Source organism: Adiantum capillus-veneris, chromosome 12, assembly GCF_014529385.1.
Source record: "Adiantum capillus-veneris isolate H3 chromosome 12, ASM1452938v2, whole genome shotgun sequence".
Taxonomy (NCBI): domain Eukaryota; kingdom Viridiplantae; phylum Streptophyta; class Polypodiopsida; order Polypodiales; family Pteridaceae; genus Adiantum; species Adiantum capillus-veneris.
The window spans coordinates 16,147,881-16,219,969 of NC_140942.1; the positions used below are offsets into that span (position 1 = coordinate 16,147,881).

At 43.3% G+C, this 72,089-nt stretch overlaps 1 protein-coding gene and 5 pseudogenes across 1 annotated transcript; all 6 read right to left on the reverse strand.

Annotated features, from left to right (window-relative positions):
* Window positions 1-26,673: 26,673 nt before the first annotated feature.
* On the reverse strand, window positions 26,674-28,399 carry LOC147445352 (uncharacterized). Its single transcript, XM_086526007.1, has one exon. The coding sequence runs from the start codon at window positions 28,397-28,399 to the stop codon at window positions 27,860-27,862; it is 540 nt and encodes a 179-aa protein (XP_086382133.1). The 3' UTR covers window positions 26,674-27,859.
* Window positions 28,400-28,962: 563 nt separating this feature from the next.
* On the reverse strand, window positions 28,963-29,597 carry LOC147445353 (uncharacterized; annotated as a pseudogene).
* Window positions 29,598-31,601: 2,004 nt separating this feature from the next.
* Window positions 31,602-32,150, reverse strand: LOC147445354 (uncharacterized; annotated as a pseudogene).
* An 8,767-nt stretch (window positions 32,151-40,917) lies between these two features.
* On the reverse strand, window positions 40,918-41,519 carry LOC147445355 (uncharacterized; annotated as a pseudogene).
* A 470-nt stretch (window positions 41,520-41,989) lies between these two features.
* Window positions 41,990-44,629, reverse strand: LOC147445356 (uncharacterized; annotated as a pseudogene).
* LOC147445357 (uncharacterized) lies at window positions 44,617-45,141 on the reverse strand (annotated as a pseudogene).
* Window positions 45,142-72,089: the final 26,948 nt, after the last annotated feature.

Sequence of the window (72,089 nt, forward strand, 5' to 3'; positions counted from 1 at the left end):
CAAAAATCACAAATGACATCAGTGGCTCATAGCGGTTTCTTACAAGGTTGGGTGGATAGATTTAAAACAGGAGCTAAGAGGATCGCAAAGCTAGAACAAAAAAAAGTTGCTTATATCAAAAGAGTGGTAGCAATCAAGAAGGGGTAAGATGATGGGACGTGGAGATCTCAGGATTTCATGAAGCATTTCTTCTCCGAACATGAAAACAATCGTTTGCTGGTAGAATATCTTCCTATTCAATATATACGTTTACATGCATGTGTTGCAAAAAACGGAAAGGAAAGACTTTTGGCCTAATGTTATTATCCATGTCGAGTGTAGGGAACTGACTACTTAAAGTTGCATACCTTAAGTGTTGACAAGGTGACACCTTCATTACATGCCTCTACCTCCTGTTGAATTCCGCACAATCCTCCACATTAGGTTCAAAACAGACTGGGCAAGCAGAGTCTACCTCAATCGGATTTCCATTCTGCATGCGCGACGGCGGCGCTTGGATGGTTGCACTTCACTTGATCTCTCTAGGCCTAGTGAGAGAGTAGACCCACTTACATCCACCAAATGCTTAATGCTTTGTGGCTTGGACTTTGTGGTTGACATAGTTGATGAATCTTCTTAGACCATTAGAGAGAAAACACTTGGTGCTACACAAAATCTGACTGTCGTGAGAGTGCTGTGGTTCTCAAAAGCAAAACTAACCGTTCTTTCTTCACCTCTTCTATCGGCACTCATTGACAAAATGCTTTGGTTGACGATAGTGATGACATTTTCTAGCCTTCCCACTTGATGGTCTTGATTTGCGGTTAGCATGAGCAATGCGAGATGGGGAGCTTACCTCTTGGATATTGATGACGCTATAGCCTGGCAGTAGTATTTCAATGAAGACAGTCAATGTTTCTTCAATCTCCTCCTCCTCCGTTCTCCAATTGGAGAATTCTTGCAGCCATTTGTCCATGGTCGATGATATGTGTTGTTTTCAGCATTGTAAATTGAAGATTTCCGAGAAGCCCTCCTTAGCGGGGGCAGCAACTGATGAGCGCAAAGCGTGACACGGATCCCAATGGCCTCAAATGCCAGGACTCGATGCACTCCAAGCTGGCCAGAGTGAAATGAATAGGGGGCACCACCTAGCTTTGAGCGGCTAGGATGCGGACAATGGTGATTTGAAATAGCACAAACTCTGCACACACACACACACACACACACACACTCACACACACACAAGCGCAGGTGATGAAAACCCCTCAGGATGTGAGGGAAAAGTGATTCAATGCAATATTTACACAAACCTTAGCTTCGGCGAGATGGCGACTATGGTGATAGAGAGAGAGAGAGAGAGAGAGAGAGAGAGAGAGAGAGAGAGAGAGAGAGAGAGAGAGAGAGAGAGAGAGAGAGAGAGAGAGAGAGAGAGAGAGAGAGAGAGAGAGAGAGAGAGAGAGAGCCTATAGTGCGTTCTCTAGAGGTGACTCATAAGGACGGAGATTTCTACTCTCGTGAATGTGTGGCGGCCCTTGGAGTCAAGGTGTGGACATGGCTTCTTCCTCATAGTGCTAATTCCCAAAATGTTGCACTAAAATCCCTCTCTCTTGATGCAAGTGTGGCCAACCCCCTCACCAAAACGCTACAGATAGTGACCCCCCCGATAGTGACCTCTTAGTGCCCTTTTATAGGTGCAAGCTGCATTATGTTAGGATAATCTGATTAGGTTAGGGCCCTAATCACGAGAGACAAAATAAGGAGTTGGGTCCCAGATGGTTGACCCTTGCTTTGTTTTAACAAAAATTTAAAAATGATATCTCCTAGGTGGGCCTTTGTGACCATCACCTAGAGAGAGGTGGCAATTTACAATGGGTTTTTATACAATATTTTTGGATGGAAACCCGAAAATAATAATACCCTACAGATGTTACTTTGCAGATGTGTCGTGGACGAGATGCCGACGAACGAACAGCCTTGCTGGTGTGTCGGTGTAGCGCGTTCGCCAGTTTTGGGGCCGGTTGGGGCATGCCTTGGGCGTCTTTTCTTGATTTGGTGTTGTTATTGTGTGATTTGACCGTCTCCTTCCTTTGACGATGGTGTTGATTGCCTTGTTTCTTAGTTTTTTTACGTTTTGTGTGTGTGCGTATGACGTGTGTGTGTGTGCTAGTAAGTGTGCGAGTTTGTATCTGCTTTTGAGTGTATGTGTGCATATGTATATGGGGTTGTATATGTGTGTGGAAGTGTGTGTAAGGGTAGTGTGTGTAAAAAAAAGTGTGTGTGTGAAAACGAGAGCAAGAGAATGATTTATTATATATACATATATATTTTTTATTAAGCTGGTTACGTGCAGGTTGCACAGAGAACCGGGGGGGGGGGAGATGAGAGAGGTAGAGCGTGAGGGTTGAGGGGGGTGAGAGGGATGGGGTGTGTGGGTGTGCTAGAGAGAGAGAGAGAGAGAGAGAGAGAGAGAGAGAGAGAGAGAGAGAGAGAGAGAGAGAGAGAGAGAGAGATGGGGATCTTTAGGCAGACGGGGGGTGAGTGGGTGAGGAATGGGAAAGTGTGTGTCTGTGTGTGTGTATGGGTGTGCTATGAGAGAGAGAGAGAGAGAGAGAGAGAGAGAGAGAGAGAGAGAGAGAGAGAGAGAGAGAGAGAGAGAGAGAGAGAGAGAGAGAGAGAGAGAGAGTGATTTTGTTTCTCTGCTGGTTCGGGCTGCCTGCCGACAAGAAATGAGAGGGGGGGGAGGGGAGTGAATGGGGTGGGGAGAGGGTGAGGGAGTAGCGGGCCGGGGGGGGGGGGATGAGGGTGAGCTTGAGGGTGAAGGGGTGTGTGTGTGTGGGCGGCGTGTAGGTAATGGGAAGGAGAGAGAGAGAGAGAGAGAGAGAGAGAGAGAGAGAGAGAGAGAGAGAGAGAGAGAGAGAGAGAGAGAGAGAGAGAGAGAGAGAGAGAATTGGATGCACCCACGTGGGCTGCTTGGGTCGACACCGAGGGAGAGGGAGAGAGTGTGAGAGAGTGAGCGAGGGGTGAAGAGAGGGGGGGGAGGGGGGAATGTGGGACTGGGGGTCCAAACAAGAGAAAGAGAGAGAGAGAGAGAGAGAGAGAGAGAGAGAGAGAGAGAGAGAGATAGGGTGAGTGACGGCCCACCTTGCTTGACAAACAAGAGTTGAAGAGAGGGGCTTGGTGAGGACGAGAGAGTGTGGATAAGAGGGGAAAGGGGGAGGGTGGTATGGTGGCCCACCACATGGAGAAAGAGGGTGTAACATTTAATGGCCTAATAACTTATGTGTAGCGGAAATTAGCATGAACATAGTGGGCATTTCATTAGAGTAGATTCCTAATGAGAATTACAAGAGTGCTTGGGTGGAGAGAGCAACAAAAAGCATAACACCTAGTTAGATAGCATCGACAATACTTTCAAAAGAGAGAGCAATTTAGCTATTGACAACAGTTGAGGACCGGATTTTCATGGAGCCGGTCCCCCCTCCAAAAGGCTTTGTATTATGGTTTCTCCCATCAAGAGAGACATTGTACAATACAATTCTTTGTGTTCCTTCAAGACTAGCTAGTGCAATGAAGATGGAAACTTCATGCACTAAACAAAACACTTAACAAACACAACTTGAATTATCCCCGTTCTGAGACCCAAGACCTCACACACCTTCGAAGATGGTGAGAGCTAGTAGCGTATGAGAGTAGATTGAGAGGAAGAAGGAGTATCTTATGAGAAAGATGTACATCTCCTCACATAATCACTCATATGTAGCATAGCTTAGCTTAGTAATTAGCTTGGTAGAGGAGATGAGCATGCATTGAAGCTTGGCTCGTGGTTGGATTTGCATCCACATGCCAAGAGAGTGTTGATGTAGGCTTCTATCTCACAAGCTTGGAGTAGGTGATGAGTTCTCCATTAAAGCTTGGGAAGAGATAGTCTTCTCTTTCTTCACACATGAGCTTGTGTGAGTGTGTGTGTGATAATACCTTGCAAAAATCAGCCCCCTCTCTCTCTTGGGCGAGCCCTCTTGCTAAATGCTCTTCCTGAAGCCTCATTGGCCCTCCCCAAGTCAAGCCAATTACAATTAAGCAGCATAAGTGATAGCCTTCTGACATGTGTCCCCCTTTCCCCTTTTGTGAGAGCTTTAGGTAATTAAATAATTAAACTAAACTCTCATTGTGTAAGGTCTCTGACTCGATCACAAGAGCACCCTTGTACCACGAAATGAATACAATGGAATAAGTTACTATTTTTAGCAGTTTTCCAGATTCTGTCAGTAAGGAATTTGAAGTAGCGACAGATGCTAGTAAGTCTGCTCTAGGCGGAGTTCTTACTCAAGAAGGAAGACCGGTGGCGTATACTTCGCGAAAGCTGAGCGATCATGAAAAGAATTATCCCACTCATGATCTGGAACTTTTAGCAGTTATACATGCACTGAAGTTATGGAGACATTATCTTCTTGGACACAGGTTTCAGTTGGTTACAGACCACAAGAGTTTAAAGTGGATTTTTACCCAACCCATTCTCAATATGCGACAACGGCGATGGATAGAGCTATTACAGGAATATGACCTTGACATAAAGTATAGACCAGGGAAGGAAAACGCAGTTGCAGATGGTCTTAGCCAAAAATCGTTTCTCGGAGCTATCTCTATTCCAAATAACCCTATCTGGGATAGAATCAAAGAAGCATCCTCGAAGATCCAGAGTACCAACGTATGGCTTCATTAGTCCAGTAGAATAAGATGCCTGAAGCTAAAGATTACTCTCTTATGGGAGGATGTCTTTACTACAGACATAGACTCTGTGTACCCAGAGACCCAGCTTTAAACAAGGCCATTCTATATGAAGCACACGATAGCCCTACATCCGGACACCCAGGCTATGCTAAAACTCTTCACGCCGTCAGAAGGAGTTATTTCTGGTCTGGAATGAAAGGAGACATACTTCGCTATGTGAGGAAATGTCTTTCTTGTCAACAAATAAAGGCCGAAAGGATCAAAATACCACGGCAACTTCAACCTCTTGACATACCTCAGATGAAGTGGGAATGCATCAGTATGGATTTTGTTACAGGGTTACCTTCTACAGGAGGGTATGATTCTGTTTTTGTGGTTGTTGACATGCTCACAAAAGTGGCTCATCTAATACCCGTAAAGACAACCTTTACTGCTTCAGATATTAGTCGGGTATTCATCAAGGAGATTTTCAGGCTACATGGTCTACCCAAGCGTATTGTCAGTGATAGAGTGCCAAGTTTACATCAAAATTTTGGACTTCTCTTTTCCAATCTATTGGGTCACAATTAGCTTTCACTACAGCATACCATCCACAAACAGATGGGCAAACTGAAAGATGTTAGAAGATATGGAAGCACAGACTAGAGCCATTCGCCAGGACATTCAGGCAGCTCAAGATAGGCAGAAGCACTATGCAGATAAGAACCGCTCAGATAGAACTTTCAAGGAAGGAGATAAGGTTTTTCTCCGAGTCCGACCTAAGAAAAGCAATTTATCGCTAGGCAGATACAAGAAGCTAAGCCCAAGGTATTGTGGACCATTTGAGATCGTTAAGGTTATAAGTGACCAGGCCTACAAGCTAAAGTTACCTGCAAACTCCAGGTGTGAGGTCCCCACCCCGTCGTATCAAACAACGGATCTGATGGTAAACCTGGTGGCCACTAGATCTATAGCGGAAGCAAACAAAATGGTTCAGGGTTCAACTAGCGGACGATCTCTCATCACAAAGTGAGTCGAGTTCGAGCCTACTAGCAACGAGATCTAGCTCCACCTTCCATGAGAAGCGTACTTAACTATCTAGCGATCCTAAGACCCACCTTCCAAGAGGAGAGAAACCCCGAGTGCCTCTTTCCCCATGTTTCAGAGGCACGTACTCTCGAGGATTCGCCGCTCTAGGGGCAATGAGTACTACCAATATCGAGTAAGCACTATGGGGATAGAGAGTTCCCGACCAATCGGGACCACCCATCTTGTAGGCATTGGCAACCTGAGCCAAGCCCCCACTTTCCACCCCCACACTCACACTTCCTCGTGTGACCTAATTACTACCACAAGGTTGTTCAACATAGATATTCCTTGTTTAATTCCGAATCACATGGTTCGTTAAAACAGCCCTTCAACCAGTATTGCAAACAACACCAAGACAGAATTCTAGTAAAAATTCTACTCAAAATTATTCATAAACGTTCCAATGTTCTGGAGGTACAACATCCCCCCTCCAGCGAGAGTTCACTCCTCCCGTTGTCGCCTAGCTGCCCATACAACTAGGTATGTCCACCGTATAGAAATCACGTCATGGACACTCCCACCGCATAGAAAGCAAGACGTGGGTTCCCACCGCATAGAAAGCAAGTCGTGGGTATCCACCGCATAGAAAGCAAGACGTGGATTCAAGAGCCCTAACGAGGAACTCTGCCCCCTGTGATCAGTAGGGGGGTTAGGACTGATTCAACATTGGAAATAAAATGAACATGTCGAGCTAAATTTTCCCTAGCAAACATTCTTTCCTCTTGCAAACAGCATACCCATCAATCATTTCTTTCCTACTTTATACTTAAATGTACTATGCATTCAATGCCGAGGTTTCTGTCGGATTTCTCCAACATGTTCGGGGATATGTTCATTCCTAACTAATCGTATGCAATGTTAATTAAACAACTTGAATAGAAATTGGGGCCTACCTCTTCCATTTCTTCGTCAATAGCCTGTGAGATGGCCGGTATTTGCTCGTCCATGGGAGCCTTCCCCTTCCCGTTGACATTGCTCGTTCCTGCTTCGCGACCATGGGCACCACCGAAGCGCGTCCTCTTAACCGGGGCCATTTCTCACTACTTTAAATGATTAGCTTGGAGAAAGAGCTAAGGTTCACAAGCATCATAACAGTCCAATGGGTAGATTAGTGACATCAATTAATCCCTCCTATATTAGAGTCTAGATTTCTTTCATAAAGTAATCATTAAGGATGGCACATAATCCTATGGGAATCGGCTCTAAGATAAATATTCGGCTTACATGATCAAGAATAATTAGGATTTCACTATTGGAATTACCAGAGAATTGGATTAAGTATGATTAAACTATTTCCTAGCAATTAGATGATGCAGATTTACCCTATGCATATGTGTGAGGAAAAACCAATTCTTAGAGACTTATCGACGAATTAATTTCTCCTTAATTACGTCTTAATGCATAAGAGAAATGAATTCAATTAAGCTACAATGTTAATGAGTGATTACAATAGTGATTCTCTTCGATCTGCACAAATACTAGCTTATCGATTAATTACTATGCTATCTAGAGAGAGAAGATTCTGATAATTATGCTCTAATTATTAATCGAGAGTGAAGAATGGCTGATAATTCAGCTATGGAATGATGATTACATAATAGAGTACGAATAAGGAGAATTTAGAGAGTAGTCATAGAGATTTTCGACTAGGAATAAGCATAATAGACAAGGAATTTAGATGGTAGAGAAAAAGATTTACAGATGGCATTAATTAAATTGTCGTTATCGTGATTAAGAGCTGATAATCTTCTCGATTTTCTGATCTAATCGAGCTTCTTGAGATGAAAATTTGGCAGCACCTCCCTCCTAGCTTCTTCTTCAATAGATGTGTGATTCGGCATCACCTCCCCAATGTATGTGGGTGTGTGTGTATGCACTGTGTGTGTGTGTGTGATCATAAGTGTGTGTGTGTGTGTGTGTGTGTGTGTGTATGCAGGTCTTTAAATAGGCTCCTACAGGTTGAAAATCGATCTGGGTTGCTAAATGCATCTGGGAGCTTCTCCAGTTAAGCATGGCAAGTCCAGTTCTCTGCCCACCAAGTGTCAGGTTGGCTTGGTTAACTGGTTCTGAGACTGAGTTGCAGGCTTGGAAGCTTTCCCAAGACTCCCACAAAGCAAGAGGGCGCCCCCTAGCTGCTAAAGCTGATCTGGAGTGGCCTGGGACCTGTTCCCACACAGTCCCGGGCCCCCGGTGCCTCCCCGGACATTTTTTAGGAAATTTGGTTCTAGGCTAAAACGGGCCATACGAGTCGGATTTTGATGCCGTAAATTGCTATACTAAGCTCTAACTAAGATGTACTGGCCCGAGTACCTGCCATATTTAGCAGCCCCCCGGGTCAAAAAATGCATTTTTTTCAAATTTGGGGTACGGGTGCAATTTTTCGAGACGATCAAAACTGGACGGGTCGGGTGACCAAAAACTTACTATTTTTGGAAATTTTTCACAAAAATTATTTTAATTCACATTTTGAAGCTTTATAACATTCTAAACATCATGGCACTCACAGAATCTGGAAAACTGCTAAAAATAGTAACTTATTCCATTGTATTCATTTCGTGGTACAAGGGTGCTCTTGTGATCGGGTCAGAGACCTTACACATTGGACCCCTTTTCTCCTGGCCAATAGGAATCAGGCAAGCCATGGGGCTCCTGAATGCTCATTGGACCCCTTGGGAGACTGCCCCATAGTCTTCTAGGAGACTTAGTTCTCATTGGTTTCTTTTATTAAATGTTTTTAAATTAATTAAACTAGATTTACTCTAGATTAATTTTCATTGGTCCACTTCAAGGGTCATCCAATAGAAATTGGGCACACCTTGTGGGCATCTGGCCTAGGGAGCTGACATGTGTCCCTCATTCCCTTTGTGTAAAGGGAGCCTGTGTGTGTGTGTGTGTGGCTTTCTCTCTCATCCCCTACCTTTAGGGCTCGCCCCCTCCCATGTAGGGATGTGCAAAGACTTTTAGGGCACACACAAAGCATCCAATTTTCCCTAGGGTTGACCTTTGGACACAACCTTTGAATTTTGGAACCTTAGCATTTTGGAAGTCTTAATGGGCTGAACCTTAGGGTCTTTTTAGCCCATTGTTGCACATGGCTCTTTTGCAGATGGCCCCCCCCTTTGGATCCCTGTTTTCCCTCCTTTGGATCCCTACTGTGGCCGGTCTGCTAGCTTAACCAATATTCTATCTTTTTCTCCCCTGGCCTTCCCCACATTAAATGATCAGTTTAATATAAGAAAATCATTTAGGAGAATTAGATATTGATTATTATGACATTACCTCTCTCTTGAAATCATAGTCGTCCTCGACTATGGTGTAGAGAAGATAAAGCATGTTCATGAGTCCTTTTCTTAGCGGGTAGAGGATCCCTATGTTACCCTACGACATCATTCCACAATGGATGACTAGTCCATTTGGCGCTTGAGAGCCTGAGGCTGCCGCAAGCATGTCTGCACATTAGTCCTATCAATCTTCCATAGTAGAGTGACAAGCTCTACTTGGTGTTTGGGAGACGTCGTCTCCGCAAACTTGATCTAAGCATGCATACTACTTCATTTTTGTGCACAAATAAAGAAAAAGAGAGTCTTATAAGACAAAAATTTTGTTCATTTTTAACATTTTGTGCATTTGCTTACTCTTGGGAAGCATTGTAAGCATTGACAAGGTTTAGGTTATCCTTTAATTGTATGCCTTGCATCCATCTAGCATCTTCAAAAGGATATTTCTTAAACTTAATAAGATATCGTCGGATAGTCTTACCGCCTCTTAGTACTTTGTCTTCATGTCGGAGAATGGACTCGGGCTGCAGCACCTCTTCTTGGTCCTCGATCTCTAGTGGGTCTTCAATAGTTGGTTCTTGAGGTGGCTCTCCTTTGTAAGGCTTTAATAGGCTCACAGGAAAAGCATTGTGTACGAGCCAATGATTGGGCAACTTAAGTTGATAGGGCATGTCATTGATTGGCCTAAGAATCTGAAAGGGACCATAGTACCTTTTTGCTAGTTTAGCATAGTACTTTTGGTGGCCCGTAGGATTCTTGCCCGTCGTGTGCCTTAATCGAGCCTTGGGAAACTTTAACAAGACCCAATCGTTTTCTTTAAAGGCTTGGGCTCTTCTGTGCTTGTCAACAGCAGCCTTTTGCCTTTGCTGTGAGATAGAGATAGCATCCTTAATCTTTTGGAAAGATTCTTGTAAGTCTCGGCTATACTCATTTGCAGCGAAGATCTTCCCATGTACCTTAAGTAGCAAGGGACTTTTTGATCTTCCCTCAATTACCTCGAAAGATGCTTTTCCCGTGGAAGTATGTACAGTGTTATTGTAAGCATGCTCCACTAAGGGTAAGTACTTCTCCCATTGGGATCTTTGATCTACTTCCGTTACATAGGCTTTTAGTAGATCGAGAATTGTTAGATTAGCTATTTCACTTTGGCCATCCCTTTGTGGATGATAGGCCGAAGAGAAATTTAGCCTTGTCCCTAAATTCTCAAAGAGACCCTTCCAGAAATTACTGGTCATTCTAGGATCTCTATCCAACACTATGGACATTGGCAAGCCATGGTATTTGAAAATTTGTGAAATGAAGAGGGTTGCCATTTGATGGGCTTTGATAGTCTTTTTGACAGGTATAAAATGAGCTTGTTTGCTGAACCTGTCTACTATCGTCCATATTCCCGTATTCCCATGGATAGACTTAGGCAATCCAAAGATAAAATCTATGGATATTCTCTCCCATGGTGAATTAGGGATTGGCAAGGGTTGAAGCAATCGAGGTTGCTTCCCTCTATCAAATTTTGTCTTTTGACATACCACACATTTGGAAACATACTCTTGTATGTTCACTTTCATGGTAGGCCAATGGAAATATGTTTCAATTCCCTTTAAGGTAGACTGAATCCCTCTATGCCCCGCATAAGGTGGAGCATGAGATTCATACATTACTTTCTCACGTAGTGAGTTAGTAACGCATAGTCTATTGCCATAGAGAAGATAACCATCTTGTAAAGTAAATGGTTCTTCTTTCTTCCCTAATGCAAAGGCTGAAATCACATCTCTAAAATCGGGATCAATAGCATACTCATATATCATTGAAGATAGATCATTGTGAGTTGCTATGGAAACCGCATTCACTCTCGGACGTCTTGAGAGTGCATCGGCTACTTGATTATGCTTGCCAGCAATGTGAGCAATATGAAAATGAAATTGCGAAAGGAAATTTGCCCACCTCATTTGTTTGTCGGAGAGCTTGGTCTGTGTCATGAAGTACTTAAGACTTTGGTGATCTGTTCGCAAAATGAAAGGAGTCCCCAATAAATAGTGCTTCCATGAGTCTAAGGCATGTAGAACTGCAAGGAGTTCTTTTTCGTATATGCCTAGAGCTTGCTCAACAAGGTCGAGCCTTCGACTCTCATAGCCTATGGCGTGCCCTTCTTGGAGCAAAACAGCTCCAAGGCAATCACCACAAGCATCGCATTGGACCTCAAATGGTTTTGAGAGATCCGGTAGTGTAAGCACAGGTTGAGAGATAAGCTTTTCTTTAAGCTTTTCGAAAGCATTGTTCTCCTTAGCAGACCATGTATACCTAACGCTTTTCTTTGTTAGGTCATGTAATGGTCGCGCAATTTGTGAGAACTTTTCTATGAAGCGTCTATAGTATGCACACATACCTATGAAGCTTCTTAGTTCATGCAGATTTCTTGGTTTAGGCCATCCTTTTATTACCTCTAACTTGGATGGATCCATTTGGATGCCATCTTGAGAGATAATGTGACCTAAATACTGAATCTCTTGCAAGAAAAAATCACTTTTCTTTCGATTAACATAAAGTTTATTCTCTCTTAAAACTTGAAATATTACCTGGAGGTGTTGCTTGTGTTCCTCCAATGAATTAGAGTAGATGATAATATCATCAAAGAACACTCCAGTGAAGGTTCGATGAGGCCTGAGCAGCTTCTCCATCAAGCGGTTGAATGTGGCTGGTGCATTGGTCAAGCCAAAAGGCATGACAATGTATTCGTAAAGACCAAATGTAGTACGAAATGCGGTCTTTACAATGTCTTGATCAACTATCCTTATTTGATGATAGCCACTTTTTAGGTCAACCCTACTGAAGTAGGTCGATCCTTGTAGCTTATCAAATAGGTCTTCTACCCGTGGAACGGGAAACCTATTCTTGATAGTGATCCTATTTAGTGCTCTATAGTCGACACACATACGATATGTGCCGTCTTTCTTTTGCACTAATAGCACAGGTGAGCAAAATGGAGATGAGCTTGGCCTAACCATACCTTTCTCAACTAACTCATGCACTTGCCGCATAATCTCCTCTTGTTGAGCTTGAGAAACTCTATAAGGAGGTTTATTAGGCAGTGAACTTCGTGGAAGAAGTTCAATTGCATGGTCATCATTACCTCGTTTAGGAGGTAGCTCACAAGGGATGTCGTCAATAAAAACATCTTGAAACCCCTTGAGAAAATTGGATAACTCTAATTCCTTTTGGTTGCTTTTATTTTCGTTTGTTAAAGCATTAGGTTCATTTTGAGAATCTTTAACAAAAATCATGTACACGGAAATAGAGCTCTTTATTGACTTCTTGAAAGCTAGTGTATGTACAATGGGGATGGTGTTACACATTTCCTTAGCATCTATATACATGTCTTTTTCCATGAACTTAAAGGAGATTCTCCTTTCAGGAAATTTAACATCGGCAGCCAGGCGGTCAAACCATGGTGCCCCTAGGATTACATCCTCATGCTTGAGAGGAGAGATAAAGAAGTCCTCTTTGTCCACATAGCCTTGGACATGAAGCCTCAATTTCCCAATTAAGGGAGTGACTGAAGCTTCTTGCCCCTTGAAGGCACTGTCTGCAGGTAGGACATCTCCCATCTCGTAGGATTGTATTCCTAGCTTGGTGGCCAACTCTATAGATATAAAATTGTGAGTAGAACCAAGGTCAAAGAGAATAAAAGCATCATGTTCTCTTACCTTTCCCCAAGCATGGCATAGAGGAGATCCTTTGTGGTGAGTTTGGTGAGTCTCCTCCTCTTGGATTTCAACCAAGGAAGCTCTAGGAGGATCTTGGCGGTTGTTCTTTTGGGGACAAGCGCGGTACGCATGCCCTTGTTTGCCGCACTTGAAACACCGGTTATCCTTACGATAACGCTCAAGCTCTTCAGGAGAGAGTTTATTCTTACCTTTGTAAACTCCCTTCTCTTTAGCTTTGTTGGAGTTGCCCTTAGGAGACTTTTGGACATTGTCCTTCCCCTTAGGCTCATTGGAACCCTTATTTTCCGGGGGCTTATTATTTCTTTTTGCCCCCGTTTGGAAATTGATTCGAGAGGCGACCATAGTGTGGTGTATTACCTCCGATATGGTACGTGGTCTTTGGGAGTTGACATACTCCGCCATTTCTTCGGTTAAGCCTGCACAAAATTGTTGCTTTTGCTCTCCAAAATCCAACTTTTTGAAGACAGTGGCTTTGAGTTGTAGGTCCCAAAACTTGTCTACATATTTGTGGATAGATTCATTGGGAGAGAGCTTTAAGCTTCGCCATTCGGTGAGTACTTTGTCTTTGGCATCGGTGGCCAAAAACTGCTTCATAATGGAAGCTCTTAAAGCTTTCCATGTTCGTGGAGCTTCACCGTTGGCTCATAGGCTAGACCACCATTGTCTGGCGGACTTTTGAAAGTGCATAGCTACATGGCGTAGCTTAGAGGACTCCGTGAAGCCCTCATCTCCAAACGCCGCATCGAATTGTTGGATAAAGGCCAAGACTTTGTCCGTAGCACCAAAGGTACCATCATAGGTAAGGAAAGAGATGCTCTTTCCTCCCTCTTTGAATTTCTTCAACTTGGACGACCTCTTCCATGCGGCATAGGATTTCCTATGACCTCTTCTTTTTGATGGTTCAAAGGTTGCACCATCACTTTCTTCATAAGGTGAAAAATTTGAAGAAGGTGGAGAAGAGGGTGACCTCTTTCTCGCCTTTTTCTTGTCTTGATCTTTGTCGTCTTCACCATAGCTTTCATAAGAGGAAGAGGATGAAGAAGATGGAGAAGAGGGTGTCCTCTTTCTCGCCTTTTTCTTCTCTTGCTTTTTATCATCCCTCTTTGAATTATGGCGTGGAGAAGAGTGTGATGGTCTTCTCCGCTTTGGTGGTGATGGAGAGCGTTTAGCCCGCCGTCTTCGTGGAGCCATCTCCGCCGAGGTGGCGGGAGACTCGCTTCTTTCTTGTTCCTTTGGTAGAGGCTCTTGAGTTCTCCTTTGGGAAGGAGATGCATCATCAAGAAGTAAATTCTTGAGCCCTTCATATGGATTCTCTTCTTCTTCCCGAATCGGAGAGAGACCTCTTTTAGTAGTCTCACAAGGAGGCTTCCTAGGTGTTCTCTCATCATGCTGATGAGCTTGGAGAATCCCGTGAGCACGGGGCTGCCGTTGCACTTCACTTTGGAGAGATGGATTGCCCATGGCTTGTTGAAGCCTAGAAACAAGATAGTTAACAAGCATTGAAGCATCATTAGTAGCTTGCTCATGAGCAAAATCAAAGTTATCAACATTAATTTCACTCTCTTTACTATTGTCAGCCATTCTAACAACTTTTAGGTGTAAAATTTTTAGGTGTACTTTGGCACTTCAAGCCCTAGTTGCTACTCCTCTTTACCCCTTTAGAAAAAGCACTCAAGCTACTGTACCCGCGGCTCGAATACCATTAATTGCAAGGAATAGAAGAGAGGGTCTTTCGACACCAAAACAGCACCGGCTCCTGTCAAGCTTCTAATAGCTCAATAGTGGTTAAGCAGTAGGCAAGCCCCGTAGGACTCCACTATTAAGAACATAGCTCTCGACGGTGATGCCCCGTTAACTGCACGAAGGCAGGCGCATTGCAAGGCTGAAAAATCCCTATTCTACTTACTCACAGGCAATTAATAATACCAACCATTTGTAGCTAGATTGAGGACCTCCCTTCTTGAGCAAGAAAAGAGAAACCTTGAGCTCTGATACCAATGTAACATTTAATGGCCTAATAACTTATGTGTAGCGGAAATTAGCATGAACATAGTGGGCATTTCATTAGAGTAGATTCCTAATGAGAATTACAAGAGTGCTTGCGTGGAGAGAGCAACAAAAAGCATAACACCTAGTTAGATAGCATCGACAATACTTTCAAAAGAGAGAGCAATTAAGCTATTGACAACAGTTGAGGACCAGATTTTCATGGAGCCGGTCCCCCCTCCAAAAGGCTTTGTATTATGGTTTCTCCCATCAAGAGAGACATTGTACAATACAATTCTTTGTGTTCCTTCAAGACTAGCTAGTGCAATGAAGATGGAAACTTCATGCACTAAGCAAAACACTTAACAAACACAACTTGAATTATCCCCATTCTGAGACCCAAGACCTCACACACCTTCAAAGATGGTGAGAGCTAGCAGGGTATGACAGTAGATTGAGAGGAAGAAGGAGTATCTTACGAGAAAGATGTACATCTCCTCACATAATCACTCATATGTAGCATAGCTTAGCTTAGTAATTAGCTTGGTAGAGGAGATGAGCATGCATTGAAGCTTGGATCTTGGTTGGATTTGCATCCACATGCCAAGAGAGTGTTGATGTAGGCTTCTATCTCACAAGCTTGGAGTAGGTGATGAGTTCTCCATTAAAGCTTGGGAAGAGATAGTCTTCTCTTTCTTCACACATGAGCTTGTGTGAGTGTGTGTGTGATAATACCTTGCAAAAATCAGCCCCCTCTCTCTCTTGGGCGAGCCCTCTTGCTAAATGCTCTTCCTGAAGCCTCATTGGCCCTCCCCAAGTCAAGCCAATTACAATTAAGCAGCATAAGTGATAGCCTTCTGACATGTGTCCCCCTTTCCCCTTTTGTGAGAGCTTTAGGTAATTAAATAATTAAACTAAACTCTCATTGGACCCCTTTGCCTCTGGCCAATAGGAATCAGGAAAGCCATGGGGCTCCTGAATGCTCATTGGACCCCTTGGGAGACTGCCCAATAGTCTTCTAGGAGACTTAATTCTCATTGGTTTCTTTTATTAAATGTTTTTAAATTAATTAAACTAGATTTACTCTAGATTAATTTTCATTGGTCCACTTCAAGGGTCATCCAATAGAAATTGGGCACACCTTGTGGGCATCTGGCCTAGGGAGCTGACATGTGTCCCTCATTCCCTTTGTGTAAAGGGAGCCTGTGTGTGTGTGTGTGTGTGTGTGTGTGTGTGGATTTCTCTCTCATCCCCTACCTTTAGGGCTCGCCCCCTCCCATGTAGGGATGTGCAAAGACTTTTAGGGCACACACAAAGCATCCAATTTTCCCTAGGGTTGACCTTTGGACACAACCTTTGAATTTTGGAACCTTAGCATTTTGGAAGTCTTAATGGTCTGAACCTTACGGTCTTTTTAGCCCATTGTTGCACATGGCTCTTTTGCAGATGGCCCCCCCTTTGGATCCCTGTTTTCCCTCCTGTGGATCCCTACTGTGGCCAGTCTGCTAGCTTAACCAATATTCTAGCTTTTTCTCCCCTGGCCTTCCCCACATTAAATGATCAGTTTAATATGAGAAAATCATTTAGGAGAATTAGATATTGATTATTATGACAGAGGGAGTTTGGGCGATAGGGGTATGGATGAGAGGGGTAAGAGAGAAAGTGAATAATGAAAGAGAGAGAAGGAGAGACTTCTTGTCCCAAGCATGGCGGCCCCTAAGAGGGAGAAGATTATTTTATGCGCCCTCATGGGTTTGGTGACACAGGAGAGAGAGAGAGAGAGAGAGAGAGAGAGAGAGAGAGAGAGAGAGAGAGAGAGAGAGAGAGAGAGAGAGAGAGAGAGAGAGAGAGAGAGAGAGAGAGAGAGAGAGAGAGAGAGAGAGAGAGAGAGAGTTGGCGGAGCCGAGCGAGCAGGAGAAAAGAAGTTGTCCTCTGGTGATAGTGGAGGATTGTGGCCAAGGCCCACCGCCTGCAAGCATGGAAGGGGTGGTGATGCATGCTAAAAAACATTTTTTTTAAATCGTTTCTTCGTATTGTGCTCCTTCCCGATTGGGGTTGGTTTCTGCAGCCAAAGTTTTGAAAACCGGCCGTCAGCATCTATGGAAACTTGGTTTTGTATGCCAAAGAAAATAAAGGCACTATAGGTTCATGGTGAAATCCACATTGACTTTAAAAGTTACAAGAAATAGATAGCTCATACAAGCATTGGATTTGATAATTTTGAAGAATTTGTGGTGCATTTTGTTGTTTCTTACTACAATAACATCGATGGCAACTTGGTTTATGACAAAGAAAATAAAGGCACCTACACGTTCATTTTGGTGAAATCCACATTGACTTTATATGTTACAAAACAGGTTCTTTGTTTGAGGTTTTTACTACTACACAATTTTACAGAGCAACATGATGCGCTTGTTTGCTTTCCTCTTGCATTTAGAGAGTATGTATCAATGATTGTGGGTACTCTTGGACAAGCACCCATGTATGGCATATTGTGGATAGACATTGGGATGGTCACTTTGTCAAATTTGGAATTTGTGCTTTATGTATGATTATGGGGCTGATGTATCATTATAAAACATGCTCCATTTGTGAGGGTTTTGTAAGGATTTTTGAAGTGTTTCATTTGAGTGTTGGTACCTTAGCAAGGTGGATTAGGTGTTGGAAGGTTTCCTTGTACCTTTACCCTCATGACAGATCTCATATGCCATTTATGGAAATGGGATAACGAATTTATGTTTATGTGGTTATAGGATATTATATGGTTTGCATACTGAAGTGAAGACATTGTTACAATGATTTTTTGATGCCCAATTTGAGACAATTGAGTGTCTATTGTTGATAGTGTTTGCCCCCAATTTGGATATAGTGCTCTTATGACCTCTTGGACAATGTTACTGGTGTATTTTTTCACTTTGGAAATTTGGATTTCATTAAAAGTGTAGGGGAGACTGCCAAATTTTTCTTAGAATTTGTAAATGTGACAGAAAGCTCTTCACAAATTACACAGATTGTTGGTGAGAAGTTGACACAAGAGAACTATAGTCTTTGTTCCTATAGAATGGAGAACTTTATCATGAGTAAAAGCTTGTGGGACTATATTACAGGTCAAGAAGTGTGTCTTGAAGATGAAAATGAAACTGGTATAGACAATGTTGATGCACACATGGCATGGCAAGTGTAGGTTGATGCTTATAGGAATTGGATAGAGAACTTTACGCATTGGATTTCCTTATGTGTCAGTGATTTTTTCATACCACACTAGAAAAAGGCTTAGTCACCCAAAGAAGCATGGGAAATTTTGGCAAGAAGGAAAAACTCCAGTACAAAGCCACAAAAGTTTCATCTTAAGAAAACGTTACATTGTGTTTGGCATGAAAACATGTCCATATTAGATTATGTGAAATAAGTAAAGCAGATATTTGGAGGATCTTGCTAGAATAAATGTCAAAGATATTAATGATGGTTTAGTTTTAGTCACATTATGTAGGTGCGTGTGCATGGATTCCTACGTTTGTGTGGGCGTGTGGGGGAAAGGGAGCATCAATAGTAGAGACTCAGCCTATGGGTGGAGCATGCCTCTCAAGAGAAGCAGTGAGAGTCCTCGTTATTCATGTATATGTATAATGAACAAGGGTAATTATTGTCAGTGGTGGTCGTCCAGACATTAGATGTTTGGCCCTGGGAAAATGCACGTTGCCTCTACCCCAATAGTCTCCCACTTAAAGGTGACTCAATAAGTGAGTGCTATTAGCTAAAAGACTAGTATGTACAAGAAAATAGGTGAGAGACTCTCTCAAACTACACCCATTTGGCTCACTCACTCACTCACTTGCAACTATATCGGCTCTAGTGATAGGCAAGCGTGCATATCCACACTAGAGCCTGCATGTAAATCCCACAAACATCTCTATGTGGGTTGCATAGCTCCACAATACATCATGCTAGTCTCAGTCATTGTCAACTAACAATACTTGCTACAAATGCTCCCATTGCAGCTACTTGGAGCTACTAGGTCGGGCCTTGACACTAGTGGGTCGTACATGAGATGTTGACAAAATCTATGCAATCCTGAATGTACTAGCTTACTTAGTGCTATCTGCATGTACTACATCATCAAGACTACTCATCAAGTATGGATGTGCCTTCATCAACACTGGGATGTCTATGTCCCTTTCATCCTCCATAGGCAACACTATGCATCTAGCATCAACTCATCACCCTCTAGCATGAGCATATCAGAGAACTCCATGTCCATCATCTCTATCTGTGTCTCTAGGGAAAAAACCTGCTCTACCACTACGTGCATAGACTCAGATGATACTTGTTGTGTCTCAATAGGTCAATGCATATCTACCTTTGTCTCTACAGACTCTACTAGCATGTCTTGCACAACTACATGCTCTATCTCCAATATGCTCTATCTATTGAGCATACAGTCGAGCTCACTAGTGAATGACATAGGTTGTCATGCATGATTTGGCATGTACAAAATGGGAAATAAAAACAATAAACTCACGTTCTATACCTTTTGATGCATGGGAATAAGAACATTAATGTACATATTGTGATATATGAGACATTGGTTGTTGTCATGTACATACCTTACTGGGGAGTCGTGGCCCTAGACATGGCTTTGATGCATGATTTATTAATTTAGAGGATGACTAGTTTAGTGTGATAATGTACATATTCCAAGCATTTCATGGTGGCACACTCATCTCCTCTACAAAGATTGATGCAGACAAAATCTATCAAAAATAGCAAAAAATATATGCTTTTTATGCTTATGTGAGTGATCCCACAAATTTAGGGATTTTTTGACTCTGTTTGGGGATTTTTACATTGTCTTTTTTGGGTAAAAAATGAGCTAAAAATGACCTAGTTTTGGTCAAAAATGGAATAAAGGCCCAAAAAATGACACATCATCACATTCGACCGTGGTGACAAAAGAGAGGGCTGCTTCTTATCGGCAAAAACTTGCAATTTTTTTTTTTGTATGTGCAATTCACTTCATGGTTGCTCTATGAGTATGTATTGCAATCCGGTCTCTTTACTATCATGTATTTGAGCTTGTGGGGAGTGAATTAGGGTTTTCCTTCATCAAAATGGTGTGTGGGATTCAATATGGAAGCTCTTAAATCTTTGAAAAATCAAAAAATGGCTTCCATGAAGGTGGAAGCTCGTGAATTTCTTTAAATTGTTTGAAGTTACAACTATGTAATTGGGGGCAAGGCTACAAGATTCCACGAAAGTTGTTTGGGTTTTGAATAGGATTTGTGCTTGTATGAGAGTTGAGGTTTCATGGCTAAAACTTTAGTGTTTTTAATTGCTCTTCTCAAGTAAAATTGGATGTGAATTGATGATCCTTTCATCACGAACTCTCTTATGAAAACAAGCAGATTCCAAGCACAATAGGAAAGAGGGTTTGTGATTGTTTTGCCATGGAGATTAGGAATCAAGGGGTTCAAGAAAGATCAATGATTGTGGCATTTTACCAGTTAGTGGCTCCAAAGTTCTATGACCAACTCCAAGAAACTGCAAAGGAATGTGGAGACAATTGGGATGCTTTTTCAAGTGCTTTCACACAAGAGATCTGGGGCTTTGTGGAATGGGAAATGGAGTGCATTGCTTCTACAAAGGTATAATTTTTACAAGATGTTGGAAATAGCAATTTGATGCAGTTACCATGCTATACAAGAGATGACAATCAATTTAGGGAAAAGATCAAAGCTATATAGATGAGTTCCTTCTATAGGACAAAACATTGTTACATGAAAGAGATGAGGATATAGTCAAAGCCGTTTATGCATTGGTGTTTCAATTTTGGCACATAAACATTGTTCTTCCTTGTTTGATTCTATGGAGTTTTCACATAGACATGTGGTGGAAGATACTATGGATGGCACTCAGTCTGCAAAAGATGCCTATGTGAGCTCAATTTCTAATGGTGGTTCATTGGATTGGATTGTTTTTGTGATGCTCATAGTGCTTCTAGTAGATTAGCTATGCAAAATTTATCCCATTGTGAAGAGAATCATGAAAAAGATGTTGTAAAGCATGTGGTAGAGCATGGATGTAGCCATGCAAAAAGGTATGACCAAGGATGACATAGAGTATTGCGATTTAAAAGTGGGTTCATGATTCAAAGATCTTTACAAAGCTTCAAATAAAGATAATACTTTCTATGATGCCAATGATCTTTGATGTGATGCATATGCTTGTGGATTGGTGGATGAGATGCATGTCAAATCCATAGGCTCTTGTGTGAAGGGGATGCAAGTTGATATAGAGTATTGACATTTGGAAGTGGGTTCATGCTTCAAAGAGCTTTACAAAGCTCCAAATAAAGAAAATAATTTTTGTGATGCCAATGCTCTTTGATGTGATGCATATGCTTGTGGATTGGTGGATGAAATGCATGTCAAATCCATAGGCTCTTGTGTGAAGGGGATGCAAGTTGATATGCAGGCACCCACTCTTACTAAAGAGTGGAAGAATTATGATGATGAATTGGAAAAAGAATTGAGTGCTATTTTTGCAAAGCATGCTGATTTCTACAAGGTTGAAGTGCAAAGGTACTTGAAAGAAGGTGTGATAGTTGATAAAAAGTCCAAAGAGAATATAGCCTATAGGCATACCACATGTGATGAGGATCCACCACTAAGATATTCTCTCAAGAGAGACCCATTGAAGAGAATCTTAAGCATCTTTTGGATGAATCTTTGAAGGGTTTCCATGCCACATACAACAAGGTTTCTAAAAGATATCGCTCATGTCATGCATTGGGACAACAAGAACAAGAGGACACGGAGCTTATGGGTCTTCTAGATGATGCTTTGGAGGAATTTAAGCTCCTTATAATAGGGGTATCCAAAAGTACAATGGGATATATGACCTAAAGAAATAAGGAGATGAGCATGAGGTAGAGCTTATGTCATTTTTGAATGAGGTACTGCATGATTTCATGCCTACAAGTGAAGTTTGTTAAGTATGGAGCCAGATTTACCCCATGTAATTTTTGTATTAAAAACTCACATTTGTAAGGCCCCATTATGAGGAGAATCCATCGTGCATGAAGAGAAATCACTCGTCGAAAACCAAAATTTTGCCGGAATATTATGGCCGCGACAAGGCCGAAAAGTGGTCGAAAAACAGCCAATCGTTTGGTCGGTTGGCCGGTAGTCGGTAGTTAAAGGCTGCTGGCTGGTAGGGCTGAATTCAATGGCCGGTGGCCAATTTCAAAGGCGGACTTGTCTTCTCAAGGACGGCCACACATGGGTCGATTGGAGGGTCCAATTTGGATTTGTCAACACAAGGGCGGCTACACACAGCTGCCTCTCATGAGAGAGGGCAGCCCTTTTGGCCTATAAAAGGAGGCCTCTTCTACACACAAAAAAATGAATTGTGAATCATTGTGTTGCATTGTGAAGTTGATGTGAGGTGGTGAGAGTGAACCAAGAAGGGAGCTCCAAAAGGGTATAATCCCTTTGTAATCTCCTTCTTGTTTTTAAGTACTGAAGTCATTGAGTGGCTGCTTTCCCATGGACGTATCCCACATTGGATGAATCACATATATTGTGCTCTCTCTCTCTCTCTCTCTCTCTCTCTCATGTGTGAAAATTATCTCTCTCCACTAAGTAAACTACTCAATTATCTATTTAGCCATGTCATATTTCCTAACAGTTATGCATACAGTTTATACGGCACCAAATGAGGTAATGAATAATATATATATGGAGCATGATGATTTATGGATACGTGCTGAATTTTTGGATACTAGAGATGATGATGCAAACTCACCACAGTTTAATGCTAGGTTGCATATGTGGGAGTTTTTTATGCTACCATATGACCCAAGAGGACATTTTGATGCTTATGGTCTTTGTCAGAGTACTTATAGGCCCTTTGATAGAGGGAAATGCTTTGATGTTCTTGATGTATGGCCCTCTAATTTTATGCCCATCATTCTAGGGAGGAATCTATTACTTATCATATGGTTGTGCTAATATAATAAAAATTTTGTATGGTTTTCCTATGATCCAAGTAGGAACTATGTGCTTATTGTGTCCCTCATTGGATGTTTGCAATTGACATGTATGCAAACAAAGAAGCAATCAAGTTGGCACGTTTCAAAGAATGTGCAGATTTTGAGGGGGTGGATTTCGTGACATGGCATGTACACAATGTGAAATAAAAACATTAACCTCATTTTTATACTTTTTGATGCATGATAATAGAAAATAATAATGCACATATTGTAATATATACAAAAGTGGCTACCAATAATTGCTATCATGTGCATACCTTACAGGGGAGTGGTGGCCCTAGACATGGCTTTGATGCTTGCTCATGTGAGTGATCCCACAAATTTAAGGACTGTTTTACTCTCTTTGGGGTTTTTTAACATAAAAAATGAATTTTTTTGGATTAGAGATGAGCTAAAATGACTAGTTGCAATGAAAATGGGAAGAAGGCCCAAAAAATGACACATTAGCTCATTTGGATATGGTGAAGAAAGAGAGGGCTGCTTCTTAGGGGAAAAAACTTGCATTTTTTTTTCATGTATGCAATTCACTTCATGGTTGCTCTAAGATAGTGTAGTGCAGCCTCTCCACTATCATGTATCTGAGCTTGTTGAGAGTGAATTAGGGGTTTCCTTCATTCAAATGGTGTGTGAGCTTCAATACGGAAGCTCTTAAATCTCTGTAACATCAAAAAATGGCTTCCATGAAGGTGGAAGCTCATGAATTCCTTTCAACTATATGAAGTTACCACTATGTAATGAGGGCGAGGCTACAAGATTCCATGAAAGAGGTTTGGGTTTTGAATAGGATGTGTGCTTGTATGAGAGTTGTGTTTCATGGATGAAACTTTAGTGTCGTTAATTGATCTTCTTTTAAAAAATTGATATGAATTGGTGATCATTTCATCACGAGCAGATTTACAAAACAAGCAGATTCCAAGCACAATAGGAAAGAGTATTTGTCATTGTTTTATCACGAATGCTCTTAGACTTTAAGCCATATTTAGGAAGAGGGTGGGTTATTTTCCATCAATGCTTTTTCACAAAGTATTTGTGACTCTCAACACAAAATCTCAGAGCCACAGGTTTCGCACCCTCCCAGACTGCACACTTTCCAATAGGCTTTTTGGTGAACCCCATGCAAAATCAGTTGGAACAAGGTTTGTGATGAGGGAAAATCAAATGTACATCATGAGGTTCTAGCAAGGGACATGAAATATAAGGTGATCTTACAAAAAGAAAGAAAATAACACGAGGAAAGAAAATGCAAATTGTAGTGCATATTGCATTAAATGTTGAGAATAAAAATTGTAATATCTTTGAGGGTTATGGTCCAAGAGGCTATTTTGAGTGCTATGCCATGGAGATGAAGCATCAAGGGGTTCAAGAAAGATCAATGATTGTGGCATTTCAACAGTTAGTGGCTCTAGAGTTTTAGGACCAAGTCCAAGAAATTGCAAAGGAATGTGGAGGCAATTGGTGTTTCAATTTTGGCACATGAGCATTGTGCTTCCTTGTTTGATGCTTTGAAGTTTTTGCACATAGACCTATGGTGGAATATACTATGGATGGCGCTCAGTCTGCAAAAGATGCTTATGTGAGTTCAATTTCTAATGGTGGTTCATTGGATTGGATTGGTTTTTGTGATGCTCATATTGCTTCTAGTGGATTGGTTATGCAAAATTTCTGATTGTGAAGAAAAGGATGACTAAGATGTTGTAAATCATGTGGTAGAGCATGGATGTAGCCAAAAAATGTGAACATGAAAAATGGTATGACCAAGGATGACATAGAGTTTTGTGATTTGGAAGGTGGTTCATGCTTGAAAGAGGTTTACAAATATTTAAATGAAAATAATACTTCGTGTGGTGCCAATGCTCTTTGATGTGATATGTATGCTTGTGGATTGGTGCATGAGATGCATTTCAAAGCCATAGGATCTTGTTTGGAGGGCTCCTACCAATGAGTGTAAGGAATATGATGATGACATGGAAAAATAATTGAATGTTATCTTTGTGAAGCATGTTGTCCTTCACAAGGTTGAAGTGCAAAGGTACTTGAAAGACTCTGTGATGGTTGAGAAAAAGTCAAAATGGAATATGGCCTATATGCATACCACATGTGATGCGGATCCATCATTGTATCATGGGATATGCTCTCAAGAGAGTCCCATCAAAGAGAATCTTATGTACACCTTGGATGAAGCCTTGGAGGGTTTCCATGCCACATACAACAAGGGTTCTTAAATATATTACTCATGTCATGCATTGAGACAATAAGAAAGGAGCACACAAAGCTTTTATGTCTTCTAGATGATGCTTTGGAGTAATTTGAATCTCCTTATGATAGGGGTATCCAAAAGTACAATGGTATATATGACCTTAAGAAAGAAGGAGTTCGGCATAAGGTAGAGATTATGTGATTGTTGGATGATGCCTATAAGAGAAGTTATGCATGCAATTTTATCTTCTAGGGGTCACTTAATAATTATATGACTATCACTTGAGTGCAACAAAAGGGGTTCATTTTTTCTCATTTTTTTACATACAGAGTCCCAAAAAATGGAATTGGGAAAAAAAATACAAATTGAATAGGAAAAGGTTGTACTTTATCTATAAAAAATTCACAAAGAAGGAGATTTAAAAATATTCCTCGAATGCATGCGATATACACAATTTATACATAGTGACCCCCTCCCCTGCCTCATGAGCAGTTTATGAGGCACCAAATGAGGTAATGGATAATATGGAGCTTGATGATTGAAGCCTATACATGCTCAATTTTTGGATACTAGAGGGGGTGATGTCATTCACCACAGTTTCATGCTATGTGTTATATGTGGGACTTTTTGATGCTATCATATGACCCAAGAGGACATTATGATGCCTATAGTCTTGTTTGGAGTACTTATATGCCCTTTGATAGAGGGAAATACTTTGATGTTCTTGATTCATGTCTCTCTAGTTTTATGCCCATGGAGTCTATGGAGGAATGTATTACTTATCATATGGTTGTGCTATTATAGCAAAAAGTTTGTATATTTTCCCTATTATCTAAGTGCAAACTTTGTGCTTATTGTGTCCCTCATTGGATGTTTGCAATTGATGTGTATGCAAACAAAGAAGTAATCAAGTTGGCACATATCAAAGGATGTGCAGGCTCAAGGGAGGTAGATATCATGTCGTGGCACATACACAATGTGAAATAAAAACATTAACCTTGCTTTTTATATTTTTTGATGCATGATTATAAAAATAATAATGTACATATTGTGATATATGGGAAAGTGGCTACCAACGGTTGTTGTCATGTACATACCTTACCAAGAAGCCATGGCCCTAAACATGGATTTGATGCATGCTTTATAACTTTAGAGGATGAATAATTTAATTTGATAATATACATATTTCAAACATTTCATGGTGACACATTCATCTTGTTGGGATGGGGGAAATGGGAACACACACAGTATACAAACTAGATCCCTCTCTATAGCCCAGCACATATCCAACACCCCAAGCCACTCAGAAACATACGCGCATGCACACTTTCTGCAACTTGCAATGAATAGCCTCGCTTACGAACAACTTCGGCTACACACAATGAATAGCCTCGCTTACGAGCAACTTCGGCTACACACAATCGTATTTACTGACACACACATCAATGCACCCATATCTGTAAACACACTCACGCCGGGAGGCCTCGCACGCCTTGACCGCACACAAAACCACACTCAATCTGCAACCACAATCCCTCTCTCCCTCTCTCTCTCTCTCTCTCTCTCTCTCTCTCTCTCTCTGCACACACACACGCAATCCCGGAGCCAGTGCTACCACGGGCACACGGCAAAAGACGAGATGCGGACGAGATTGATGGCGAACTCGGCAAAAAACACAAACCCATTAGGTATCACATAAACATTATCCAATACAATGATAGCGGCCCTTGGCGGCTACTCCTTAGACCACGGCGACTGTTCCAAACGCGATTGACGGCGCTCGTTATGATGGCCACACCATGGTGTGCAATCCTCCTTGTGCTCCACTTTATGCTATTGGCAGCCCGTATCCCTTGATGACCTTCTACACATGCTCCAAGGCCAAGCCCTCGGCTTCAACAATCCTGGTGGCTCCCCCTTCTCTCATGCACTCCCCTTCAACTGCACTTGGTCGCTCCTCCTTCCAGAAAAATGGCGGCCCTTGGCCCTGTCTGCAGCTACTCTGGAGCTTTCAGCTCTCGGCCTTCAACACCCGTCTGCCTTCTATAGCACTGTTTTTCCTCCCATGTGCCACCCTTCTCATCTGCAAGACCGCCCTTGAACTTCTTTCCTACCAACCCTCGACTGTCCTTGGTAGCACCACCTCTGCGTGCGAATTATGGCTTTACTCACCTGCTCGCCAAGGCCACCACCTTGCCTTCTCTCTTGTCAGAACATCCCTAGCTCTGAACGGAGTCTTCCATAGCCTCCCCTAAGAGCCTCAGAACTTCTCTGCACGCTCCCTTGTTCAGGCAACTCACGCTGTAGCCACCCCATCAGATGGCCGCCTTCTCGCTCTCTAGATCATATCCCTCTCTTTGGCTTGCAGCATGCTCTTGAGAGCCTCCTGTTGAGCTCCTCCTGCTTCCCCAACGGTGCCTGTAGCACACCCTGTGAGCTGAGGTACCTCTCCCTCACTCTTTATTCTTGCTCACCTCTTGCAGCGCTCGCACCCCCTTATTGCAGCGCTATCCTCCCTCCATGCCAACTTGGCCCTTGGCGGTTTCTTTCCTGCAATGTCCGATGCTCACTCCTTACTGCAACTCATGGCTTCTTCCTTTGCTCTGCTGTCTCTCCCTTCGTCCTCTCTTGGCAACTCTCTTTGGCACACCTCCCTCATGACCCGACCATGGCGAGCTCCTCTGCAGCGCTCCCTTGTCTTCCTGCAGATTGTGTCACCTTTATGCACAACTGGCCCGCCCCTCAGGCCCGGCTTTGCAGGCTCTTCTCAATCATCTCAAGCCCGCCCTTGTCACTCCCTTGCATGGCCAGCCCCCTGGCGGCCTTCCCAGCAATGGCCCTCTTTGAGTCATCATCTCCCCGGTGATCCCAAGTTCATCCCCATTGATGCTCTCAGTGCACCCTCTTTGGCCAACTGCGACTCCCGCTTGCTCACAACCCTCATCACCTGCAGCCCGTTGGCTCTCCCGGCATTCCCTAGAGGCGGCCACCCGTGGCTGCAGCACCTCCTTACCTTCCAAGACCAGCCCCTGGCGACTTTTCCTCTCCTAAACCTCTTATTGACCCTGCTCGCCACAAGATGGCCCACCTTGCTCCTCTCTGACTTCAACCAACCCACCACTTCTGGCGTCCCTTGCCCACAGTGGCTCTGCATCCGTCCCCTAGTGCAGCACTCCCCCTCCTCTACCTCATGCAACCATCCATTTGTCCCTCCTTTCCCATCCAGATGGCGCCCTTCAACCCCATGCACTCCTGGCGACTTTCCTCCTGAGTCCTGCCCTTGCTCGTTACTCCATGCCCACCAAAATTTAAGAAAAAGCTTGTTTTTTTTACCTTTTAAAAAAAACTCTCCAACTTGGCAAGCATTCCCATGCGAAGAAATTGCTGTCATGTCGAGCTCGGCATTCCCTTGCCCAAATCACAGGCTCGTGCATGGTCATGATTCCGTCCCTAGCAAAAGCCAGCCACCGCAATGATTCTTGGCCAAGGATATTTCCGTCGAAAAATGGTGAATGTCATGGCCGTGCCACTTCAAACTCGCTAGGATGCTCGACCCTCAATGTAATCATGGTAGATGGCCTCGACCTAGCTTTAACGTGAAATGGATCTGCAAAAACCTTTAAGTGACAAACCAATGGTCGAACCATAGAGGAGCTGAAGACCATGTTCATGCATCTGCAAGCACTTCGACCATTAGTGACCAAAAACCAATACTGGACCTGCTAATTGCCACATCTGGCATACACATCATGATCAAGCTTGCCGCTATTAGCATCTTGCACCGACTCCACCGCTTCGACATGTATCTACATGATTCAATAGCGAGGCTATAGCCATTATTCTGGACCGCTTAGCTGTACCATCATTGCCCAACCCCTCATTGAGCATTTATGCTCAACCATAGCATTATTTAGGTAAAGTAGCATTGCATAATAAAAAGTTGATAGATAGTATTTATATGAAGTAGTAGATAGATAGAGAGCCTAACTGGTTGAAGCACCTGCCTGGGTCAAATGGAAAACCATAGGCTTTCCCAATTGTAATGAAGCTTCCACCAGGATAAAAAATATAGCTTTGATCATCGTCATCTGTTTGTAACACATAGGCAAGGATTCCCTGCTTTGCACCTGTAACTTTGTCAGCCAACCAGTCTTGTAGACCTTCATAGCAACACCTTCAAAAACTTGTATATATGGACGGTCTCCACGCCCAAAACAAACATGCACACCCTGCATAGCTCCTACATCCTGTGCCTCATAGCCATCGTCTAGAGAGATCTCCATAGCATCATCGTCTTTGAAAAAAAAAACCTGTAGCAAGCGGCATAGTGGTGCTTTCATAACAACCTTTATCAACAGATCCATCAGCAGCATGGCACCAACTTGTGGTATCCGATCATCCAAAGCAGACACTGGCATACCTTCACCTATAGGCGCTTCAAACAACATTGGAGCAGGCACACAGCCTCGCATATCCTGTATCCTTGCCATCACTCTAGCAATCAAAATTTGTGTCTCGTCATCAACATCGACCACCGGCTCATCGAATCCCCAATCATCTTCATCAAGACATTCTTCTTTAGTCAACATGGCTTGACCATCACAAGGCACGACAGAGGGTTGCCGAACCCCTCGGTTCGCACAAAATGTCTCTTCACCTGCAATCTGTTCCGCATTGATCACCTTATCAACATGCGTAACATCATATGTCTCATACCTTGAGAAATCAGACTCCATTTCCCATGTGTTGTGTGTATCCAAGGCACTGCTATAACTCGAATACATCTCTGCTTTCTCCAAAAAACTCACCGGCTTTGGCACTTCAGCTATCTTATCCACTGCTTGCTTTTCGTAAGTGACTTGGTCAAGCACATTAGACGGTACTCGGTAGACTCCTCTCTGTAGCTACTTAGGCCTCGTGGACCCACACGATATCATCTCTACTCTATCACCACGCCTATCTGCTGCTACCACATGTGCATCAACAAAGGGTCGGATTACTTGAAGCTCTTCCCTAGCAATTGTGGCCTTGGCACCAATGGACTCGCCAGAACCTTCTTTGCGTGTTGCTTCTTTAAAAGCTTCTTCATCCTACTCTGCGGATAGGCTACTGCCTCTTTGTACGTGCACGGTCCATCCATCTTGACTTTATCTCGCACTTTTACATGCAAGCAGTCCATAAACTTGGTCATCTTCAAAAAATCGGCATTCTCTACAGCAGTTACCTTAACAAACTTGCTTCATATGGCCTCAAACTCCCACACAAATGCTCGGAAATCATCGTCAAGGCTCAGCTTTAGGTTGTCTATCATCTGCTTCACTTCACTCCAATGCGTGTTGGCCACATATCGGCTTCGGAATACTGCTTCCAATGTGTTCCAATCCAGCTTTTCTTCAACCTGCAAGCCCTCGTACCATATCTTTGCTTTTCCACGAACCAAGAGCGGGAAAGCTTGGGCCATTCCCTCTTCTTTCAACAAGCCGCCTTGCAGCAAAAATAGACCATAGTCCTTTAGCCACACTTCAGCATCTTCAGCACCTGGAAAAGTCAGAAAACCCGACCACATCTTGCTTAGCAGCACTTGCTATTTGAACTTGGTATCACCACAATCCGTCTTCGACTTCACCAAGGCAAGCCCTTGGCTTCAACAATCCTGGCGGCTCCCCCTTCTCTCATGCACTCCCCTTCAACTGAACTTGGTCACTCCTCCTTCCAGAACACTGGCGGCCCTCGGTCGTGTCTGCAGCTACTCTGGAGCTTTCATCTCTCGGCCTTCAACACCCGTCTGCCTTCTATAGCACTGTTTTGCCTCCATGTGCCACCCTTCTCATCTGCGACCGCCCTTGAACTGCTTTCCTACCAACCATCGAGTGTCCTTGGTAGCACCACCTCTGCGTGCGAATTATGGCTTTGCTCACCTGCTCGCCAAGGCCACCACCTTGCCTTCTCTCTTGTTTGAACAGCCCCAGCTCTGAACGGCGTCCTCCATAGCCTCCCGTGAGGGCCTCGAAACTTCTCTTCACGCTCCAGGCAACTCACGCTGTAGGCACCCCCTCAGATGGCCACCTTCTCGCTCTGTAGCTCATATCCCTCTCTGTGGCTTGCAGCGTGCTCTTGAGAGCCTCCTGCTAAGCTCCTCCTGCTTCACCAATGGTGCCTGTAGTGCGGCATGTGAGCTGAGGTACCTCTCCCTCACTCTTTGTTCTTGCTCGGCTCTTGTAGCGCTCGCACCCCCTTATTGCAGCGTCATCTTCCCTCCATGCCAACTTGTCCCTTGGCGGTTTCCTTCCTGCACTGTCCGATGCTCACTCCTTACAACAACTGGCGGCTTCTTGCTTTTCTCTGTTGTCTCTCCCTTCGTCCTCTCTTGGCAGATCTCTTTGCAACATCTACCTCATGAGCCGACCATGGCCCAGCTCCTCTGCAGGGCTCCCTTCTCTTCCTGCAGATTGTGTCACCTGTATCCACAACTGGCCCCCCCCCTTAATTAGGCCCGGCTTTGCAGGATCTTCTCAATCCTCTCAGGCTTGCCCTTGTCATTCCCTTGCATGGCCAGCCCCTTGGCGGCCTTCCCTGCAATGGCCCTCCTTGAATCATCTTCCCCCCAGTGATCCCAAGTTCATCCCCAGTGATGCTCTCAGCGCTCCCTCTCTCGCCAAATGCGAATCCTGCTTGCTCACAACCCTCATCACTTGCAGCTCGCTGGCTCTATCGACATTCCCTACAGGCGGCCACCCCTGGCTGCAGCACCTCCTCACTTTCCAAGACCAGCCCCTGGCGGCTTTTCCTCTCCTACATCTCTTCTTGACCCTTCTCGCCACCAGACGGCCCACCTTGCTCCTCTCTAACTTCAACCAATTACCCGTCACTTCTGGTATCCCTTGCCCACAGTGGCTCTGCATTCGCCCCCTAGTGCAACACTCCCCCTCCTTTGCCTCATGCAACCATCCATTTGTCCCTACTTTCCCATCCAGATGGCGCCCTTCAACCCCATGCACTCCTGGCAACCTTCCTCCTGAGTCCTGCCCTTGCTCGTTTTTGCATGCCCACCAAAATTTGAGAAAAAGCTTGTTTTTTTTTTACCTTTTAAAAAAAAAATCTCCAACTTGGCAAGCATTCCCATGCGAAGAAATCATTGTCATGTCGAGCTCGGCATTCCCTTGCCCAAATCACAGGCTCGTGCATGGTCATGATTCCGTCCCTAGCAAAAGCCAACCACCGCAAGGATCCTTGGTCAAGGATATTTCCGCCGAAAAATGGTGAACGTCATGGCCGTGCCACTTCAAACTCACTAGGATGCTCGACCTCAATGTAATCATGGTAGATGCCTTCGACCTAGATTTAACATGAAATGGAGCTGCAAAAACCTTTAAGTGACAAGCCAATGGTCGAACCATAGAGGAGCTGAAGACCATGTTTATGCATCTGCAAGCACTTCGACCATTAGCGACCAAAAACCAATACTGGACCTGCTAATTGCCACATCTGGCATACACATCATGATCAAGATTGCCGCTATCGGCATCTGGCACCGACTCCAGCGCTTCAACCTGTATCTGCATGATTCCATAGCGAGGCTATAGCCATTATTCTGGACCGACATAACTTAGTTGTACCATCATTTCCCAACCCCTCCTTGAGCATTTATGCTCAACCATAACATTATTTAGGTAAAGTAGCATTGCATAATAAGAAGTTGATAGATAGTATTTATATGAAGTAGTAGATAGATAGAGAGCCTCACTGGCTGTAGCACCTGCATGGGTCAAATGGAAAGCCATAGGCTTTCCCAATTGTAATGAAGCTTCCTTCAAGATAAAAAATATAGCTTTGCAGATCATTGTCATCCGTCTGTAACACATAGGCAAGGATTCCCTGCTTTGCACCTGTAACTTTGTCAGCCAACCAGTTTTGTAGACTTTCATAGCAACACCCTTCAAAAAGTTGTATACATGGACGGTCTCCATGCCCAAAACAAACATGCACACCCTGCATAGCTCCTACATCCTGTGCCTTGCAGCCATCGTCTAGAGAGATCTCCATAGGATCATCGTCTTTGAAAAACACAACCTGTAGCAAGCGGCATAGTGGTGCTTTCATAACAACCTTTATCAACAGATCCATCAGCAGCATGGCACCAACTTGTGGTATCCGATCATCCAAAGCAGACACTGGCATACCTTCACCTGTAGGCGCTTCAAACAACATTGGAGCAAGCACACAGCCTTGCATATCCTGTATCCTAGCCATCACTCTTGTTGGAGATTTATATGGCTCACTCTACTTAACTTGGTCTCACCTATATGTTTGTATCTTGTCCTCAATATGAATCAGTCTTTGGGAGCGTATATGGTGTGTATCTTGTCTCGTCTCTCTCTCTTTCTCTCTACATCTCAACAATTGTCTCGTCTCTCTCTCTCTCTCTCTCTCTCTTTCTCTCTACATCTCAACATGGTATCAGAGCAGTAACGATCACGCGCCGATTCAATTCATGGTGACAAAACAGTATGTGTATGCGATTTGAATGTAAGATTCAAAAATTGCTACAAATTTTATTTTTGAGCATTGATTCTTGTTAGCTGTGGTTGTTTTGTGTTAAGAAGAATATGATTAGTGTTTTGTGTGACGTTTATTGCTAATCAATCTAATCGTTGATTACGTTTTCTTGTTGATGACACCCTGAACTTCATCTCAATTTTTCTTGCTGTTCTGCTCAAAATTTGGCACTTTTCATCCAAAACTTGTTCGTCTCCTCGAGCTCTTCGATTTGAGTTCTAGGTTTGCGTCAATCGGAGTTCGCAGCAGAAAGTTATGTTGTTTTTACTGCAATTGAACTTGACGCAGCTTTCTTCGTCCTACTTCTTCGTGAAGCGTCCACGATCGTTTTTCTTATTTTGGTATTAACTTTTTCGAGAAGATTCGGCTTTTTGCTATTCGTATTGTGGCCGTCAATCTTGCGTCTCACGCCACTCTATTTTGAGGACTCTTTTATTATTAACGTATCCTTTACCCTGCCTTTTTTGGGTGACGTCTCTCACATCTTTGGACGTTCCTTGAGCATCCTTCTTACGTTTATCGTTGACGGAACGCAGTCCTCATATCTCTCTCATTCTCAATTGCGGACTTCACCATATATGGTGTGTAAATTTTGCGATCTTATCTTATACGTCTTCTCGCAACAAGATATGGCTATGAATATTCTCGTCAACGGCTTTCCTTCTGGTCAGCGTTCTATTCCTCCTTTCGAAGGTCAAGGTTTTCCAGGCTAGAAAGCAAAGATGTTGTTAATTCTTGAAGGCGATGAAATCTCCGATGTTGTTCTTGGAAATCATGTTTGTCCGCCTCAGCCTGGTGATACAGATAATGATAACGTGCTTATCACTGAAGGACCTATATTTGAAGATTGGAATGTTGCCTATACGGATTGGCAATGACGTGATAAAGCAGCTCGTCGATATATTCTTTCTGCTCTTATTGATTCCCTTTTGCTTGATATATATGAACTTCCTACTTCCCATGACGTATGGAAGTACCTTATTGCAAACTTTCAAAAGAAATCTGTCACAGAATTACTTTATTTGAGAGGGTTTCTTAACAAGTTACAATATGAAGTTGGTACTGCCATGACGGGACATATTAAATCTTTCAAATCTATTATTAATCAACTTGCTACTGCCGGTGACCCTGTTCCACAAAAGCAACTGATTACACTTCTCCTTGATACGGTGAAGGATTGTTCTTATGATAACATTGTTACTATTCTCTCTAATAAAGATGGTCTTGATTTCGACCAAGCCTGCATGTCTTTAATTGAATACTCTCAACGTCAAGAACATCGTAATGTTGGTCATGATACAGCTATGATTTCACAAGAGGAGACTGAGTCACAACAGATGGAACGGGCTTTTTATGCTCGAAGGCGTCCATTTCAACGAGGAAACTGCAGAGGTGGCCGTCACAGTAATATTTTCTCTCGTCTCAAATTTCCTAATAAGCAATGTTCTTACTGCAACAGAAATGGCCATCCTGAAGATGATTGTTGGGCACGTCAATATGATGAAGAACACAATATTACCACAAAACAACCACGTTTATCTAGAGACTCTTCTTCTTCTTCTTGTGAATATTGTGGACGATCTGATCATCCCAGTCATATGTGCTATAAGCGTCGATTCGACACAGATCGCAATAGAGCATATGCTACTGAACATCGAAACAACATTGTACCACAAACAAGCTGCATCCTATGTTCAGTTGCTCCAGACAGAATACTTCATGTACGCGATGGATCACTTTTTATTGTCGATTCTGGTGCTACAGAAAATATGACATATCAGTCTAAGTGGCTCCATAACTATCATCCACTTCCAGTTCAACATGTTGTTTATCTTGCTGATGATACTACTTGTCAAGTAAAGGGTATTGGAGACTTATATCTTGGTACCTTATCTTCTTCCACTCGAATTTTGCGAGGAGTATTACATGTACCAGATCTTCAACGTAATCTTCTTTCAGTTGCTAGACTTGTTGATCTTGGTCTGTTCGTTGGATTTGATCATACCAAATGCCGAATTGAGAAAGATGGACAGACTATAGCCACTGCTCCTTGAAATGGTAATTTGTTTGAACTTTCTCTCAACGATGCTGTAGCAAATGTTGTCACTGCTCCATGTGATCATGATTGCAAAGTATGGCATCACCGTTTTGTTCAAGCTGATTTCTCAAAACTCCTTGATCTTCAACGTCGTGATCTTGTTCATGGCATGGATCTTAAAGCCCATCCCCATATGGGAATTTGTGAATTTTGTGCTCTTGGGAAACACAATCGAAAACCCTTTCCTCTTTCAAATACAACTCATTCTCATGACATATTGGATCTTGTTCATACTGATATATGTGGACCTCTACCTTCTTCGAGATCACAATATCGCTACTTCATTACTTTCATTGATGATTTCTCAAGGTATACGACTGTATTTCTACTTAGACAAAAATCTGAAGCCTTATTTGTTTTCAAACAATTCCACAAGGCTGCGGAACTTCAAACTGGTCGTCGCCTTAAGAAGCTTCGTAGTGACAATGGAGGGGAATATATTTCTCGAGAGTTTGTGAGTTACTGTGCTGACAGTGGAATTCATCATGAACACACTATTCCATATTCGCCTCAACAGGACGGTGTTGCTCAACGAAAGAATCGCACTATTCTCAATGCTGTAAGATGTATGTTGATTCATTCTGGCTTATCTCATGTTTTCTGGGCTAAAGCTACTTTGACAGCAGTATTTATTCAGAATCATCTTCCTACTACTGCACCCTCTGGTAAGATACCCATCACAGCATGGATAGGTGACATTCCTTCTGTATCTCATTTTCAAACCTTTGGATGTATTTCTTATATTCATGTTCCCAAAGAAACACGAACAAGGCTTGATGCTCCTGGTCTTAAAGTTATTTTTATTGGATATTCTGACACTTCCAAAGGCTACAAATTCTATGACCCTTCCTCCAAGAAAGTAATTGTGAATCGTGATGCTACTTTTAACGAACAGCTTATGGGAGGCTTATGGTCCATGGATGATTCTGATGATACTAAATCATTGCTTCACGCTTTTCCATTTCTTTCAGAAGATGAAACTCTTCCTATAGAGCAACTTTCCTCTTCACAACCATCCATTCCGAATGTTGCCAATGATGATATTGATATTTTTGTTGATCTGCCTATTGATTTTGAACATGGCTCATGTCATGTTTATGATGACGATATTGCTGATAATTCTTTTTCTACTTCCGAAGATCCCATTACTTATGATGAAGCTATCTCTTCACCACAAAAGGATCAATGGCAAGAGGCTATGGAAGCAGAGTACGATTCTCTTATCTCTAAAGGTACATGGATACTAACTGAATTACCTCCTGGTCGTACAGCTATTAAATGTAAGTGGGTGTATAAGACAAAAGTAAAAGCAGATGGATCTTTTGATAAGTTCAAGGCGCCTTTAGTTGCAAAAGGTTACTCCCGAGTAGCTGGTGTTGATTATTAAGAGACTTTTTCACCAGTTGTTCGCATTACAAGTGTTCGAGTTTTATTGGCATTTGTTGTTCAATTTGATTTAGAAGCTCATCAAATGGATGTCCGAACTGCTTTTCTTAATGGTGACTTGGAAGAGGAAATTTATATGGAACAACCAGAAGGGTTTGTTATTCCAGGTAAAGAAGACCTTGTTGCTCAACTCCATAAGGCACTATATGGTCTCAAACAAGCTTCGCGAGCCTGGTATACAAAATTTGATCTTTTTCTCACCTCTAAAGGATTCATCTCTTGCTCGTCCGACCCCAACTTATACATAAAACGCCAAGGTAGTAGTTTTGTGATTCTTTCTCTTTATGTGGATGATACCATCCTTGTTTCCAATGATTTGGGATTTCTTCAGCAAGTAAAAAAGTTATTGTCTTCTGCATTTGATATGGTGGATCTTGGAGAGATTCACTTGTGTCTTGGCATTCAAATCGAACGGAACCGTACAAAAGGTATTTTATTCCTTCGACAGTCAAAGTTTATTGCAGATACTATTCAAAAATTTGGTATGGAATTTGCACATTCAGCCAACACACCTTGTCTTGCGAGCTCTACGAAGAACACTTCTGACAATGGCGGTCAACTTGTCACAAATCAACCTTATGCTAACTTGATTGGATGTCTTCAGTTTGTTGGCATGAACACTCGTCCTGATATTCTGTTTGCTGCTAATTATCTTGGACAACATCTTGCATGTCCTTCTCTTAAGCATTGGTCTGCTGCAAAGCGTGTGTTGAAATACTTGAAAGGCACTACAGATTTTGGTTTAATCTATCGACGACAACTCACATCGGATTCTATGCAATCTCTTTCTCTTTTGGGTTACACAGATGCAGACTGGGCAAGCTCACATTTATCTATGCGATCTACTAGTGGAAATTGCTTCTTTATAAATGGTTGTCTTGTTTCTTGGACCAGCAAGAAACAACGTTGTGTTGCAGTTTTTACGACTGAGTCAGAATATGTTGCGGCATCACTTGCAGCTCGTGAGTTGATTTGGCTTCGACAAATGCTGGTTGATATTGGTCACTCTCCTCTTTCTAGCACACCCTTGCGGTGTGACAACCAAAGTGCTATTAGTCTTGCAAAAGACTATGTTCAACATAATAAGTCAAAGCACATTGCTGTCCATTATCATTATGTCAGGTATGAAGTACGCAAAGGAACCATTATGGTTGAACATTGTCCAAGTGACCAGATGATTGCAGACATTTTGACCAAAGGCCTCAACGAGTCACGTTTCATCCTCTTGCGCTCGGAGCTTGGAGTTTCTTCGACCTCACTCTTTCTAGATTAGCTTCTTTGCTATTGTAATAGCTTTGTACATATGACATTGTAATCTTTTAGGTACCATGTACTATGCACACTCCACATTTGCACATTGTGATCTCTAAGTCACTTGAATATTTGTACATAGATGCACAATTCACTTTCACATCATCATCGCTGGTTCATATTTTCACATTGTATAGGGGCTTGGGTTTTTCCCTTGAACTTCCCAAGGGTTTTTTCATCCAAAGCTAGAGACCTTTGTTTGAGTGGGGGTGTTGGAGCTATATATGGCTCACTCTACTCAACTTGGTCTCACCTATATATTTGTATCTTGTCCTCAATATGAATGAGTCTTTGGGAGCGTATATGGTGTGTATCTTGTTTCGTCTCTCTCTCTCTCTCTCTCTCTCTACATCTCAACAATATATGGTGTGTATCTTGTCTCGTCTCTCTCTCTTTCTCTCTACATCTCAACAATTGTCTCGTCTCTCTCTCTTTCTCTCTACATCTAACCACACTCTAGCAATCAAAATCTATGTCTCGTCATCAACATCGACAATCGGTTCATCGAATCCCCAATCATCTTCAGCAAGACATTCTTCTTCAATCAACATGGCTTGACCATCACAAGGCACGACAGAGGGTTGCTCAACTCCTTGGTCCGCAGAAAATGTCTCTTCACCTACAATCTGTTCCGCTTTGATCGCCTTATCAACATGCATAACATCATATGTCTCATACCTTGAGAAATCAGACTCCATTTCCCATCTGTTGTCCGTATCCAAGGCACTGCTATAACTCGAATACATCTCTGGTTTCTCCACAAAACTCACCGGCTTTGGCACTTTAGCTACCTTCTCCACTGCCTGCTTTTCGTAAGTCACTTGGTCAAGAACATTAGACGGTACTCGGTAGACTCCTCCCTGTAGCTGCTTAGGCCTCGTGGACCCACACGATATCATCTCTACTCTGTCACCATGCCTATCCGCTGCTACCACATGTGCATCAACAAAGGGTCGGATTACTTGAAGCTCTTCCCTAGCAATTGGCCTTGGCACCAATGGACTCGCCAGAACCTTCTTTGCTTGCTGCTTCCTTAAAAGCTTCTTCGTCCTGCTCTGCGCATAGGCTATTGCCTCTTTGTACGTGCACGGTCCATCCATCGACTTTATCTCGCACTTTTACATGCAAGCAGTCCATAAAATTGGTCATCTTCAAAAAATCGGCATTCTCTACAGCAGTTACCTTCACAAACTTGCTTCATATGGAAAAACTCCCACACAAATGCTCGAAAATCACCGTCAAGGCTCTGCTTTAGGTTGTCCATCATTTGCTTTACTTCGCTCCATTGCGTGTTCGCCACATATCGGCTTCGATTCGGAATACCGCTTCCAATGTGTTCTAATCCTGCTTTTCTTCAGCCTGCAAGCCCTCGTACTATATCTTTGCTTTTCCACGAACCAAGATCGGGAAAGCTTGGGCCACTCCCTCTTCTTTCAACAAGCCGCCCTCTAGCAAAAATAGACCATAGTCCAGTAGCCACACTTCAGCATCTTCAGCACGTGTAAAAGTCAGAAAACCCGACCACATCTTGCTTAGCAAGAGTTGCTATTTGAACGTGGTATCACCACAATCCGTCTTCGACTTCACCAAGGCAAGCCCTCGCCTTCAAAAATCCTGGCGGCTCCCCCTTCTCTCATGCACTCCCCTTCAACTGCACTTCGTCGCTCCTCCTTCCAGAGAATTGGCGGCCCTCGGCCCTGTCTACAGCTACTCTGGAGCTTTCATCTCTCGACCTTAAACACCCGTCTGTCTTCTATAGCACTGTTTTGCCTCCATGTGCCAGCCTTCTCATCTGCGACCGCCCTTAAACTGCTTTCCTACCAACCCTCGACTGTCCTTGGTAGAACCACCTCTGCGTGCCAATTATGGCTTTACTCACCTGCTCGCCAAGGCCACCACCTTGCCTTCTCTCTTGTCTGAACGGCCCTAGCTCTGAACGGCGTCCTCCATAGCCTCCCCTAAGGGCCTCGGAACTTCTCTGCACGCTCCCTTGTTCAGGAAACTCACGCTGTAGGCACCCCCTCAGATGGACACCTTCTTGCTTTGTAGCTCATATCCCTCTCTTTGGGTTGCAGCGTGCTCTTGAGAGCCTCCTGCTGAGCTCCTCCTGCTTCACCAATGGCGCCTGTAGTGCGGCCTATGAGCTGAGGTACCTCTCCCTCACTCTTTGTTCTTGCTCGGCTCTTGCAGCACTCTCACCCCCTTATTGCCGCGTTATCTTCCCTCCATGCCAACTTGCCCCTCGGCGGTTTCTTTCCTGCAGTGTCCGATGCTCACTCCTTACTACAACTGGGGGCTTCTTGCTTTTCTCTGTTGTCTCTCCCTTCGTCCTCTCTTGGCAGATCTCTTTGGCACACCTCCCTCATGAGCCGACCATGGCCAGCTCCTCTACAGCGCTCCCTTGTCTTCCTGCAAATTGTGTCACCTCTATCCACAACTGGCCCCCCCCTTAGGCTCGGCTTCACAGGCTCTTCTCAATCCTCTGAGGCCTGCCCTTGTCACTCTCTTGCATGGACAGCCCCTTGGCGGCCTTCCCTGCAATGGCCCTCCTTGAATACTCTTCTCCCCGGTGATCCCAAGTTCATCCCTAGTGATGCTTTCAGCGCTCCCTCTCTGGCCAACTGTGACTCCTGCTTGCTCACAACCCTCATCAGTTGCAGCCCGCTGGCTCTCTCGACATTCCCTACAGGCGGGCACCCCTGCCTGCAGCACCTCCTCACCTTCCAAGACCAGCCCCTGGCGGCTTTTGCTCTCCTACACCTCTTCTTGACCCTTCTCGCCACAAGACGGCCCACCTTGCTCCTCTCTAACTTCAACCAGCCCGCCACTTCTGGCGTCCCTTGCCCACAGTGGCTCTGCATCCGCCCCCTAGTGCAGCACTCCCCCTCCTCTGCCTCATGCAACCATCCATTTGTCCCTACTTTCCCATCCAGATGGCGCCCTTCAAACCCATGCACTCCTGGCAATTTCCTCCTGAGTCCTGCCCTTTCTCGTTACTGCATGCCCACCAAAATTTGAGAAAAAGCTTGTTTGTTTTCTTAGCTTTTAAAAAAAACTCTCCAACTTGGCAAGCATTCCCATGAGAAGAAATCATTGTCATGTCGAGCTGGGCATTCCCTTGCGCAAATCACAGGCTTGTGCATGGTCATGATTCCGTCCCTAGCAAAAGCCAACCATCGCAAGGATCCTCGGCCAAGGATATTTCCGCCGAAAAATGGTGAACGTCATGGCCGTGCCGCTTCAAACTCGCTAGGATGCTCGACCCTCAATGTAATCATGGTAGATGGCTTCGACCTAGCTTTAACATGAAATGGAGCTGCAAAAACCTTTAAGTGACAAGCCAATGGTTGAACCATAGAGGAGCTGAAGACCATGTTCATGCATCTGCAAGCATTTCGATCGTTAGCGACCAAAAACCAATACTGGACCTGCTAATTGCCACATATGGCATACACATCATGATCAAGCTTGCCGCTATCGGCACCTGGCACCGACTCCACTGCTTCGACCTGTATCTACATGATTCCATAGCGAGGCTATAGCCATTATCCTGGACCGACATAACTTAGCTGTACCATCATTGCCCAACCCCTCGTTGAGCATTTATACTCAACCATAGCATTATTTAGGTAAAGTAGCATTGCATAATAAGAAGTTGATAGATAGTATTTATATGAAGTAGTAAATAGATAGAGAGCTTCACTGGCTGTAGCACCTGCCTGGGTCAAATGGAAAGCCTGGCACCAACCTGCGGCATCAGATCATCCAAAGCAGACACTGGCATACCTTCACTTGTAGGCGCTTCAAACAACATATGAGCAGGCACACAGCCTCGCATATCATTTATCCTTGCCATCGCTCTAGCAATCAAAATCTGCATCTCGTCATCAACATCGACCACCGGCTCAGCGAATCCCCAAATCATCTTCATCATGACATTCTTCTTCAGTCAACATGGCTTGACCATCACAAGGCACAAGAGAGGGTCTCCCAACCCCTTGGTCCACACAAAATGTCTCTTCACCTTCAATCTGTTCCGCTTTGATCACCTTATCAACATGCATAACACCATATGTCTCATACCTTGAGAAAGCAGACTCCATTTCCCATGTGTTGTCCGTATCCAAGGCACTGCTATAGCTCGAATACATCTCTGCTTTCTCCACAAAACTCACCGGCTTTGGCACTTCAACTATCTTCTCCACTGCTTGCTTTTCGGAAGTCACTTGGTCAAGCACATTATACGGTACTCGGTAGACTCCTCTCTGTAGCTTCTTAGGCCTCGTGGACCCACATGGTATCATCCCTACTCTGTCACCACGCCTATCCGCTGCTACCACATGTGCATCAAAAAAGGGTCGGATTACCTGAAGCTCTTTCCTAGTAATTGGCCTTGGCACCAATGGACTCGCCAGAACATGCTTTGCTTGCTGGATCTTTAAAAGCTTCCTCGTCCTGCTTTGCGCATAGGCTACTGCCTCTTCGTACGTGCACGGTCCATCCATCTCGACTTTATCTCCCACTTTTACGTGCAAGCAGTCCATAAACTTGGTCATCTTCAAAAAATCAGCATTCTCTTAGCAATTACCTTAACCAACTTGCTCCATATGGCCTCAAACTCCCATACAAATGCTCGGAAATCATCGTCAAGGCTCTGCTTTAGGTTCTCCATCATCTGCTTCACTTCACTCCATTGCGTGTTGGCCACATATGGGCTTCGGATTCCAATGTAATCCAATCCAGGTTTTCTTTAGCCTGCAAGCCCTCGTACCATATCTTAGCTTTTCCACGAACCAAGAGCGGGAAAGCTTGGGCCACTCCTTCTTTTCACAAGCCGCCCTCCAGCAAAAATAGACCATAGTCCTGTAGCCACACTTCAGCATCTTCAGCACCTGTAAAAGTCAGAAAACCCGACCACATCTTGCTTAGCAGCACTTGCTATTTTAACCTGACCACATCTTGCTTAGCAGCACTTGCTATTTTAACCTGGTATCACCTGTTGAGCTATATATAGTATCTCTATATATAGCTCAACATCACCACAACACCGTCTTCGACTTCACCAAGGCAAGCCCTCGGGTTCAACAATCCTGGCGGCTCCCCCTTCTCTCATGCACTCCCCTTCAACTGCACTTGGTCGCTCCTCCTTCCAGAAAACTGGCGGCCCTCGGCCCTGTCTGCAGCTACTATGGAGCTTTCATCTCTCGGCCTTCAACACCCGTCTGCCTTCTAACGCACTATTTTGTCTCCATGTGCCACCCTTCTCATCTGGGACCGCCCTTGAACTGCTTTCCTACCAACCCTCGATTGTCCTTGGTAGCACCACCTCTACGTGTGAATTATGGCTTTACTCACCTGCTCGCCAAGGCCATCACCTTGCCTTCTCTTTTGTCTGAACGGCGTCCTCCATAGCCTCCCCTGGGCGCCTCGAACCTTCTCTGCATGCTGCCTTGTTCAGGCAACTCACGCTATAGGCACCACCTCAGATGGCCACCTTCTCGCTCTTTAGCTCATATCCCTCTCTTTGCCTTGCAGCGTGCTCTTGACAGCCTCCTGATGAGCTCCTCCTGAGGAGTCGAACGGCGCCTGTAGCGCGCCCTGTGAGCTGAGGTACCTCTCCCTCACTCTTTGTTCTTGCCCCGCTGTTGCTGCGCTCGCACTCTCTTATTGCAGCGCTATCCTCCCTCCATGCCAACTTGCCCCTTGGCGGTTTCTTTCCTGCAGTGTCCGATGCTCACTCCTTACTGCAACTGGCGGCTTCTTCCTTTGCTCTGTTGTCTCTCTTTGTCCTCTCTTGGCAGCTCTCTTTGGCGCACCTCCCTCATGACCCGACCATGGCCAGCTCCTCTGCAGCGCTCCCTTGTCTTCCTGCAGATTGTGTCACCTCTATCCACAACTAGCCTGACTTCGCAAGCTCTTCTCAGTCCTCTCAGGCTTGCCCTTGTCACTCCCTTGCATGGCCAGCCCCCTGGCGGCCTTCCCTGCAATGGCCCTCCTTGAATCATCTTCTCCCCGATGATCCCAAGTTCGTCCCCAATGCTTCTCTCAGTGCTCCCTTGTCTTCCTGCAGATTATGTCACCTCTATCAACAACTGGCCCGGCTTCGCAAGCTCTTCTCAATCCTCTCAGGCTTGCCCTTGTCACTCCCTTGCATGGCCAGCCCCTTGGCGGCCTTCCCTGCAATGGCCCTCCTTGAATCATCTTCTCCCCGATGATCCCAAGTTCGTCCCCAGGGCTGCTCTCAGTGCTCCCTCTCTGGCCAACTGCGACTCCCGCTTGCTCACAACCCTCATCACCTGCAGCCCGCTGGCTCTCCCGGCATTCCCTAGAGGCGGCCACCCGTGGCTGCATCACCTCCTTACCTTCCAAGACCAGCCCCTGGCGAATTTTCCTCTCCTAAACCTCTTATTGACCCTGCTCGCCTGCTCCTCTCTGACTTCAACCAACCCGCCACTTCTGGCGCCCCCAGCCCACAGTGGCTCTCCATCCGCCCCCTAGTGCAGCGCTCCCCCTACTCTGCCTCATGCAACCATCCATTTGTCCCTCCTTTCCCATCCAGATGGCGCCCTTCAACCCGCACTCTTGGCGACTTTCCTCCTGAGTTTTGCCTTGCTCGTTACTGCATGCCCACCAAAATTTGAGAAAAAGCTTGTTTTTTTTTTACCTTTTAAAAAAAACTCTCCAACTTCGCAAGCATTCGCATGCGAAGAAATCGTTGTCATGTCGACCTCGGCATTCCCTTGCCCAAATCACAGGCTCGTGCATGTTCATGATTCCGTCCCTAGCAAAAGCCAACCACCACAATGATTCTCGGCCAAGGATATTTCCACTGAAAAATGGTGAACTTCATGGCCGTGCCGCTTCAAATTCGCTAGGATGCTTGACCCTCAATGTAATCGTGGTAGATGGCCTCGTCCTAGCTTTAAGGTGAATGGATCTGCAAAAACCTTTAAGTGACAAGCCAATGGTCGAACCATAGAGGAGCTGAAGACCATGTTCATGCATCTGCAAGCATTTCGACCATTAGCGACCAAAAACCAATATTGGACCTGCTAATTGCCATATCTGGCATACACATCATGATCAAGCTTGCCGCTATCGGCATCTGGCACAGACTCCACCGCTTCGACCTGTATCTGCATGATTCCATAGCGAGGCTGTAACCATTATTTTGGACCGACATAACTTAGCTGTACCATCGTCTACAAAGATTGATGCAAACAAAAACTACCAAAAATAGCAGTTAATGAACATCGTCATAAAATTGCATAGAAAGTGATCCAAAATGAAAAAGTAATAAAAAATAATGCACATATATATATGATTTGTATACTCATGTGAGTAATCACACAAATTGAGGGATTTCTTTTAACTCTATTTGGGAATTTTTCGTATTAATAATGGCCTTTTTGGGTCAAAATGAGCTAAAACTGACCTAGTTTTGGTCAAAAATGGAAAAGAGGCCTAAAAAATAACACATCAGAACATTTGGCCGTGGCGAAGAGAGAGAGAGCTGCTTCATATGGGGAAAAATCTGCATTGTTTCCCATCTATGTATTTCACTTCATGGTTGGTCTATGAGTATGCAGTGTAGTCTCGCCTCTCCACTATCTTGTATCTGAGCTTATGAGGGAGTAAATTAGGGTTTTCCTTCATCAAAATGGTGTGTGGGATTCAATATGGAAGCTCTTAAACCTCTGCAAAATATAAAAAAGGTCGTTGTGAAGGTGAAATCTTGTGAATTCCTCTTAACTGTTTGAAGTTTTGATTATGTAGTCAGGGGCAAGGCCACAAGATTCCATGAAAGAGGTTCGGGCTTTGAATGGGATTTGTGCTTGTATGTGTTAAGTATGGAGCCTGATTTACCCTTGTAATTTTCTGTGGTAAAAGTGCACATTTGTAAGGCCCCATTATGAGGAGAAGCCATCCTGCGTGAAGGAAAATCACTCACCGGAAACCAAAATTTTCACAGTCAAAAATTAGGGGCAACTTTAGGGGAATATATGGCCGGACGATGGCCGGAAAGTGGTCGGAAAGACCGGTGGCCTGTAGTCAATGGCCGGTGGCCGGTGGTCGGAAGTCAATGGCCGGTGGCTGGTGGCCGAATTCAATGGCCGGTGGTCGATTTCAAAAGCGGACTTGTCTTCTCAAGGGCGGCCACACATGGGCGGATTGGAGGGTCCGATTTGGACTTATTCACACAAGGGCGGCTACACATGGCTGCCTCTCATAAGAGAGGGTAGCCCTTTTGGCCTATAAAAGAAGGCCATTTCTACACACAATTCATAGTGTGTGAAGTTGATGCAACAAGGTGAGTGTGAGGTGGTGAGAGTGAAGCAAGGCGGGACCTCCATTAAGGGTATAATCCCTTTGTAAACTACTTCTTGTTTTGAAGTACTAAAGCCATTGAGTGGCTGCTTTCCCGTGGACGTAGCCCACATTGGGTGAACCACGTATATCGTGTGTACTCTCTCGCTCTCTCTCTCTCTCTCTCTCTCTCTCTCTCTCTACTCTATAATCTCGTGTATGTAAATCTTTCTCTCTCCATTAAGTAATCTACTCAATTATCTATTTAGCTACGCCTTATTTCCTAACAGTATGAGAGTGAGATTTTGTGGCTGAAATTTTAGGGTTTTTAATTGCTCTTTTTAAGTAAATTTTTTTGTGAATTGGTGATCCTTTCATCACAAATTTTCTTACAAAAACAAGTAGAATCCAAGCACAATAGGAAAGAGGGTTTGTGAATGTTCTGTTTCAAACGTTTCTAAACTTTAAGCCATCCTTAAAAAGAGGGTTGGTGATTTTCTATAAACACTTTTTCACAAAGTGTGTGAATCTTATCACAAACTCTCCCAGCTAAAGGTTTAACTCCTTCCCAACTAGACCGCACGCTTTTTGACAACATCTTATATTCTCACAGCACATGCCAACAAAAAAATTGAGAATATGCCATCTTGTAACTCAGATACATGCATAGAATATACACCTCTGACTCCTCTATCGATCACTGGTTCTTTGCAATTCATCCACAAATGCCACTCTCTAAGCAATATCTGACATCCACAATCTATTATTTGTCTCATTCAGATCAAACTATGTCATATGCTATAGCATATAGGATGCTCCACTCGGTAAGGAAAAGAAAATATCTTCTAGATTTGCAATGCCAAATGTCAAAACATCAAACAATTGTACACAAAGTGCTAAAAAATTCATGATGTGCTGTGACATGGAAAATTGCATCCTCATCTAGCAAACAATGGGGAGAAGTGCAACCTCTTGAAGGCATATAAGTAGGAGGAATGCTTAATGTAAATCTGACATCACTTCCATTGGAATATGAAGCCACCACTCTAGCATGTGTCAAAACCATATCTACATCTTGCATACATCGCCATTGCAAACAACACCCAATGTGCCTTGTGTGACCACAATGCCAACATCGAAAATATCGGCATGAACGAGATCTATGTCTCTCACGAGTCATATCTAGAGACTCTTAAACATCACACATATTTGCTATATGGATTCTAAGAAACTAGAACTATGGTAGAAAATTTTGGGAGAAATTTGTCAAAGTCGCCCTTGTAAAATGAGTAAAAACTCAAGAAAAATCTCAACCATAAACCATGCCAAGATGAAAACAAAGTGGAAGATCACTTGACCACTACATCAATCATAACCATGGTCAACTGCATCGAAATCGATGCTCGTGTATGCATAAAACTGATCTACAATAAGTGTACAATTTAAAGCCCACAATCTGTAAGAATATAAAAAACCAAGTGAGCCCAATGTGAAACAAGTAAACTGAGCGTGAATCGCATAACCATATATGCAAGTAGAGAGCAAACACAATGTGCTCAAAATGCATCCCACAAGAAAATTGCACGCAAAGATTTGACAACTGCCCAAAAATGTGTAGAACTTGTAAAGCCGATGACTACCTCTAATCTATAGCCACATGATGCAGCTCTCATCCTATGAGAGTGGATATAAGAACACTAACCAAACTAACAAAACCTATCAAAGTGAGAGTGAAAACTCGATCATTGTCAAAGTGGAACTCACACTCAACCACTAAAGCATCAGAGAATAAATTACACATGCGCACAGAGCATAGTGGGAAGTTGGAAAAAAGTGAACAAAGTCTCCCCTAAATTTTGAGCAAAATCTCAAAAATCTCACCAAATTTGCATAAGCCATGAATAGAAACTCTTTAGACACTCAATGTCTCAATAGAAAATGCACATATAGCATACGTAAACTACCAAAACCTTGGCAATGTAGCTCACTCCTGAACAAGTGGCTCTATGGATAGTTGTACCTATCCAAAAACCTTGTAAACCTGTGAATCTGTCACTTACAAGTTTTATCTAAATCACTCTATATCCTCACATGCATACATAGAAAAAATGCACAAAATCATGCTAAAACTACTCTTTAAGTTGACCCACACAATCATATATGAGGAAGTACTTGTGCCACATAATTTGCACTAAAAAGAACGCACAACCTATGAACAATCATACATGAGAAAGTACTTGTGCCACATAATTTTCCTTGAAAAGAATGCACAACCTATGAACAAAATTCTAAAATTTGACACACTACCTCGTCGATCAAAAAACTCGTCAACCAAGAATCAGACACATAGAACAACCGCCAGCTATGGTAATAAATGCCATCCCAGAGCCAAAATCGTTCGTGGGAAATCTACTCTAGCCTATGGTCTTAGAGCCATATGTGTTCGATGTGTGTCACCGAAGCAAGAAAAAGGAGAAATGTCAAAGCTTAAATCAATTCCAAGGGGGTCACTAAAGAGACTACTTAGAGACGAGCCATTCTAGATGTGGTCTAGAGGAGAGCCAATGTTGTTCTCTCTCTATCTATCTCTTGGTAAGTTAAAACTTGGATGTTAGGATGCAGGGAAGAGTCTATCTTAGAAAATTTTCTCTTCAATGGACATGGGAGGAGAGTTGATGGCTAGGTTATTCCAAAGGAGGGTAAGATGTCAAGGCTATGCCAGAGGCCCAGACAAAAATACTCTCTCTTGCTCTCGCTATGTCAAGAATGCTTGATGTTGTCTGTCATTGTTAGATGAAGCGCACCACATCTCCAAGTTGATGTCACCTTGATTTCAAAGCCGAAAAAAGATGATCTTTGTAGCCAATCCACTGTGGATATGCTAAGAGATGTCAAAATATCCCTAATGCCAAGATGAGCATCAAAAGAAAAAAAATTGTAGTCGATGTGGTAGAGAGTGTGCTTGCCGATGCAAGAACCAAACTGAGAGTCGATGCCTCTCTCTCTCTCTCTCTATATATATATATTTTTAAATTTATTTATTCATTCATATATATATATATATATATATGTATATGTATATGTATATATTTATAGACACATACATATATGCCATAGCCACCGCTGATGCTTGAAGTTGATGGTCGACAAAGGAAGCTGATGTCAGGCCAATGGGCCAAAGCCAAAATGATGCCAAGTTGGAGAGCCTAGCTCGTCAATACTGGGATCCTAACATTGATTTATATGATCAAGAGTCAAAGAGATACCCAATCTCTCTCTCTCTCTCTCTCTCTCTCTCTCTCTCTCTCTCTCTCTCTCTCTCTCTCTCTCTCTCTCTCTCTCTCTCTCTCTCTCTCTCTCTCTCTACCACTCTAAGCTGATGTTGTGTGGTAGTTGTCAGAGGAGAGCCTATAATGTGTTTTTGATGCCAAAGAGAGTGGTGTATGTTGCCAAAAAACACCACCGATACTAGGAAGAGGCACGTTGACTCATCTTCTTCTATCTCAGTAGCAAGTGTGTGTGTGTGTGTTGTGTGTGTGTGTGAGTGTGTGTCCATGCGTGCACACACACTCTTTTGCTCTTCTTCTCTATTTGATGTCGAGTTCTCACTCTCTCCTATGTATCTTTCACTTTTTGAACTGTGTGTGTGTGTGTGTGTGTGTGTGTGTGTGTTTAAGCATACAAATCCCCTCATAATTGAACCATACTTAGACAATTGCATTACATAAGATATTAAATAGCAATATTTTAAAACAAGATGTCAAACATTTCATATATAGCAATACAACATTTTGTATCTAATAGAGAATATTGTCATTTAGGTCAGAATGATAAATGGCCTTAAGCTCGAGATAAGGTACAATTATATGGAAAGATATATTTCTAAGTAGGTGTGCAAGTCATCCACACCAACACGACATCCTATGTGTGTGTGTGTGTGTGTGTGGTATCCACTTCTTATAGCTGCATTTAGGAGGGAGAGAGAGAGAGAGAGAGAGAGAGAGAGAGAGAGAGAGAGAGAGAGAGTGGCCCTCCCCCATCCCTGTTGGAATTAGGGTTGCAGAGAAACACACAGAGTTTGGAGAAGACAAAGGAAGCTCAAGGCACACAATAGAGAGTGTGTTACTTAGTGTGCAATGGAAAGATAGATAGCCCTAGAGTGATGGGCGTATATACAATGCACGGGGGAAAAAACCTTCTAAAGAGGGAAAAAATTCCCCGGCGGTCCTAGTGTGTTCACACACATCACTACCACATGTATATGGTAACAAATCCCCCCTGGAGTGATGCGGTGAACGAGAGCTGGCACATGAGTAAAGGGAAGTGCCATGCCCTGAGGACAGGATCAGTCCACAAAGGGGAGTAAGCCCAAAGCTTTGCGGAAAGCTTCAAGCTTCTCACAAGACAATGCCTTTGTGAAAAGATCTGCAAGGTTGTCCTGTGTTGGCACATAAGCCAAGCTGATCTCTCCTGCTGAGAGCCTCTCCCTGACATAGTGGTAATGCACCTCAATGTGCTTTGTGCGAGCATGAAAAACTGGGTTCCTTGCAACTGCCAATGCGCTCTGACTGTCAGTGTAGATAGTGTTGGCAGTGTCCTGTCCAACACCCACATCAGCCATAAGGCGTCTGAGCCATACACACTCAACCGTAGCTGTGAAGACTGCCCTGTACTCAGCCTCACAACTCGAAGTGGCCACAATAGGTTGCTTCTTGCTCAACCATGATATACATGAACTGCCAAGAATGAAAGAAAAACCACTTGTGGACACTCGCGTGTCAAAACAACCAGCCCAATCTGAGTCCGAAAAAGCATGTAAGTCTAGCGGCAATGATCCCCCCTTGGGATAAAACAAGCCAAGATGTAAAGTGCCACTAAGGTAGCGGAAAATCCTCTTTATAGCCTGCCAATGCTTAGACCCTGGGCTATGCATAAATCTGCTGACTTGTGAGACTGCAAACTGAATATCCGGCCTCGTGCTGCATACATAAATGAGGTAGCCAACATCAGTTTGGTAAAGAGTGACATCAGCAGGATCGCCAGCATTATGTAGACTCAACTTCAAACCTGTTTCCATGGGAGTGGTAATAGGTTTGCAATCCTCAAGTCCAAACTTACATAGCAATGTCTCTATGTAACTTTTTTGACACAAGGCAATACCACCATCACACTGCTTAAACTGTATGCCCAAATAATGATGCAACAGCCCCAAATCTTTCATCTTGAAAGTAGCATTCAAATCAGCCTTAAATTCAGCAATATGTCTCTCATTTGGTCCAGTCATCAGCAAATCATCAACATAAAGAACCACTATGAGAAATACATCACCCTCACGCTTTACATACAATGTGCTTTCTGTTGGACTGTTACGAAAGCCTTGTTTGACCAAATGAGTGTCATCTTTCTCATACCAAGCACGAGGAGATTGCTTCAACCCATACAAAGCCTTGTTACATTTGCACACTTTGTCCTCTTGTCCTTTTATGACAAAACCGCGAGGCTGCGTTACATAAACTTCCTCAAATATGTCACCATTCAAGAAAGCAGTAACAATGTCTGATTGATGTACATCCCAACCAAAATGAGCTGCCAATGCACATAGAAAACGCACAGTAGTCATACGACAAGTGGGAGCAAAAGTCTCTTCATAATCTATGCCTTTTTGTTGTGCATAACCCTTTGCAACAAGTCGAGCCTTATGGCGATCGATCTCACCATCCGGTTTGCGCTTCAACTTGTAAACCCACTTTGTACCAATGGCCTTTTTGCCAGGAGGAAAATCACATAAAGTCCATGTGTCATTTTCTATAAGTGCATCATATTCTGATTGCATGGCAGCCATCCAATTTTCTGAATTCTGTGCTTCATCAAAAGACAGAGGCTCCTCAACATCATGTAAACTAGACACAGCCAAAGCATAACAATCTGATGCATAAGATGCATGGCGAGAGCCTAAACGAGTACGACTAGACAAAGGTGCATCCAATTTACTGTCACGCAAAGTGTGCACTAGCCATTTTGGCATACCTCTAGCCTGCTCATTTTCAGCCCTTTCCTCATCAAGTACATCATGTATATCTGCATAAGTAATAGGCTGATCTAAAACATTTTCAGAAACCCCCATGGGCTGTACATTTTCCTCATTGGAACTTACGTTCGTATTTCCACCACTGAAAAGAGGCAACAAAGTGTCATAAATGTCCTGTGAGCTTACATTACTGTCTCTAGTACATGACAGCAAGGGCTGAACAGAATCTTCCACAAACACTACATCCCGAGAAACCAGAATACGTTTTGTTTGCGGATGATACAACCTGTAACCTTTGCTTTCAGCACTATAACCAACATACATTTGACAGCCTTATCGTCTAATTTTTTGCATTGCACTTGTGGCACCAAAGCATATGCCAAACAGCCAAAAACACGCATGTGCTCAATAGAAGGTTTTCTATCATGCCATGCTTCATATGGAGTAATAGACTGCAAAGCTTTCGTAGGAAACCTGTTAAGTACATAAGTGGCACACATGATGGCCTCAAGCCAAAAAGAATGCGGCAAAGCTTGACTTTTGACCATACATCGTGCCATTTCCGTCAGTGACCTGTTTTTCCTCTCAGCAACACCATTTTGCTGAGGTGTATAAGGAACTGTAAATTGCTGTTTTATCCCACGACTAGCCAGAAATGCATTAAATTCATGAGACATGTACTCCCCCCCTCGATCGGAACGGAGGGTGCCCATAGTACATTTCGAGACATTTTCAGCCATAGCCAGAAATTGTTTGAAGCACATAAAAACTTCGGACTTCGCTTTAAGCGGAAATACCCATGCATGCCTGGAGTAATCATCAATGAAAGTCACGAAGTACAGGTAATTGCCCAAGGACGGAGTTTGCATGGGCCCACAAACATCACTATGCACAAGATGCAACCTGCATGTGGCTCGAATTGAACCATCCTTTGGAAATTTAGAACGCTGCATCTTACCCAAAATACAGCCTTCACAAACATGTTTGACAGGTGCTTCAAGAGGTGGCAAAGAAGCAACCATATCAGATTTTTGCAAACGCAGCAAACTGACAAAATTCAGATGACCAAAACGTGCATGCCAAAGTTTTGCATCTGAAATATCCCTTGAATCTGCAACAGCATTTGCAAAGTTTTGTCCACACTTGTCATACAAAGTGAGCTTATACAGCCCACGGCACAAAAGCCCAGATGCAACAATTTCATCACCAAAACTGCGATCATGAACTGTACATCTGTCATCCACAAATTTGACTACAAGTCCAAGTCTAGCAAGTGCAGATACAGACAAGAGATTCTGCTTGATCCCAGGTACATAAAGTGCATCAACAAGTGTGAAGGAACTGTCATTAGCAGCAATGAGCACAATCTTTCCAACTCCCTAAATTGGATAAGAGGCGTTGTTGGCACAAGTGACTGAATTCCCATAAGGGACAGACTCGAGCGAGGTAAACAATTCACGATGTGAGGTAATGTGCTTTGTAGCACCACTGTCGAAATACCACACATGTGAATCTGCAGCAACTGACAAGCATGCATCATGGACAGCAGGATTGTAAGTGCACTCTGCGCTAAAAGCCCATTCTGCATCAACATCAGCAACACAGTCTCCTTTCACAGAAGACTCAACAATGGCTGCATTTGTAGTGGAACCAGCATTTGCAGTGGAGCCACCCTCTTTCTTCTTAGCCTCTTTGGCCTTCAACTTAGGACACGACTTGATCAAGTGATCATTGGCTTTACAATAATGGAAACGCATCTTCTTTTTGCCCTTATCACCAGAATTGCCAGACGAAGTACTGCCAGCAGAAGCATTAGGAACAGAATTTTTGCCACTCGCAGTGACGGGAGCAAAGCGAACCCCGAACCCCGACGGCCTTTAAAACATCGAGGACCGAAAGGCGCGCCTCGAGCCTGTCATGGTAAAGCAAACAGGGGGCACCACCTAGCTTCAGCGGCTAGGACGCAAACAACACACCACCATAACAAAGTTTTCATCCAAGAGAGATGGATGCTTGGGAGTAATGATGAAGAGGAAAGGGAATGAGATCAAGTGAGAGAGAGAGAGAGAGAGAGAGAGAGAGAGAGAGAGAGAGTGAGGGAGGGGGTATAGCGGCTTAGTACTTAGGCACCACAAAAGGATGGCGAATCCGCACACCCTTCACACATACACAAGCTCACTCCAAAACACAAGACTAGGTGGCGATTCCACACACCTCACATGGGCAAAACATTGCAAGAAAACATACTCACAAAACCTCAAGCTTTATTTAGAGAATTAGGCGATGAAATGGGGAGCATAGGGTAGGGGAATGAGAAGGGAGAGAGTGGTAGAGCACATGGCGGATAGGTGGGAGTTGATGGCGAAGACTCGCACGAGGATTATGGCCATCATCCTTCATTTAGTTGCCCTTCATCTTTCATAGCCAAGGGTGTAGAGGTCATGCTCAAGACAAGCATGGTGATTGCGGTGATGGTGATGGTGTGGGTGTGTGTGTGCACTTGCACTAGGCACACACAATGCATAGTGTGTTCTTTGGTGATGTGTCCTTAGTGTGATCGTGAACCCTCTTTATATAGGGGAGGAGGGGGGAGAAATTCTAGAATTTAGAAATGAAGAAATCATTATCTACATAGGCCATGTGACTGTGGGCCCCACTTGTCTGGCTGTGTGTATATGTGCCAGAACAGCAGTCTCATGAGAGAGAGACTAAGAGAGAGAGATGGGTTGATAAAAAAAAGTGAGAGGTGACATGGAGAATAAAGTAATTACAAGAGGGGAGAGAGGGGAGTGTGTTCAGAGGTGAATTTGTGTGCAGATGTGTGTTAACACAAGAAAAATCAGGTAACCACCGGGTGGGGATGGGTCTGTGGGCACCTTTTTTAGTGAAACTGAGTGTGTGTGAGTGTGGGGGAGGTTATTTAGCTACAAGACAAGAGACATGGCGCCCTTTAGAGAGAGGGGGGGGTATTTGGGTCATGGGATATGATAGGAGAGAGAAAGGGGGGGTGGGGTATACTATTTTGGAAGATAGGGTAAGTTGCATGTGAGTTAGGGTGCATTATTGGTGAGTTAGAATGCATTATTGGTGAGAGGTGGGGTAGCTTGAGGGGAGAGAGAAAGGAGAAAGGACAAGGGGAAGAGAGAGGGGGTTGACCTTTTGAGTGGAGGAGAGGAAAAGGGACACACGGCGGGGCAACAGTGAAGAAAAAAGGAGGCAAGGTGGGGATGGGCTGCCCCGCAGGCATGAGGTGGCCTATTTTACCTTTCTCATATATTTACATAATCATACTTTATTTTTTTCTTACTTTTTCCAATGTCTTTTATCACTCCCTCCCTAAGAGGGGGTTTTCATGGGGTGGGGACGAGAGAAGAGGGGTATGGGAGCTTGGCTTGTGAAAAGCCCCCATCAGCAGCAGAACCATAAGAAGTGGTTGCATTATTGTTACCACCCTTTCTTTGAGAAGCAATAAAAGCCTGTTCAACTGCACGCTGTCTAGTCCTATTTTTTTTGGACAGTGACTCTTGCAATAGTAATGTGCATAATGCATCAAACATGACAACTTCTGGATTTCCTTGGGTCATCAGTCTCCAAGTACTAGCAAAAGTCTGGTAGGAATCTGGTAAGGCATCAAGAACAGTCTGCACAAGGGAACTGTCTGAAATGGCTTCACCTGCAGAAATAAGCTGCTCATTGATATCCTTGACACTAGCAAGGAAAGTGTCCATATCATCTTCCTCATGCATAATCTTCGACTCCAGCTCTTTACGCAGCAAAGCAATTTTAGCCTCATTGCGGCTTGCATAAAGACCTGCTAAAATATCCCAAGCCTGTTTTGCAGATTTTGCTGAACGGATGTGAGGAACAATGGTGCACTTCACAGACAACGCAATCAATGCATGAGCCTACGCATCCTTAACATCCCAACGAGCTTGTTCTGCCATAGGCAAAACAACTCTAACAGCTGCAATCCTTACAGCAAGACCTGCAACATCCTCAACATCGCCTACATTCTCAGAACCAGGACGTACATCAATGCCCTGCACAATGTTCCAGACACCCTTTGACACAAGAACATGTTGCATCATATAAGCCCACATAGGGTAGTTGTCCCCATCCAACCTATCCTCAGCAACAAACATCTTGAACACATCTGTGTTGTTGTTGTCAGCCATGGTAAATGTTGCACTTGATGTGAAAACTGCCCGAAAATAGGAGAAACGGAGCGGGAACAACCTGTGCTATATAGCACAAACCGTAGAAGACTATAAGGCACTTGTTATGCAGAAAACGGCACTGACAGAAATTCTGCACAAAATGACGAAATAGCCTGTGCAGTACTGCCTGTAGTGGAAACGGAGGCCGAAATGAGCCCAAATCAAAATTCTGAGCAGACCGAGCTATTCGAGCTCTCCCAAAATATTTGTCGACCTGCGAACGCTCGCCAAAGCTCACTGAAATCGAAGAAAGTGAGCAGGCATGTGCTGGAGCAGCTGGCGACTACTCCCGGGAGGACGTGACCTGCTCTGATACCAATTGTTGGAATTAGGGTTGCAGAGAAACACACAGAGCTTGGAGAAGACAAAGGAAGCTCAAGGCACACAATAGAGAGTGTGTTACTTAGTGTGCAATGGAAAGATAGTTAGCCCTAGAGTGATGGGCGTATATACAATGCACGGGGGAAAAAACCTCCTAAAGAGGGAAAAAATGCCCCGGTGGTCCTAGTGTGTTCACACACATCACTACCACATGTATATGGTAACAATCCCTGAGGAGAGATCCACTTGGTGGAGGATAGGCCACCAAGTGGACCTATCCCCCACCAATTGTAGTAAATGCTTCGTATAAATTTCCATGTTGATATCTCAATCACCTATACTATCTTAAAAATAATTTAGATGCACGAATACCCATCTGTAATGTGTTGATACGGGTTTAGATGTAGGAATACCCAATTGCTGTATGATAAAGGGGTCTTCTAGGGAGGAGAGTATGGTTTAAATGTGAGAATACCCATCTGTAATGTGTTAAATAGGGTTTAGATGTAAAAACACCCAATTGTTGTGTGATAAAGGGGTCCTCCAGGGAGGAGAGTATGGTACTATGAAAACTATATACCTGACATCTCATGCTTTAAGTTGATGTGTCACCCCAAATTTGTGAACTATTGACATCCTGGTGATTACCATACAATACTCCGATCCTACAAGATAAAGACCACTTGAAACTCCACACCTGCTTGAGGGTGGATAGTGAATACAGTGTATGGATTATATGTAAGCATGCAGGTACTTGACCAATTTAGGAGCTGAGAGCCCCAACCCATCCCTTTGGATTGGGTGGATCAAGCTAGAAATAATATAACTTGTATTAGCTTATATTAATTTGACCAATGGACCCCTTTGAATTAGGTGGGTCAAGCTATTAATAATACACATTAAGCGCTCCAATTCCTAGGGAATAATTATACTAGAGAGTATGCACTCCAATTATTAGGGTATGAATACCCATATCCTGACAAAAACCATTTGATTGAAGTTAGGATAAACTGGAGTAGCTAGATTATTATTTAATACATTATCTAAAGTATGGCACTAGTCCGATCGAAGACTAGTAGGGAAAAGAAGTGTGTGTTTAAGTATGAAAATCCCCTCACAATTGAACCATACTTAGACAATTGTATTACATAGTATATTAAATAACAATATTTTAAAACAAGATGTCAAACATTTCATATACAACAATACAACATTCTGTATCTAATGGATAATATTGTCGTTTACATCAGAAATTTGATCTTTGATCATTACAAATTGATATCTTAATTTGTATCTCTGTGTCCACCCTTTGGGACAAGCTTCCACTACATCTACATGGAGAAGGATCCAGTTGTTATCTGCATCCATACAAAAACATTCAGTTAGAACTTGCTATGTTTGTGCGTTTTTCAGGTGTCAACACTGGATCCAATTGTCATCCATGTCACACCTGTAGACCTGGTTTATAGCTTACCCTTAGGATTGACTATTAAGTTAAGATTTCAAGTAAGATAACCTCTAAATGTATATGCATGTGTATCCCAATACTCACCGAGCTCTCTCAAAAAACTACTAGGGTCGATTACCATATATGATGCAAATACCTATGTATTTTTGGGTTATCTATCAACGGAGGACACCTGGCAAAAATCGGACAGCACTTCCTTTGTAATTCGAGTAGTATTTTAAAAAACTCAGTTTATGCCATCTCCCAACGAGATCCTCCACAAGAGGTTTACGGCTTCAAGAACTAACATATATCTCATGTATCAAAAACTAGTAGTATATCACATGTTACTAGCTCAAAAATATGGTAGCATCCTCAAAACATATTAGAGACTAATATACTTTGCAAGTAATTCCTTTTGAACCTCCCGTCATATCAGATATATTCAATCATGAACAAGAATCAATAGTCTTCACGAACCCATTAGTATCAATGGTTTTTCAGTTTATGTAATGTCAATCACCATGCTAGAATATAAAATAAATGTCTATACCCTTTCCACCAATTATCTCAATAGAAACTAGGTTGTATCTGTTGTTCCAAAACATTGGTTTTTATGTAAGCAAATCTAACCAATTTTGGGCATCAGTTAGTATGATAAATGGGGTTTGACAAAAAAAATGACCCTTTTAGTATGATAAATGAGGTTTTACCCTTTTTTTCTTCATAAGTTAGTATGATAAATGGGGTTTGACCAAATTTTGACAGAGTTTTGTTTTTATTTTGGGGAAATTTTCAAAAGAAATAGTATATGCCATCTCTTCAAGAGACCCTACACAGTAGGTTTGAGGCTATGATAACCCACCAGCAAATATCCCGTGTATCAACATGCATCATACTTCAAGAAGACTCATCCTCGTATAATCCATTAAAGTCGAGATCAAAAAGTACGATTGTAAGGTTATCTGCCTAAATTAGCCTTCATATTCATCAGTTTATGTCAAATATCTTCATCTCAGCTAGGTCATTTAACCAATAGAAAGTGTGTTACATTTTAAAGGTCTCAATTATCCTTGATCTTGTTAGTCTATGGCATGCCATTTTTTGGCTATATGTGATTTAAAACATCCTCAATTCGCAAGCAATGCTTTTTAACAATCTATTAGCATAGTATGTACCATCATGAATATGCACTAATACTATCCCACAACCAGCAATACAATCTCCGAACTCACAATATGGCATTCAACAATCACAAAATTACCTTGAAAGAGATTATGAATTCTAACACATAGGTTCTAGTTTATTTTATTTGGTAGGTCAAGCTTGATTTTTCAAAAATAGATTGAAGAAAAACCAGAAAAAATCTTGATATAATCATGTCCAAATTCTAAGCAGGTGCCAGGGCACCTACCTGTGGTCTGCATCCCGTTCCATGAAGTTAACTTTGCATTCTGTAACAAAATTGACTCCTTGATCCGAGTTTCCATTGAGGCCTATTACGGTGTGAGCGGGATGAAAACACACACAGCGCCTCTATAACGACTCGACACACACTCTTGGGAAGATACACACACACACACTATGGGGCACCACTCGGCTTAGACAACACACCTGGCCGAGACAGGGAACACACCTCTGGAGTGAGAGGAGAGAGACTATCCACTTGCCCACTCCACACACACACACACCCAAAAAACTCAGCTCAAAAGAGGAAAATTTCTGATGTTTAGATACAAATGAGCTTGGGCCAACACCAATGGGGCAAACAACTCACAAAACATGGGTAAAAGATACCAGATACAATCACAAATTGGAGAAGAAGCTTCACTCACCGGAGAAGATTACACAGAAAAACAGCAGAAAAAGAGTGAGGAATTTGGCAAAATGGACAGCGCCATTGCGTCCGGAACGGCCCAAAACCCCAGTCTACAATGTCAAAGTGCTCAAATCCGACCTCGGATGAGCAGTTTACGGCCAAAACAGGCTCCAAAAACCCAAAAAACACACCTGCGGCTGTTCCTCCTCTCTTCTCCACGTTTTTTCTGGTCTTCTCTCTCTTTTTTCAGTTCCCACACTTAGATTTATTAGTTGGGCACCCTTGGCCTTTTAAACGACCTCAAACGGACCCCGAACAGGCCAAAAACTGACCTCGCAGTGCATAGTTGTCACCTTTTTGCATCATTCGCACACCTGGCAGTCAGCTTTTTTCCAATAATGCATCTCGCCACCACGTGAAGTGGCCCCAAAAAAAGGTCCTCATGATGAACTTTCTGCATAATTCTCACAAGCAAACACCCACGTCGTGTCCGTCCTCATCCGCGTGCAAATATTGACCTCGTTCGCCCTCCTGACGCCACTAGATGCCATCTGACGTACCTGCTGACCTCACGTCGTGGGCCCGCGGATAGCTTCCTTGAGAAGTTTTACGCGCTACCAACTCCTCCTTATTGTAGAAAAACACAATGGTACTAGTAACGATGAAAATCGATGCACTATGTACATGGTGTCCTACCTGTACACATGTGGGCCCCACGTAACCACCTGGCTCTGGAAAATGGGCAATACTTTATTTGATGCACCATGCATGGGTATGTACATATGCGCAATCCCTTGCTCCAAAAAACTCCTGACATAATTTGCCCATCCCCTAGCCTGCTAGATCATTCATGATCAGCAGCAGCAAAGAGCGATATGAGACTCGCCGCATCACATGTCTCCTCATCCTTCACCAACATTGCTTGCTCCACAGACAGTTCATCTTGCTCCACCATCATCAATTTAGCATGATACAATTTAAGACGCAATCCATTTACCCTTGACTTATGTAGAACACCATCCAGGTTAGCCAGCTGATATGTGCCATTTGGAAAACACTCTACTACCTTGAAAGGGCCTTCCCACTTAATTTGAAACTTCTTTTGGAAGGTGTTGTCCAGCTTACTGTTGTAGCGCAAAACCAAGTCATGTTTCTTGATACCCTTACTTTTGACCTTTTCATTTATCTTTGTCAAAGCCTTATCCTGCATCTGCCCATAATGCTCCAATGCGCTCATCCTATCCAATTGGACCTCTTGTAACTGCAAGAGCCTCTCTTTGAATGCATCACTAGGCGGCCCAAGCAACTTCTCTAACATCTTGACCGCAGGCAACTCTACCTCCACAGGCAATAGTGCTTCCTTTCCATACACCAAATGAAATGGAGTAAACCTTGTACCTGTCTTCACCGAAGTACGGTAAGCCCATAATGCACTAGGCAATTCCAAATCCCAAATCTTTCCTTGGTGCTCTGTCACTTTAGAAAGAATTTGTACCAACTCACCATTGAACCTTTCATTTAAGCCATTACACTGCGGGTAATAAGGAGTGGTATGTTGGTGCCTAATCTTCATCTTTGTGCATAAGAAGTCTAGCAGTTTAGCCCTAAATCCTGGCCCCTTATCTGAAAGTAGCTCTAATGGCACCCCAAACTTGCAACATATTTCATCATACACAAATTTTGCCACATCCTTTGCAGTGATCTGTTTTACTGCTATAGCCTCTGCCCATCTAGAGAGATAGTCCACTACCGTCAAGATATAGCTTTTGCCCCTGCTTGTGATAGGTAACGGGCCTATTGCATCAATCCCCCACTTTTCAAACACATCAAACGCCATAATGGTTTTTCGTAGCTCTGGCTTCAACACTCTCTTCCCAAATGCTTGACACCTATTGCAAGACCTACACCAATGGTGAACATCCTTGTGCAAACTAGGCCATACATACCCCTCTTGCAAAATCTTATGCAAGGTGATCTTTAGAGCAAAATGGCCACCACATGCGCCTTCATGATTCTCTTCCAACACTTTGTAAAGCTCCTCCCGCCAAGGTACACGTCTCAACACGAGATCAGCCCCTTTCATGTATAAGACATCACCAATCAATTTGTACCTGTATGATCTACGCACAAAGCCATACTTCTTAGACTTATGAATCTCCTTTGGAATGATTCCTGTTAGCAAAAACTCCTCTTCTTGAGCCAAACCTTCCTGACCATGATAAAGAGGTAAATTGGTCCTCAACACGAATAGCTCCCCAATCATGCCTTGAGCTGCTTCATGTGCCTCTCCATTTAGAGCACGTTCAATGTGTCTGATGCTCCATGCTTCGAACTTTTTTAACAGGCCTTTAATTCTAAAGCACATTTCCTTCAATGAGGTGTTCTTGCTCTTCCACACACCCAGCACTTGCTTCACCACTAACAGGGCATCACCTTTTATGCTCAACCTTCGAACCCCATGCTTCAAACAAATGTGTAATCCGGCTTCCAGAGTAGCATATTCAGCCTCATTGTTACTATGAGCATCCAATTTGAACCCTCTCTTGCATACTAGCTTCCCCTCTGGATCATAAAGTGCTATACCCCCTGAAGCTGCATCATGGCTCTTTCTGTATGAACCATCAAAGAACAACACATGTGCATTGCTGATCTGTGGCACTTCTTCAACTACCTTTCTCACCACCTCTTCCTTAACAATAAGGGGATTCTCCTTGTAGGTCAACAAATCAGCTAGGGTAGCCCTTGTACTATCTTCCACTAGAAAAGAGAACTCAAACTCTTGCAGCTCAATTACCCATTTCTTCACCACATTTGACATGTTAGTACCATTAATTAACTGTGGCAAAAAGGCATAACTCGTCAAGAAAACAAAAGGCCGTGGTAGCAAGTAATGACGAAATCGTCGACAAGCAAATATTACACTGGCCATCACTAGCTCTACTTCCGAGAACTTTCTCTCCGCTACCAACTTCACTCGGCTTGCACAATACACTGGCCTCATATAATGGTTGCCCTTCCCCTTTTGCAATAGCATGGCTCCAATGGCATCATCCCCTACTGAGGGATTTACATAAAAAACTTTCTCCCAATCAGGAGCCTGCATGGCTGACAAACCCCCTAACACCTCTTTCACCTCTTGAAATACTTCTTCACACTTGTCATCCCATTGCAATGGATCATGCTTTGCCACTTGTTGTAATGGATAAAGAATCTGAGAAGACAATGGAATAAACCTGTCCATGTACTTCACTTTGTGTATAAAGGTTGCCAATTGCTTCGTACTCGTAGGTGATGGAAGAAGAATAATAGACTTAACCTTATCTGGATCAGCCTCAATGCCATTTTCTGACACCATATGGCCCAATAACTTCACCCTTGGCTGTGCTAGATGACATTTCTTTGGATTTAGTTGTCCTCCACATTCATCATATCGAGCCAATACCATCTGCAACTTCTCATGATGCTCAGCCCTACTGCTATAGACACAGAAGTCGTCCATAAAAGCCTTAACACAACTACCAATGAATGGTTCCAACACCCAATTTGCTCTTTCTTGATAGAAAGATGGTCCATTTGACAACCCAAACGGCAACACTGTGTAGCAGTAGTAGCCCCATGGCGTAATAAAAGTTGTCTTTGTGCGGTCTTTAAGAGCAATCTTCAATTGAAAATAGCCTGAAAAACCATCACACACACTGTACCTCTCATAACCTGCCACTGAATCCAAGATCTGATCGATGAATGGAAGAGGATATGGGTTCTTCTTAGTGGCTGCATTTAAGGGTTTAAAATCTACACAAATTCTCCACTTCCCATCCTTCTTTGGACTGACTACTACTGGACTCACCCATTTTGTGGTCTCCACAGGGACTATGAACCCTGCTTTCAACAACTTGTCCACCTCTACCCGCAAGGCTTCCATTTTCTCTTGACCCATCCTTCTTAGCCTTTGCCGCAATGGCTTAGCACCTTCTTTCAGCTCTATATGCATCTCGTCACCCTTGAACCCTCTGATCTCTTCATATGAAGTAATGAACAAATCAGGAAAAGTAGCCAGCATATGCAAAAATATATCCTTCTCCATAGCTGAGAGGTCTCCACTAATCATTTGCGTCATTAATTCCTGCTTCTTTGACAACTCAACCTTGGTTTGCATCAGCCCTTCAATCACTTCATAAGGCCCTTCCCTTTCATCTTCAACCTCATTCGCAAATGCAACTAAGCCAATCTCCTGGATTTCTTTGTCCATCAAAAGAAATGCAACATCAGCATCCTCATCACTGCTGGTAGTGCTATCACTGTCCTCATCTGTCACCGTGGAAGAGTCTTCATCACTAGACTCATCCTCATCTTCATAAAGCTCCTCTAATCGTTTCCTTGTGTCCATATTATAAAGCTTCTTGGTACCTGTCTTTCCATAGAGGCTAATCGTACCATGTCGCCAATCTTGAACAGCTCCCACTGCACGTAACCATGGTCTTCCCAGTATAATAGGATATGCTCCCAACCCTGCTGGCATCACATGAAAATCAACCACTGCCTTTGCATCATATGCCTCCACTTCTAAGCTCTTTACAACACCCAAGCATTTTACTTTTTGATGGTTTGCCAATCTGATCCGAAAACCTGACACCCCAGCCACTATGAGACCCATCTTCTCAACGCATGAGTGTGTTATGACGCATATTTGGGCTCCGCCATCCACATTACCTTGTCCCAAATTTTTCCTTTTATGCCACACATCTACTATTGGACAAATGTCTGGTAGCTCGTCCATTGCCAACACCTTCACTGAACCTCTCTCTGGCTCTTTCTCCATTGGGTTAACCATCCTCTTCCACTGTCGCTTTAGCTTAGGCACCATCTGTATAAGCTGCCCAAAAGTAACATCTGCCTTCCTGCTCCTCAGATCCTCCTTCAAGTCATAGCTTAATTGCCCATCCCCTAGTGGAAAATGTGAAACATGAAACTTTCGACGAGCTCTCCTTTTCCTCTTGGCCTTGACATCCTCGCCTTCATGGCTCTTTCCTTTCTTCTTACTAGGACCCGGGGCACTTCTTCCTTCCTTATCCTCTGTGGTCCTCTTCCCAATAGGCATCACTAATGTATCCTCTAGCTTTGATGCCTTCTCCAAGGTGACTACACTTAGCACTTTTGTCTTTCCCTTTTCCTCCTGGGTCAGTCCACTGGTTCCTTCGTCTCCCTTAATTTCGATGCCATAATCATTTGACCTAGTTAGCACCTGTCTTGGCAATGGATACATGTCTCCCCCCATCCTTGGTGTCTTATCACATTGCGGGCTGATGTGACCCAACTCTCCACAATTATAACATGTGGGCGTCTGCCTCCAAAACCTACCATTGCTTTGTCCAACACCATTCCTAGGCCTTTCTTCACCTCCTTGCTAAATTGCAAACCTCCCTCGACCTCGATTATTTCCCACTTGACCTAGCATGTTTAGGCTGAGATTCTTCATCAAATCTACCATTTGCCTCATGTCTTGCCTTAGCCCATCATCTTGCACTACTGTAGTGACCACTGCTGGCATAACCTGAGTAGTAACAGGAACTACTAGTTCATGATGAACCCCTGACATGCGCCCTTGTAAAGACTCTATAGGCTGAAATTCAGACCTCATTGGCAAAGACTCCACCCCTAACTGGCTCATTTTCCTCAGCTTCCACTCTTTGTTCCTTGCTACCTCTAGTGCATCCTCATATGTCCTAGGCTTCTTTAGCTCCACTCTCCAACGTATATTCTCCCAAAGACCAGCCAAGAACCTGTCCTTCTTCATCACGTCAGGCGGGGGTACCTGTGGTGCTAAGGCCTTGCACATTCGCTCCCATGCCAATGAAAACTTACGTATGTACGCATCTACTGGCTCACCTTCCTTTTGCACCAAAGCCTGTACTTCTTGCCACACTTTGTCAGGATCTTCTATCTTCACAAACTCCACTTCCAATCCATGCCTTAGATTGTCCCAACTCAATCTTATAGGTGGATCAGCCATATGCAACTCCTCTTCAAATGCTTTGGACCAATCTCGTGCATCACTCTTCAAACAAATTTGGAGAAGGCGTAACATTTGCGTAGGGTCATGAATCTGGTTGCTAATGCAGGCAACCTCCATCTTTTCCAGAAAGTCCTCCACATATTCATCACTTCTTCCATGAAACTCCGGATAAGAGAAAGCCATGGCTAGAAAACCCCTTCAAACACACGTGCAAGAACCCAAAACTTTTCACTACCCAATCCCTAGAAACTTCAATGGAGCTCAGCTTTAGATGAGAACAAACACATGCACATCAAATGAGTTTTCATAGTTGATCATCGGAATTACAACAGGCAAAGGACATTCCAGGATCTCTCTCAATCTTCTTGGCCCAAACATAAAGACTATGCGCTGTTGGAAAAAGATCTTCCTGGACACATGAACATTAATCTGAATCCTTTGAGTTAAATGAAAAGGAGTGAAATGAGGGCCATTTTGATCATCCATTAAAGCCAACCATGAAGCTCCCAAGAAGGCACACCTGACTCAACCTCTGATTTTGCCAAAATTGCAGCAACATAACAGCATAAATGGCTCAAAAGACCAAAAAACCAGCCATCATAACTTGGAAAAATTTTGGCAGAGCTTCCCCAGAAATAGAGCAGTAGGAACCCAAAATATTGACTGTATATGTATGCATAAACTGTCAACAATAGAACCCGAGCATCAAGTAGGACTCACTAGTACATAGCCTATGGCGAGGTCACAAAAAGGGTGCTCCAGCTACCTGTATCACCGAAAGGATCTCTACATTTGAGAATCCCCCAGCTCAATAAAAACCTCACGCTATCGACCCTCACACGAAGGCTAATGCAAATCGCGTATAGTCAAGTCTCAGAAATGACTATCTTCCAGACCAAGTCTCAGAAATGGCTGGGACTGACACCTCTGGAGTGAGAGGAGAGAGACTATCCACTTGCCCACTCCACACACACACACACACACACACACCCAAAAAACTCAGCTCAAAAGAGGAGAATTTCTGATGTTTAGATACAAATGAGCTTGGGCCAACACCAATGGGGCAAACAGCTCACAGAATATGGGTAAAAGATACCAGATACAATCACAAATTGGAGAAGAAGCTTCACTCACCGGAGAAGATTACACAGAAAAACAAAAGAAAAAGAGTGAGGAATTTGGCAAAATGGACAGCGCCATCGCGTCCGAAACGGCCCAAAACCCCAGTCTACAATGTCAAAGTGCTCAAATCCGACCTCGGATGAGCAGTTTACGGCCAAAATAGGCTCCAAAAACCCAAAAAACACACCTGCGGATGTTCCTCCTCTCTTCTCCACGTTTTTTCTGGTCTTCTCTCTCTTTTTTCAGTTCCCACACTAAGATTTATTAGTTGGGCACCCTTGGCCTTTTAGATGACCTCAAACGGACCCCGAACAGGCCAAAAACTGACCTCGCAGTGCATAGTTGTCACCTTTTTGCATCATTCGCACACCTGGCAGTCAGCTTTTTTCCAATAATGCATCTCGCCACCACGTGAAGTGGCCCCAAAAAAAGGTCCTCATGATGACCTTTCTGCATAATTCTCACAAGCAAACACCCACGTTGTGTCCGTCCTCATCCGCGTGCAAATATTGACCTCGTTCGCCCTCCTGACGCCACTAGATGCCATCTGACGTACCTGCTGACCTCACGTCGTCGGCCCGCGGGTAGCTTCCTCGAGAAGTTTTACGCGCTACCAACTCCTCCTTATTGTAGAAAAACACAATGGTACTAGTAACGATGAAAATCGATGCACTATGTACATGGTGTCCTACCTGTACACATGTGGGCCCCACGTAACCACCTGGCTCTGGAAAATGGGCAATACTTTATTTGATGCACCATGCATGGGTATGTATATATGCGCAATCCCTTGCTCCAAAAAACTCCTGACAACGGCAAAGTTCACATCATAGCGGCATCAGCTATTTGAAGTCCTGATCTGTGTGTGTATGCTATGTCCTGCTCCAATACATATCACCTCCTAAATGGTTGATTCATTTTCTAATGATCCAATCTGCTTGTGTATTGTGTGTGTGCATGTTAAGTACAGCTCTTTGCACACATAGCAATGTAGTTGAATAAGTTGCAGAGAGATCATGGATACATACCTTGAGTAATGCATAGACTGAAATTTCCAGTACATGGCAATAGTCGGCACGGGCAAGGAGTGTTTTGACTTAGTCCATGCCTCCCTCATTTCACAGAAGGACTATCGATTATGGACCAACATAAGCTAGGCTTGCAGAGAAGGATTTGAAAGGGTTTTCCCATAGCTACATTTGCAAGCAAAGCAAGAGCCAACATAGAGGGCTTCGGAGCATCCATGAACCTCCAAGAACTATTCGAATAAACTGTGTAGCATAGCCCATCTCCCACCTTGCTTGGTAGCGCTATTGTAAGCCCCCATTTTTCATATGCTCAAAAAATGAAGAAAGCCTCCCTAGTGCTACCTGCTAATTTCTATGATGCAACACTATCGATTCACAAATTCCAACGTTTGGCAAAGGGCAGCGATATCAACCTAGCTTGCATTACTTTAATTTTTAGCTTACCATTAGCAAACACCAGCATAGGGTTCCAAGGACAATGAGACCAGCACAGGTATGGTAATGGTAGAGGTAGATACCAAGGGGGTGTTGGCCATGGTAGAGACAAAGGTGACTTTGGAAAAAGATGCTTAAATTGTTATACGTGTGGAAAATATGGTCATGTTGCAGCTCATCAGTGGCTTGAAAGTTGCCAAATCAAAGGGACCTTAATAGAAGGCACCTGAGCCAGTGCGAATAAGAGTGTTGACCAAAGTAAAGGGGTTGTAATTTAGGAAATTCTAGATGAACTTGAAAAGAATCAAAATCTTGAGACCAAGAAGTGGGAGCAGCAGAGAGCCATATGGAAGGCAAAAGGCAAAGAGAAGGTAGTTGATGAATGGCAAGAACAAAGAGAGCTGGCAAAAACCAAGATCACAGAGAACTTGGCAAAGAAGATGAGAGTGTTTAGATGCCTGAACAAATCAAAAACTACAGCCTTAACCTTTCAACGCTCAAGAAGAGCACTTACGAGAAACCAGAGAGAAGACAATATCTGGATTGAATGAGTCCATGATAGCTACAAATTAGAGTCTGGTTGAATAAGTACGGCAAGTCAGATCATACTTGACCAAATCTGGAGCAACTAAACTAATGAAGGACTAGTTAATGAGTCCATCATAGGGTCAGCTAGCGACCAGGCAAGATAAGTCAACCTAGTGGAACTACAAAGACATTCAAGAGGAGAAAACTTTGAGTTCAGATTGTATCTCTGGTAATGAACAAGACAAAATATGTTTGAGAGTCTGTGAAAGCATTCATAAGTTGATGATAGAAATAGATGATATTAGATGCACAGTACCAAAATCTGCAATGATCATTAGACAAAAAAATGAAGTAGAGGCTAAAGCAAGATCAATGGACCTAAAAAACATGAGGGATGATGAGGTTCCAGTCATTCAGGTTGATTACAAGCTAAGAAAGCAGTGGGAAACATTATCAAGAGTAATACTGGATAGGGGAGTTGGTGTGAATATCTTGGGAGAGAATATAAGGTGAAAATTGGGGATCCACAATCTGAAACTAGAACCTTTAGAGTCAAAATGGTTGACCATGTGGTAGTTTAGGCCACAGGGCTGATTGAGAACATGTAAAACATAGTAGGGAAAGAGAATTCAAAGACTAGCTTCTTAGTCCTAAATGTACATATGGGATGCTTTTAGGCAGACCATGGCTCAAAACTGCTAGTGTGGTGCACAACTCTGACAACCCAAAATTGACAATTCAAGAATCCAATAGGAGAATCTAGATAAAGATAAATAACACAAAAATCTGGAAGAAATCCTTAAGATTAGAAGAGTTGTGCAAGAAATATGGAACAAAGAAACTGAAAGGATGTTAGCCTCAATGAACATTTCTCCTTTGATAGAAACCAACCTAGTTGTTGTTTGGATGGTTAAAGAGTAGGCTAAAAGACATAAGAAACGATACCCAGATCAGAGAAGAGTCAAAAACTAGATAGAATAGTTCAATTGGACGGGACAAACACCAAAGTAGCTAGACTAGTCAGAGCATGACAAGTTCAATTTCAAATCAATCCTAAGATGTTCAAGATTAACAAGCATCCAAATCCAGATATTAAGGAGAGGTCCATAGCTCTATTTGTTAAGTACAAGGATGTGTTCGTGTAACATTTAATGCACTAGTAACTTGTTTGTAGTGGAAATTGATGACATAATGAGCATTCCATTAAGAATAAGTTCCTAATGAGCATAGAAAGAGTACTTAGTTTGAGTAAGCAACATAGCAATTTACACTTAGCTAATTTGGCATAGACAATACCTGAAAAGAGAGAGAAATAGAACAATTGACAACATTTGAGGACCGGATTTACATGGAGCCAGTCCCCCCTCCAAAAAAGCTTTGTATTATAGCTTCTCCCATCAAAGGAGAATTTTGTACAATACAAACTTTGTGTTCTTTGACAAAATTCGTTGGTGCAATGAAGATGGAAGCTTCATGCACCAAATTATGCTTGAAAAACACACCTAGTATCCCTAGCCTCAGTCCCAAGACCTCACACACCTTCAAAAATGGTGAGAGCTAGCAGCGAATGAGGAAAGATTGAGAGGAAGAAGATGTATCTTACAAGAAAGAATTATTATCCTCACATAATTACTCTAATAGCATAGCTTAGCTTAGTAATTATCATGGTAGAGGAGATGAGCATGCCATCAAAGCTTGGTTCTTGGTTAGATTTGCATTCCATAGCCAAGAGTTGTTGATGTAGGCCTCTACTTCTCAATGCTTGGAGAAGGAGATGGAGTTCTTTCTCAACACATAGGTTGTGTGTGTGTGTAGAAAAATGAGTTACACTAAAATGACCACTCTCTCTCTCCTTGGTCGACCCCTCTTGCTGGCTTCCCATTGGCTCCTGCAAAGCTTAGCCAATTACAAATTAGAAGCATAATTGATAGCCTTGTGACATGTGTCCCCCTTTTCCCTTTTGTGAGAGCTTTAGGTAATTAAATAATTTATTAAAACTCTCACTGGACTTTTTAGTCTTCTGGCCAATAGGAATCAAGCAAGCCATTGGGCTCATTGATGCTCATTGGACCCCTTGATAGACTATCCAATAGTCTTCTAGGGAGCTCATTTTCTATGGGTTCTTTTATCAAGCATTTTTAGATTGATTAAACTAATTTTACTCTAGCCTAATTAACATTGGTCCACCTCTATGGCCATCCAATAGGATTTGAGGGGAGATTGGGGGCAACTGGGCTAGGAGCTTGCCATGTGTCCATTCTTCCCTTTGGGGAGAGCTTGGGAGTGTGTGTGTGTGTGTGTGTGTGTGTGTGTGTGTGTGCGCACGTGCAAGTGTGTGTGTGTGTGTGTGTTTCTCTCTCATCCCCTACCATTAGGGCTCATCCAGGCTCCTTCCTAGGGATGAG

Coding starts and splice junctions, on each gene's coding strand:
- LOC147445352 (XM_086526007.1), bottom strand. CDS start 28,399: ATGACAGCAATTTCTTCGCATGGGAATGCTTGCCAAGTTGGAGAGTTT.